Source organism: Plecotus auritus, assembly GCF_963455305.1.
Source record: "Plecotus auritus genome assembly, chromosome: 3".
In the NCBI taxonomy this organism is placed as follows: Eukaryota; Metazoa; Chordata; class Mammalia; order Chiroptera; family Vespertilionidae; genus Plecotus; species Plecotus auritus.
Genome location: NC_137772.1, coordinates 4,165,809 through 4,237,897, shown reverse-complemented (window position 1 = coordinate 4,237,897; position 72,089 = coordinate 4,165,809). Strand labels below are relative to the sequence as shown.

The window sequence follows — 72,089 nt, the reverse complement described above, 5'->3', positions numbered from 1 at the left end:
TTAAGTTAATATATAGATGTTTTATGTTAATATATAGATATATGGTAAGTATTAGTAGAGTTAACACACAGCAACGTGTGGTTCTCAGTAACTGGTAATTTATAAGAGTGTACAGGGGTCCTGAGACCAAAACATGTGAGACCTGCTCCCTTAACCCAGAGGCTCTAGCGAAACGCGGGCACATGCATGACCTGTGGGGGCTGCACTGAAACGTGACACCAATGTCGAGGGGAAGCCTGGAAAGTTCTGAGGGGCAGTGTGACCTGGTCCAGGAGAACGGACAGGCCGGAGAGATGGCTCCACGAGGAGACAATGACTGTGGTCCAGGCGTGAGAGGACGGAGCCCCGGCCCGGGGATGCGGCCCTGCCCGGTGGGAAGAAGGATGCAATGTCCAGACAGCTCGGGAGGAAGTGATTCTGATTGTCAGGGCAGGAAGTCAGCACTGGCCCTCCCGTGCTGCCTCTGGGGGGCTGTGAGAGCATGTGCCCCAGGGGGTTGAGAGGAGGCGGGCTTCAAGGAGGGCTGTTCGAAGTGAAGTGACAGCAGACGATGTGCCTTGGGGTGGGGAACACACGATGTCATCCACAGTGTAGAGCTGTATACGGGAAACCTACGTACTTTTATTAACCGCGGTCACCCGATTCATTTACATAAAAAACAAAAAGAAACGAAACCCTGCTTGGCTCTGATCAGGTCAATGCTTGCCCCCATTCTTTGTGATGACGTGGCTTCCGGTCCTCGTTCCCGTATCATCCCGGCTGCATGAGGGCCTCTGTGCCACACCACGTGCATCTGGTGCATCTGCAGGTTGCCGGAAACCAATCATTCTCCCACTAATAGAAAGATGTGGCCAGGAAACTGGGAAGGCTGGTCAACAACCTTCAATGTTTTATTTTATTTATTTATTTTTTAATATATTTTATTGATTTTTTACAGAGAGGAAGAGAGAGGGATAGAGAGTTAGAAACATCTATGAGAGAGAGACATCGATCAGCTGCCTCCTGCACGCCCCCTACTGGGGATGTGCCCGCAACCCAGGTACATGCCCTTGACCGGAATCGAACCCGGGACCCTTCAGTCCGCAGGCCGACGCTCTATCCACTGAGCCAAACCGGTCAGGGCAACCTTCAATGTTTTAATCACTCACTGTTTAGTTGAAACATTGTTAGCTGAAGCAGCCTCCACCTCTGTTTGTTTCATGTGAATTTCTGTTATTGGAATTTCCTGCCTAAAGGTTATGGGCGTATCCCATAGTCTCAATAAAAGGGATTGCAAGGCCAGAGCAAGGGGTAGTCCTCCCACTAGAGTTGGGCTCCCGCCTGGCCCCCCATATTCCCAAATTAATACTTTTCCAAGTCTCTTCATTTGTGTGCGGCCTTCTCCAGAACCCGAACCCTGAACCGGAACCCTGAACCACGCGGGACGTGAAAGGGGTTCCCACAGCAGGTGTCCCATCCGGAGGAGGGCAGAGCAGCCTGCGCGAACGTCTCATGGCCCGAGGGGAAGCCCCCTCTCCCGGGCGGGGGCCGAGCACCTTAGACCGGCTCAGAGAGGGGCCAGGACGGAGGTGAGAGCCACGGGTGGCAGAGGTCCGGGCCGTTCCGATTGTCGGGGAGCGAACTGTTTTCCTGAAAGTTGAGGCTGTTCCCTGACGCTGCGATGCTCCGGAGGCTGATGGAGGACATCCACGGAGCAGACGGCACCTGCTCCCCTCATCCACGCCGCCTAGGAAGAGCCACTTGACCATCCAATCGCCAGGTTGCATTTGTGGCTCAGGCGACGCCCGGAGCGTCGTCCTTTGAAACAGGCTGGTCAGGGCGTGCCATTCACGGCAGAGCCATCGGGGCCAGCTGGAGGCTGCCACGGAGTTTCTGGTCTCGGAGAGAAGGCCGGAGTACATGATCCGGGCTGTCCTCGAAAAGGAAACAGCCTGCTCAGACCGGGCAGAGCGTGAGAAACACACACAGCACCCCCAGAACACCACCCCCCGCTCCTCGACGGCACGTGGCTCCCTTCAGCCGCGGTGTCTGCGTTCCCCAGGTCCCCGGTCTCAGAACCACGGCCCACGGCCCTGACCCCTCGTTTAAACGTCGGCTGGAGCCTTTGTGACCACGGTCTCCACGCGCGGGAGCCACGTGCAGTCATGCGCCGTCGCCTGGTACAGGCCTCAGGTCGTCGCCACCAGGAAATGGATCGTGTTCCACTTTGTGTGTGTGTGGGGGGGGGGGGGGCGCATAGAAAAAGTCCGTTTTCAAGAAGTTGACTACATGGCATGGCTTTCTTAATAGCGGGTTCACTCTGATTCCACATGGGGAAAACTCACTTCCGATGGCTGCAGCCAGAGATCATGTTGGAATATATCAGGGCCAATGGGGTCAATCCTGGCCATTAAACACTTTACAGAGAAAGGCATTTGTAGCTGTTTTTCCCTTTTAAGTCAAATTCTTTGGGTTATGAGTCAAGATGCAGGGGTCCTCCAACTTTTTAAACAGGGGGCCAGTTCACTGTCCCTCAGCCCGTTGGAGGGCCGGACTATAGTTTAAAAAAAAACCTATGAACAAATTCCTATGCGCACTGCGGGCCCGGGACGCGTCGGCTGCTAAGCAGGACAGGCAGCGGCACCCGGCGGGCCGGATCAATGTCCTTGGCGGGCCGCATGTGGCCCGCGGGCCATAGTTTGAGGACGCCTGGAGAGACTACATTTCCTGCAGGTCAGGGACGTATGAGAAAGTGAAAATGTGTTTGTACACATTTAACGTTATAAACCAGCATCTCTCCATTGTATATATATTTTTTAATTTATTTTGTATTGATTTGGGAGAGAGAAAGAGAGAGAGAGAGGGAGAGAGAAACATCGATTGGGTGCCTCCCACATGCGTCTCAATCAAGAATCAAACGTGCAACCAGGTATGTGCCTGACCGGGAGTCCAACCGCCACCTGGTGGTGGACCAGACGGTACCCCATCCAATAAGCGACACCTGCCGAGGCTCTTCTGGGGAGCAAGCCAAGGTAGGACTGGAGACAGGCAGGGGTGAGTGGCCTGCACAGATGGAAGGGGTGCCAGGAATGCTGCAAAACGAGGACTAACGTGACAGCATGCTAGGGATAGAAGAGAATCTCAGTCACTGGTATTTACCCTGAGATCCTCCGTACCCTACTGAACCTTCTGGAAATAAAAACTTTTAGAGAATGCCTCGCTAGACTATCATCTCTCTGGAGGCGCCATAAGGAAGTCTCTGATAGTTGGTAAGAGAAATCTTTCTGCGGTTCCTCCAGAGAAGATTCTGGAAAGTCAAACGCGCTGATAATCACACCCTCTGCCCCCTGAGAGGTGACCTCCGGAGAGAACAGCGGTGTGAGTCCGGGCCTCACCCTGGAGGGCTGCCCCATGGCCAGGAGGGCCGGAGGAGGGGTTCCTAGAACTACCCCCTGACCCCGCATCCCCTCGGAAACAGCGCGGCCGAATGCAAGGGGCTGGGCGTAAACAGAACTGTCCCACGCTGTCAGTAATGGTTGTCACCAACGTCTTAACAAACTACGGTTCTGACGGCTCGGCTCGTCCTTAGATCCAGGCCCCGACGCAGCATTCACGGGAATCTCTCACTCTTTGCGATCCATAATCCCAGTTATTAACTACCTGCAAAGGGGTGAAGGGAAGGCAAACCCTACAGGCATGCCCGGCAAAGCCTGGGTGACGTAGGGACGACACTGTCCTGTCAGTCACACCTGGGAACAGGTCACTGGCCGGAGTAGGCGCGGCCACCGCAAGCAGGGCCAGATCTGAGACACTGCATCTCCTCCCTCTCTTGGTTCACAGGGACTCTGGTTGCAGGGGTACACTCTCTTAGCTCCTCTGCATTCTCTCATGCTCACATGGCCCACAGACACATGGGCCCCCCACGATGGACGAGTGGACCGCACTAGCCTAATGCTGACCCGGACTCAGCCTCGTCATGGAACGGAAGCTCTGGCTCCTGGATCTGCTTCTAGCTCTGCTCAGTCCCCGGCTGCACCTCTTCCAGGGCTGGACTAAGGGAAATGGGGCTTTGCAAACCCAGAGATGTCATTCCACGCCAGTGAAAATCCCTCACCCTCCCATGTGAGTCTCAGACAACTCTTCTCGAGATACCGTAAGGACCCCCCTAGCAACGGAGAAAGGCACTCCATGCATTTCTCAGAGGACATCTGTAAGGAGTTGTGCGTAAGTCTCCGCCGCCTCCGCTCTGCCACAAGGGAACAGTCCGTAGGGAGGAGAAGAAAGACGAGGATGGTTTGTCGCCTCTACAGTCTCGGCCCTATCCCCAGGCTGGGTTAGCGGTGGCCAGAGCAGGAGCGTCACCCCTGGATTCCGAGGTAAAGTCGCCCTGCAAGAATGAAGTCAGGGAGATTCAAGACGGAAAGGATGAGATCGGTTATCTGTAGAAATGACATACCCTAAGGGACAGCCGAAAAGCTTATGGGGAGAAATTTAGAAACACCCCGAGGAACTTGACAATAGCGGAAGCTTGATTGTACCCATGTATTTCCAGCAACAATCTAATCAAGGTAAATGGATGGAGCTGTAACACAATCAAGCCGTACCGTAATCAGTTATAGCGGATGGATTAAGTGCTCTAATCACAATCAATTGTATTGTAACCCACCCGAAGAAAGACTGTACTCAAGGTGGGGGGGCGGTCTGCAGATGGGGAATCATGAGACCAGAATTCATCTGAGACTCCAGCACCCCCAGTGTGAGAAGTGGGGCCCCAGAGCAGCGCTGAGCAGATAGGTGGACCCGGGGCTGTTTCCATGGCAATGAAGACCAGGGCTTGTGCACAGGTAGATTCTCGCAGGAGAGAGCGCGCCTATCAGCAAAGCAGCAGCCCTGGTCCGATCTGAGGCCAAAGGATGGCATTTTTAGAATTATAATAACAGCCCAAGCGCAGTCATGGAAATAGAGTAATTGGACAATATTAACTCAACAACCATTTATGGCAAGCATGTCAAACTCGCGGCCCGCGGCCCGCATGCGGCCCGCAGCGAATATTTTTGTGGCCCAGCCAATATAACGGTATGTAAGAAACGTTTTAATAAAAATTTCATAACTTAATTTTTACAATAGCCTGTTATATATAATTATTAATAACGAACTACAACGTTCGCTAATGACTGATGACTATAATCACATTGCATTCATTTCCCTTACACGCCTTACACGCAGGCGCACCGTTTCTCCCCACTAATATTAGCAGCGAATATTTTAGCAGCCGATGGCCACGTTGTTAGTCTTGGACTGACTTGTTTGGTGTGCGCAACGGGAAATATTTCGCTTTCGGAGAACAAGAAAAACAGGTTTATTTGCATTACGCTTATTAATTTGTGCAGTTATTCCGTGTCTGGTAAGTTAATGTTCAAGAAAAAAATATTAATTTTTATTAAAATATTCTATTTTTTATGTTAACGATTAGTCATTGATTTCAGCTTTTTATTCAGCATGTCTCTATCGAAATAACCTATGTTTCTATGAAAATTGAAGCTTTTTTTTTTTTTGCAGCCCACATGAACTTAAACCTTGTTTATTTGGCCCCTGTCAGCCTTTGAGTTTGACATGCTTGATTTACGGAATTCCTGCTATATTTCCAGCCACTGGCCTAGGAGCTCAGGGGTCAGTGTTGAGTGAAAGGACATCCATGTCCACATGGAGCATTCATTTAAAATTGGAAGACGGCCATGTATTAAACAAAAAATTATACAGTAAATCATTTCGTTACGATTTTGATTATTTCTAGTGTTTATCAGAGAAATGTGTGAATGGCCTTCCTCCATCCAGCAGTGGGACTGAGGCTCTTGGGGTACCGCTGGGACATATTTCTGGAGGCCCTGATGGGAGGGTGAGCTTTCGCTTTGCGGCATTACACCCCGGGGTTTGCGAAGCCCCGTTCCCCTTAGTGCAGTCCTGGAAGAGGGGCCGCTGGGGATGCAGCAGAGCCGGCCGCAGAGCCGGGGCCAGAGCTCCGATGCACGCAGGAGCCGGGTCTGGCTCAGCACTAGGCTGGTCGCAGCCCGTCAGTCCCCTGTGTGAGGCCCACCTGGCTGTGGGCTCTGTGAGAGAATGCAGGGCGGCCAGGGGCACCCCCCCCCCGCAACAGGAGTCCACAAGCCCCCAAAACACTAGAGCAGCCAGCAGCATGTGAGGGCAAGAACGCCGAGCACAAGAGCAAACAGAGAGGATAACTCGAGAGAAACCAGTACGGAAGACACGTAATAAAGGTCACTCTCTGTGAGTGAAAGTCACCGTTCTTAATTATCTATCATCCTCCCATCCATCGTACCATCTCCCTCTCTCTCCATTTCACCTTGGCAGGCCTATAAATAAAATGAAAACTAACTTTTATATAAAAAAAAACAAACCCACAAAGAACAAGTGCTCCATGTAATTTCCCACGAAACAGAAGCGTCACAGAAGTATCCAGAAAGTAGCACCCCAGCTTTCAGCGTCATCTGCGACGATGCATTTCTTTCCTGCCGAACCGTCTGCTTCGGAGGGTTAGTTCCTAGCCCAGGGGTGGGCAAACTTTTTGACTCGAGGGCCACAATGGGTTCTTAAACTGGACCGGAGGGCCGGAACAAAAGCATGGATGGAGTGTTTGTGTGAACTAATATAAATTCAAAGTAAAGGAGCGGAGGGGAGAGCAAGAGAACCGGATAGAACAGCCGGATCCGGCCCGCGGGCCGTAGTTGGCCCACGGCTGTCCTAGAATTTCATGGGGGCCCTTTGCTCGAACCTGAGGTCCCTTCTAACCGTATCCACACGTGGAGGAGGTTGTTGGCTGAATGGATCTGAGCACAGCCCCGGCAGGACGTAAGCATCTCACAGCGGACCGGTTTCAGTTTTAAGAGCTCCAAGTTTAAAATTTTGGGTTTTTTAAATTAAACCTATGTCTCTGATTAAGAATTACTGTTTCCCTGGACCTGTATGAAATTAATACAATTCTTTCGTTTTCCTATCAGGGGCTCAGATTTCTCCGGCTGCTCATCTGTCCAGCATGCTTTCTTTACCAAAAAAGGAGTCTGCATTTTTTAATTTAAGAAAGAAATACTTAAGTACCTTTGTCAATTCAAGTGCAACCATACACTTACCGTGCCTTTCATCATTCAGATATGCGTCTGCATACAGTCTCATTCAGAGGGGCGATGAGGGATATGTGCAACTCAAATCTGATCTAAAATACAAATAAATATGGATGATGCAAACTCATTAAAGGAATTTATTAACCGATTCCTGGATGATCCTATTTCGTTCCATTTCCAAATTTACAAGAGATTTTTTGTTCACTGGTAATATCTTTGGCTTTCCTAATGTTCACCTGTAGGTCTACCTGTATGTGACCCTCAGGAGTATTACCGGGAGAAAGTGGAAAATGGCAGGATGCTGTCACATGCTGGACTCTGTCCCTGCTGTGTTCCATGGTGACACTCCCCCCCAGTTCAGGACAGAGCTGATAAACCGCCCTTCCACCTCCCAGTCTCCACGCCTGATAAAAAATGGAAAGCTTGAGTTTATGCAGCTGTTCCGGAGCTAATTATCTGCACTAATTTCTGATTACTTAATAGGCCATGGTCGGATGTGTGTTTGCTGCTATGTTGAGTTTACACATTAGCCTTTAATGCGCTGATACAGTTAATTGTTGTCTCGCTGCTGCCTGCTAATAGGCCATTCCTGAAAATGAGACCATAGCTCAACAGAATTTGCTTGTTTATTTTAAATAAGTAATAACTACCAACGCAGAGACTAGATCCAGCGCTCACCATTTTAAGAATGCACTTTTTAATGCCATATCATTTCTAATGCATTTAAATTATTCAAGTTGGGAGAAAGCGAGTTATTAGACTAATGAGTCAATAACCAACGCAAACACTTAGATTTAACATTTCTCCTGCTCTGTACAGTTTTCTAAGTTGTTTTCCGCCACTGAGAGCAAAATAAATTCTTTTTAATGCTGCATATAACAACATAATCATGACAAAAATAGATGCATATTAAAAAGCAGACAAGTATTTATTAATAGGTAAGCCGAGATGCCAAAGCCGGTGGCTGGGAGAGACGCGATGTTCATCTGGAAGGTGGATATGGAATCGCTGTAATGAGACTGCTAATTTGCTCTGCAGTTTTGGGTTTTATGACAGCATTCGGTCCCCAGAGTGAGGGCGTCGTTTTAAAAATTTAGAGGCAGCGTTTTGGTTGACTGCCCATCTATTTGTGTTTCTGACGGCAGGAGCGGATGGAAGGGCTCCTGTAGATGCTTTGAGGGCTCCCTTCTCTTTCCCCTTGACAAAGTCCGTTTTCCCTATCATCACTTTTTCATTTCCTCATCTCTTTAAACCTTTTTCCTCCCTTCCTACTCTTCTATGAGAGAAGCCGAGAGGATTCAAATAATAAAGTATTTAGACCTCCCCCCCCCAAACCCTTGGCTCTCATTCTTCAACTTCCAAGAAGCAAGAGGGTTCTCCCATTCTCTGTGGGCCCCAGGCCTGGACTTGTCTTGGACGGAAGATGGTTTGACTCTGGGTGGTGGGCACACAACATAATATTCAGATCGTGTATCATAGAAATGTACATTTAAAACCTATGTATGTTCATTAACCAATGTCACCCCAATACATGTAATAAAAACATAAAAACACATTGGAAATCATGTAGATTTCAATGACTGGGACCCTGTAGACTGGCTGGCCCCATCCCTCTGGGTGGAACTGTGTGATCCTAAGACCTGTATCTCCAGAAACACTGTATACGCAGTCTTTCTAATCACGTAAGGCCCTACTCTCTTCTGCCCCCCAATAGGGAGAGAATGGGATTAGGGGAACTGTAATTCATCATGATTTACAGTCCAGGTGTCCTCAAACTATAGCCCGCGGGCCACATGCGGCCCGCCGAAGACATTCATCCGGCCCGCTGGGTGCTGCTGCCTGTCCTGCTTAGCAGCCGACTCGTCCCGGGCACACAGTGCGCATAGGAATTTGTTCATAGTTTGTTTTTTAAACTATAGTCCGGCCCTCCAATGGTCTGAGGGACAGTGAACTGGCCCCCTGTTTAAAAAGTTTGAGGACCCCTGATACACGCACTGTTGGGAGACGTGATCCCTCTCCAGAACGTGGGGCCCCCTGGGTCACTCTAACTCTTTGGATCCCTCGATTCTTCATGAATTAAGGCTTTTAGTCATCCTTTCATGGTTCCTACTTCCAATTTTTCGATGTGTCACTGGAAACATAGAACCCACCTCAGCATCTTCTTTCTAACACCTACTTTCTAAACGTTCGGGCCTCTCTGTTCCCCAAACACAACATGTACTTCCTCATGCCCACGCTTTCTTCCTGCTGTTCCCTCTGCCCTTCGTGCCCTCTGTCTATGGTGAAATGCAAGTCCTTCTTTAAATCGACTGCCATTGCTCTCTCCTTTCTGAAACTTCCCACGCTAATAGCTGCGATGGTAGTAGAGGAGGAGAACTGTGAATAATAAAGATAATAAAATAAAATCAAGTGCTTTAACAGACAGGGCCTGTGCTAAGTCCTTTAAATGAATACACTTTACCCTCAATAAGGCGCTGTGAGATGGTGCCACTGTGATCACCATCAGACCGATGAAGTAATGAAGACCTAGCACACAGTGGCTAAAGCTCCCTCAAATATCTTGGCCAAGGTCACATGGTCAAGGTCAAGGTAAGGGATGGGGCAGGTCCTTGAACTCGCCCTCTGACCCCAGAACTCAATCTTATTCTGGAATCTGAGTGATTAAACCCTATACAGACCGTCTCCCACAACACTGGCAGGCTAGACTTCATTCCCCCTTTGCTCCAAGGCCCTCTGCTTGCATCATTAAACAAAATTGTAACAAAGAACTAGGTGTTAATGCTGAGACTGATAAATACCATCACTGAAATAAAATAAATTTGCAGGGGGGTCCCATAGTAGAGTGAAGATGACCAAGAATAGACAGTGAAATTAAAGGCAGATCAATAAAATTTACTCTTACTCAACTTGAAGGAGAAAGAGAGAAAAAGAGAGAGAGAGAAGAGAGAGAGAGAGAGAGAGAGAGAGAGAGAGAGAGAGAGAGAGAGAGAGAATAGAGCCCAGGATCTGTGGGACAGTAACTGCTGCTGATCTAATCTTGCATCACTGAAATCTCAGCAGAGGAGGAAGAGGGTGGGACTGAGAAAGTGATTGAAGAAATGATGGTTGAAAAGTCCTCAAATCTGGCAAAAGTTATTACACTGACACACCTACCTTCTTACAGTTAGCGTTATGATGGTCCCACTTCCCATAAGATGTAGAAACGTGCAATCATACAGGTCCTTCGACCTCTGTCCTTATACCATGGTGGTCATATGCATTCTATCTACATACATCATACAAGAAATGTTACAACTGTTTTATTTTAAACAGTCCTGTGTATTTTAAAGAAACAGAGGCCACAACAACATTTTCTATTTATTTAGATTTCCATTTTAGATTTTCTGATTGCTTCTTGAAGATTTGAACTTTCATCGAGAATCACTTTCCGTTAGCATTTACTTCAATGATAACAGCTGCTCTGAAATCCTTACTTGCTAATTCCAACATCTCGGTCATCTTGGGTCAGGTTGGTTGGTTGTCTTTTCTCTGAAACTGGGTCACATTATTTGGTTCTTATTTTGCATAATTTGGAGTGATTCCTGAACATTGTGAACCTCACGTGGTGGAGACTGGATTTGGTCTATTCCTCCAGAGACTGGATGTTTTTGTCTCAGCAGGCAATTAATTGGGTTGGATTCAAACCCGGATTTTTCTTGGGTGCCAGATGGAATCAGGGTTCAGTTCTTTTACCTTTAGCTGCTCTGTGTTCAGTCTGCCCCACCCATGTGTGTGTGACTCAGGGGTCAGTCAAGGACACAGAACTTGGGGCTCCCCTTCTCAGAATGTCTCCTGAGATTTCCCTCTTTCCAGTGGCCCCGTTGCCCCAGATGCCTGCGAGCTCTGCAGACCTGAGGGAATACGGGTTGTCTGCCGGAGCTTTGGCCAGCCTGCCTGATCCTGACCTTCTCCTAGGGATAAAACTATAAAAAACCCGGAAAATCACCTCCAGCTGCTCCCTTTTTCCACGCCTCACACCACTCCAGAATCTGCCTGCTTTTCTCCACATTCCAGCATTGTTTTTTATTTTGTCCAGAACCTGGACTTGGGTTCAGCTAGAGCTTACTACACAACGGAAGCAGAAACCCCCTTGAGATTTTCACATGAAATTTTGTTAAAACTCAAAATTAAGTTGGGAAGAATGCCATTTCTGAACAGCTATCCTTGCCCTGGCCGGGTAGCTCAGTGGGTTAGAGCATCATTCTGATACACCAAGGTTGCAGGTTTGACCTCCGGTCAGGGCACATACAAGAAGCAACCAATGAATGCATCAATAAGTGGAACAACAAATTGATGTCTCTCTCTCTCTCAAAATAAAAAAAAAACAAAGAAATCCCTTCTAAACAAGGTCCTATTTTTTCTATCCATCTGACTCTTCGAAGTTCCTCAGTAAAGTTTTCTTCATATAAATCCTGCACATTTCTTACTAGAAAAGCACCTAGGCTTATCCTAGTGAAATTGATTGTGTCCTTTGTCTATATTTCCTTGTTAAGTACTTGGCTAATTATGGAGATGGGACTTTATGGCAGCCAGACTTGCAGCAGACCTTTCTGCTCCTTGCCACGATCAATGGGCAGTTTCCTCCTGAAACACATGCTGAATGTCACATGGCTTCACTAAGACCGTCAACGGTCCAATCTCGTTCCTCATCTGCCCCGTAGAGTCGCTTCGCCCTTGAGATCTTTGGGTTACAATCCCTGATCTCAGGTTGGTTCTAATTGTCTCTTCAGTGCAGAGTTCAAACATATAAGATAACTAGAGGCCCGATGCACAAAAATTCATGCAAGGGGCTCGGCCCTCGCAGCCCGGCTGCCTCATGGCCTCGCGGCCCTGCCCACTGGTCTTCCAGAAGGTCGTTAGGAAGGTCATTCTGCTATCCGGTCTAATTAGCATATTAGCTCTTTATTATATAGGATGAAACAGGCTCTGTCTCGCTGGTAACCTCACGTGCTGTTACCTTCAAGACCTCTGCATGGACAATTTAGACAGAATGGGGAAGAGGTGCAAGCCATTTTCTATGCTGTTCATTTTGTTTTTTATTTTAAATAGATGGAACCACTCTGAATGGAAATTTCCCACAAATATGCAGAAATACCTTAAGATTGAGTTTTTATTTTCTTTGGGATAAATAATCATCTAGTTACCTGAACTAAATGTGAAAAACAATAAAAATAAAAAGGAGAGCTCATTTAAAACTAGAAGCAAAATATAGCTCATTATTGAGTTTTTGAAGTTGACTTATTTTTAAAAATTAATTAATAGATATTAAAATCAAGATCAGAAAAATTTAAATCAACTTGACTCCTAAAGCTATACAGACAATTTATGTTCTTCCATGGTACTTGTATATTCTGAATAACCACAGCTTTCCATGAAAATGCATTTGAAGTTAGGCAAATGTTTGGTATATCTCTAGCATCTGACAGGAACTTGTTTGTTGAATAAAATACAAAGTAAAAAAAAAAAATATTCTTTTCCATAAAGAAGATCTCATTTCTTAAATGTTATTTAGAAAAACAAAAAGTACCTTTAATCGCATGAGTAGTGGTGATACCTGAGAAAATTATTCATTTCAGACAGAAGAGCTTAATATTTTATTGTGCTGCCTAATCCTCTCGTAAAAGAAATCATTTCTTCCCCAAAGAAGTTACAAGGGACCAAGAGCATGCTAAAAATACTTTATTGTCATTAATAAACACATTAAATATAGACATAGTAAGTGTAATACACTGTACATTTGATGAAACACAAATAGCATTCATCAAGGTTAAAAAAAATGCAGCCATAGAATGGAAAGATGAAACACACACAAAAAATGAACAGTTTTCAAATGTTGCATGACTTTACCATGCGCTATAGACAGTCTACGGACTTTCTATAAACTCCAGGGGACTGAACACGTGTGGTTTGGAGATGAGCTGCCAGGTATTTTGCAGAAGGAGAAACGTAGCTCCTGGAGTAGTGCTCACTCCCGGGCCGGTGCCGCCCACTGGAAGAAATGGCACTGTGTTTCTTTACCAAGAGGACACACAAAACACTTCTTCCCGTTGTTAGGGCCCATCTTCAACACTGTCCTCAGGATGGAGCGTTTGCCGTGGTTGCAGAACGGGAAGGACAGGTCTGCCCACTACCGGGACAAACAGAGAGATGGGAGAGCGTGGAGGGAAGCGAGAAGCACCCGGGGGCTCGGCCTCGGCACCTCTGGTTAGTGCCATGTTGCCTTCATTGCTGTGACTATCATTTTGACCTCGTAAAACTGACAGAAGTTATTCATTGTTACCATTAAAAAAGCCTACCCTATCTAATAAAAGAGTAATATGCAAATTGACCGTACCTCCGCTATACCCACAAGCCACGCCCACTGGCCAATCAGGAGCGAGTATGCAAATAAACCCAACCAAGATGGCTGCGGCCATGGAGCTGCAGCAAGCAGGAGGCTTGGGTTTCCCCGGCAATGGAGGAAGCCAAGCTTTCCGCCTGCCCTGGCCGGCCCAGGCCTACACTCAAGGCTACAAAGTTTCAATTATAGAAGATAAATAAATCCCAACAAAAATGGCAGCAGCCACGGAGATGGAGAGAGCAGGAGGCTTGAGTTTCCCCTGGCGATGGAGGAAGCCAAGCTCCCGCAGCCCTGGCCTGCCTTGGCCTCTGCTACAAAGTTTCAATTGTAGAAGATAAATAAACCCCAGATATCAGGGCCTCTGCTTGGGTCGCCGGGGGGCATGGCCGGCCTGCAAACCACCACAGGCCCCTCGCCCAGGCCGCCCCACGCCCCAAGGGAACCCCCACCCTGATCCAGGACACCCTTCAGGGCAAATCAGCTGGCCCCCACCCATGCACCAGGCCTCTATCCTATCTAATAAAAGAGTAATATGCAAATTGACCATTACTCTAACACACAAGATGGCTGCCCCTATGTGGTCAAAGATCCTGCCCCCATGTGGACACAAGATGGCCGCCACAAGATGGCCAGCAAGGGAGGGCAGTTGGGACGGACCAGGCCTGCAAGGGGGGCGATCAAGCCTGCAGTTAGGGGTGACCAGGCCGGCAGAGGAGGGAAGTTGGGGGGGACCCAGACCTGCAGGGGAGGGCAGTTTGCAGCAATCAGGCTGGCAGGGGAGCGTTTAGGCATCAATCAGGCTGTCAGGGGAGTGGTTAGGGGGTGATCAGGCTGGCAGGCAGAAGCGGTTAGGGGCAATCAGGAAGGCAGGCAGGTGAGCAGTTGGGAGCCAGCAGTCCTGGATTGTGAGAGAAATGTCCGACTGCCCATTTAGGCCCGATCCAGGTAGGACCTTGTAAAATCAACAGAAGTCATTCATTACGGGCAGTCATTCATTCATAAACGGGCAGTCAGACATCCCTTGAGGGGTCCCAGATTGGAAAGGGTGCAGGCTGGGCTGAGGGACACACACCCCCATGCACAAATTTTGTGCACCGGGCCTCTAGTATATATATAAAAGCCTAATATGCAAAGTGTCCCCTCGGGAGTTCCACCGACCAGGGAGTTAGATTGCTCACTATGATGTGTGCTGACCACCAGGGAGTGGCAAGGAATGAAGGGAGGCCCCAGCTGGCAGCTGGCAGCTGCTAGGGACCCTACCCATGCACGAATTTCATGCACTGGGCCTCTAGTATCCTATAAGAAGCACCTCTTACAATTTTGCTTGGATCACACAGAAAATTGCCATAATTCAGAGCTTTCCTTTGTCTTGCTGTGAAGCAAACACCATGTTCCTGCAGATCTGTTTTAGCTACTAGTAAAACTATTAAGATCATCCAGTCAGTGTGGGTCAGTGGTTGAGCATTTACTTATGAACCAGGAGGTCATGGTTTGATTCTGTCAGGGCATCTGTGTGAGTTTTGGACTTGATCCCCAGTAAGGGGCATGCAGGAGGCAGCCAATTGATGTTTCTCATCATTGATGTTTCTATCTCTCTCTCCTTCTCCCTTCCTCTCTGATATCAATAAAAATGTATTTTTTTAAAAAACACTATTAAGATCAAAGAATGTCCATGATTCTAATACTAGACTTCCTTCGTCTCCTAAGCAAAGAACGAATCCAATACAGAATTACTCGAACTAATTTAGGCAGTTCCACTGTGCTACGCTTGTTCTTATTAAGTTTGGTCTCAAGATGGGAATCAAGAAGGCTGTGATATGATTAACGTTGCTGTTATTTCTCTATTACGTCTATAAAAGCTTCCTGAGGAGCCAATCTGAGTGGTAGGAGGGAGTCAATCTTGTGCTGGGGTTAAGATCTGAAATCATGATCAGATTTTCCCCGGGAACTTCCTGAGGAAGATCCTGCACTGAAGACAGATATTTCCCCTCTCAATAAAGCCAACCTGAATCTTGTGCTCCAGCTCAGGAACAGATCTGTTTTTCTCTGCTCTGTTACACACCAGATGAAGGAGTTGAAAAGCATGTATCTTGAAACACTCAGCACAGTGGATGCTCACACTCTAAGGAATTCAGAGTGAGAATGACCAGAAGGACCCGAATCTTTGTTATTGTTGTTGTTAATCCTCACCTGAGGATATTTTTTCCATTGATTTTTAGAGAGAGTGAAAGGGGGTAGAGAGAGAGAGAAAGAAAGAGAGAGAGAGAGAGAGAGAGAGAAATGTGGGAGAGACACATTGACTGGTTACCTCCTGCAAGTGCCCCAGTGGGGACCAGGGATCGACCTGCAACCCTTGATCAGGAATTATACCCGACACTCTTCAGTGGTGCATGGGCTGACACTCTAACCACTGAACAACACTGGCCAGGCCCAGAAGGACCCAATTCTTGTCTCCCATCTCCCATTCATTTTCAGGGGCACATGCACAGATCAACGAGATGTGAGGAATCGCCTACGTCTGCACTGTTACTGTGCCATCGCTACTGTTGGATCAAGCTCGAGCAGTAGGAGTCGCTAAGTATATGGTAAACCCAAGGCATGGTAATGATTTTTCCTATGTACCTCTGTGCAGGACACCCAAAGGTTTTGATAACAGCACCGAAATGAAGAAGAGCAAGTCTGCACCTTGAATTATTTAGCCCCCTGGGAGAATTACTCAAGGCCTCTCTATTTTTATAAACCAAGGGCAACACTTCTACACTGCGGCTGCAAGCAGGAGACACTACTAATACAAGAGCTATCATTTGATTAAGTTTTTTGATGAACCTCCTTGAATTTTAACTCAGGCTTTAGATTGAATGTCAACATGGCTATTTAAAATTGAAAGGTGAGACCGGAAAAGGATGGCTATGTGCCACATTTCCATGGCCGCAGTATTCAACTCCACCATAGCAAGGCTGACAAATCTCACACTTACTTCGAAAAACCCGCACTGCGCCTCCCTGGGTAGAGGACACGTGTAGAAGGGCCTGCCCTTGTTCTCGCCGTCCTTGCTCACGACCCGGAGGACACAGAGGCGGCGGTGCTGACTGCAGCGAGGGGCGGGAGCCATGGGCGCACAAGCTCCATCCGTCGTGTCCATCTGAGGTTCCCTGTAACGACAGGTGACAAAACAACTACAGCACATGTTGCGAAGGGGATCGCTCACAGCTCCTCACCCCGTAGAATCCGCCTGTACAAAGTAATCGTATCAAAAAGTGGACCCTGGTCAACTCGAGGTAACCACACAACTGCTAAGGCTAATTCTTGGTTTTCCCAGGTAAGTCTAACTTACTTCCTAAGCCACCTGTGTACCCAAAACATATCATTTAAATCTTACCTAATAATAGCCCTAACTGGTTTGGCTCAGTAGATAGAGCGTCGGCCTGTGGACTAAAGGGTCCCAGGTTCGATTCCGGTCAAGGGCATGTACCTGGGTTGCGGGCACATCCCCAGTAGGGGGCGTGCAGGAGGCAGCTGATCGATGTCTCTCATCGATGTTTCTAACTTTCTATCCCTCTCTCTTCCTTTCTGTAAAAAATCAATAAAATATATTTAAAAATAAAAATAAATCTTACCTAATAATAGACAAACATGTACATTGACCGTACCTCCGCTATGCCCACCAGCCAATCAGGAGTGAGTATGCAAATTAACCTAACAAAGATGGAAGTTGATTTGCATACGCAGTCATGGAGCGGAGACTGAAGACAGTGTAGAAGAAAGCCAAGCACTGCAGAAGGGAGTGAAGCGGTGGAGAAGGGAGTGGGGCAGCGGAGACGGGAGGGGGCAAGGCAGCGGAGAAGGGAGCCCTATTCTTACAGGAATCTTCCCGCATCGGGCCTCTAGTATGTAAATAACAGTACAGCTGAACGGTGATGCAATGCAGCCAGCTTCATTAGCTTGCATCTGTGATGGTCGGTTCTTCTCATACCCCACATTAGTGCGGCCACTTTTATTTCCTCTAAAATATTCTCAGGCCCAGCTGCCCTCCCACCTGGCAAAGTGACTAGACGTAGTCTTCTCTTTGTTTTCTCACCACAGGCAAACTCTCAGCAATGGCCCTGCCTCGTCAAGGGAGTCGCTCCTTCCACTGTGCACTTACCAACGGTTTCGTACGCTTCCCTGGGTCAAGGCTGCTGTAGTAGCCGCAGCTGCGGTTCAGGGAGGAGCAGGCAGCTGGCAGAGCGGAAATGTGCCCAATGTGAAACAGGTCAGGATCCTGGTGCTTACCATGAGACTTACATAAAGTCTATTAAAGGACAGCACTTTATTTTAGACCAGCCGTGGGCAAACTACGGCCCGCGGGCCGGATCCGGCCCGTTCGGCTGTTCTATCAAGCCCGCGGAGCCGAAAGAGCGGAGGGTTCTCTTGCTCTCCCCTCCGCTCCTTTACTTTCAATTTATATTAGTTCACACAAACACTCCATCCATGCTTTTGTTCCAGCCCTCCGGTCCAGTTTAAGAACCCATTGTGGCCCTCGAGTCAAAAAGTTTGCCCACCCCTGTTTTAGACTGATAGAACATGCCAGGCCAGTGTGGCTCAGTGGTTGAGCATCGACCTATGAACCAGGGTGTCATGGTTTGAATCCTGGTCAGGGCACATGCCCGGGTTTTGGAGCTAGATAAAATTCAAGTGTATCTAAGGACCGGTCTGAAAACAGGCCTCATCCACGTGTTGATGAGATCAGTAATTAAGAGATCAAAAGGCAAATTAATTATCATACAATTACTAAAGAAAAGCGGAGCTGCCTGCAAGGTCTCTGAGGGGACCACCTGCTCTAAAGGCACCACGTGGAGAGCTCCTGCTTGGCGTCCTGTCCGCAGACGAACACTGCAGCTGCCAGACAAGCGGGAAAATGAACTAAGTGGCAGTAATTTGCGATTTATTCCTGGGGAAGTGGCTGGGTGCAGGAGGGCTGCTGGGTAAATGCATCCCATCACTCGGCACTTATTTGGCTGGTGGATCTTGATTGGTTTAGAGGCTCAGGCCTGGGGTTCTTTATTCCACAGGTGCCCAGCCGCAGCGTCTCCAAGCGAGGCCGAGAGCTGTGATTAATCACACTACCCTCCTGCTAATGGCTGAGGAAGAAATCACTGAAATTTAAGGTTCCATTAATGTTTTTTTAAGTCCCTAATTCATTAGTGGAATTGTCTGAGATTTTCTACAAAGCACCAAGGAAATAAAAATATGCCGGGATATTTCATCTGGGTCCAGCAAATGCCACGGTATTTTAAAATGATCACATCTGCTGCTTTTATGCTCAAAAAGGCTCCTTGAAAAGGATTTTCCTACAGGACTGCTCCCAGCTCAAGACCCCGTCACCGGCTCCTTTGTGAACCTTCACCACGAGCCATGAACTAGGGTTAGGAAGAAAAGGTGGGGTGCTGATTGAGTTAAAGCCTGGCCCCCACACTTTAGTTCAAGCGTCTATCATTTGAGAGTATGATGGACCAAATGTGAGGCAGTCATTATATATGACTAGAGGCCCAGTGCACGAAATTTGTGCATGGGGGCGGTGCCCCTCAGCCCACCCTGTACCTTCTCAAAATCTGGGACCACTGGCTCCTAACTGCTCACCTGCCTGCCTGTCTGATTGCCCCCAACCGCCCCTCCCGCCGGCCTGGTCTCCCCACACAGCCTGTTCGGTCGTCCGTTCGGTTGCAATGGTCCTTAGGCTTTTATATATGTAGATTATACACAAAACATTTTTAAAAGTCAGCCAGGGATAAACCATCGGGATTCACTGCTGGTAAATTTAGAGTTGGGAGGGAAACTTGAGATAGAAGCATCTACTGACCAAAACTGACTCAGAAATCTGTTAGGGTTTAAGGATTCCCAGAGGTTGGTCTAGGAGTGTACGCCACGTGGTCCCTCATCTCGCTGCCCAGAGGAAGAATCTGTGCATCAGCCCAGACAGAGCTCACCAGAGACCTAGCAGCCAGACCCCTCTGAGATCCCACCCACCTGAGATCCCACCCACCCCACGCTAACTTTCTCTGCTCCACCCCCATTGGCGAGATGGGACTTGTGGGAAGACGACTCTTGGCCTTCACTTCATTTGGAATCTAATGAACAAAATAAACTGACACACAAATAGGACCAGAGGCACGGACGCAGGGAACAGACTGACCGATCATCTCAGAGGGGATGGGTGGAGAGGACTGGGAGATTAACCAAAGAACACACATGCATATTTGCATAGCCCATGGACACAGACAATAGCGGGGTGAAGGCCTGGGGTGGGGCGAGAGCTAGGTGGAGGGAGGTAAAATGGGGAAGGCGGGGGAGAGAATGTCATACTGTCAACAATTTTTAAAATGCTGACTATAGAGCATTTCCTTTCTAAAGGGAAACCTCCCCAACAAACAGCTTGGGGAAGAAAATTGTGGAGATGTCCCTCTGATGGATCAGGTTGGGCCAGCTGGGCAGCCCGGATATAAAGGACTAAACCAGGAGGGAAAGAGTGTGGACAGACAGCGCCAGCCGCTGCCAATAATCGCTAAAGCACAAGAGGTGACAGTGTCATTTGTTATGCCCAGATTTCATGATCCCTAAAGACCATCAGGGAGCCGAGTCCGATGCCAAAGCAAAGAGCCTTTATCGAGCTAGCTCGAGCTCAGTCCCACACACACACCGGCGCAGCGGCGAGGTGGAGAGAGAGAGAGAGCTTCAACAGGACAAAGGTTTTATAGGGGTCTGGGGCAGGGGGAGGGGCCCCCGAGTTGGCTGACCCCGATTGGTCAGTTCCAGGTCCCCTGAAGGGACTAGCAAGGCTGTCCCCTACCCACACAGTTTTCCCAGGCTTGTCTGGATGGCGGTTATCAGTAGAATGAGAGCAACCTTTCATAGCCTACCAAGAAGTCTGTAACTATTTACTGAGATTTGCTGTACTGAGGATCTGTCCTTCTGCTCTGTCTCTCCCTTAGAGATTAAGAGGAACAAAGAATACATTCCTCTTGACAGACCTCCTATTCAGTGTTCTGTGCACAAAAGGCATTACGCAGTTAATAAACTTGCTGCAGTCTCTCGATGATCTGTAGTCCTCCCGATCCCGCTCTCCTGTCTTTCTTTCTTTTCTCAATTCCCACCTCCCTACCTCAGCCCGGTTCAACCTGCCAGGCTGGCCCTGGCACCTGATGGTGAAGGAGCATGCTACGGCATAGCCCAATTTGGGCCTAGCTGCTTTCTTGTAGTTTTTCTCAGAAGGGAGGTTATTCTGGGGACAGGAGGAAGGGCCTAGCACAAAAATGGAGTCTCTGCCCTTTCATCATTAACTTTCTGTATCTCAGCGACATCGATGGGGCCTTCCCCGAGGCCCTGGCAGTCGCGTGAAGCATGCCTGGCGGGGCAGTATTTCCCGGCTGGAGGTGCAACTCTCTCATTGCAGACACACGTCCTCTTCGGGCCTTTGTGGTGGAAACAAAAACCACCCGTCCCACTGGGCTGTCCGACATACAGCCACGGTCTCCGGCAGCAATGCCACCGGAAACATCTCAGCTCTCTCTCTTTAGAACAGAAGACACTTACTAACCTGCTGCAAACGGTAGCCTCCCTTCTGGAAAAGCAATCTTTCATTGGAAGGAAGTAAAATGAAAATGCTAACAGGGGTGACATAACCGGTAAGATCACGGGTGTCTTAAATATTTTTCTTTATAGACTTTCCACATGTGCTGTACTGAGCACATACATGGTTACAGGCAGAAAAGAGTAACGTATTACGGAGGTGGGGGATTCTGTTTCTCATCCCCTTCCCCTCTCACACTGTAAACTGGAGAAGGAAGAAGCACCTCACGGCCCCCGGCTCTCAGGGTGTGACTTACAGGACGGCAGCCCTCCCGCTTCCTTCGTGTAGATGACTGTGACCACACTGATATAAAAATGAGAGGCAGAAAGTTGTGATTATGTAGAAAGAAAGGAAGAAAGAAAGGAATAAACAGGTATTTCCAAGAGAAACCTGACAAAACTGCTGTATACAGTGGCCAATTAGAAACTGGATTTTTAAAATGTGAAAATTTTATGTATAAAATGCAATTCAAGTGACTTTATCTACATCTATAGCAATGGCAAATTTAGCCCTAAGTCAAAACCCACCCCAGGGCCCTGACTGGTTTGGCTCAGTGGATAGAGCGTCGGCCTGAGGACTGAAGGGTCCCAGGTTCGATTCCGGTCAAGGGCATGTACCTTGGTTGCGGGCACATCCCCAGTGGGAGGTGTGCAGAAGGCAGCTGATCGATGTTTCTCTCCCATCGATGTTTCTAACTCTATACCTCTCTCTTCCTCTCTGTAAATATATTAAAAAAAAAAAAAAAAAAACCCACCCCAGGGACTCCGTTTGGAAAATTGCTATTAAACCAGTGCTTGTGATCACTTAAAAAAATAAATAAATTAAATAAAATAAAAAAAAACCTTAACGCCAATGCCTTCCAGACCAAGGTGGAAGCACCCTACCTGTCAGCAAGTCCATGGTTGCGGCTTCCGGAGCCTGGCCAGGAGCCGGGGGCCGTTCTCAGTCTTTTGCAGGCGGGACGGCCTGACGTGGACACGGCGGGGGGGACCAGCGGGCCCGCTGTGCTGGGGGGTCCAGCTGCTCCGTGGGCTCTCCCCTCAGAGGGGCGAGGCAAGTCACGGAGACGAACGTCAGTGGGAAGAGGGCTGTGGACCTCCCCACCGAGGGCCCCGTCCGGGCTTCTCTTTCTTCCCGACGGCCTGGGTTCATTGCTGAACTCGGTCAAGACCAGGGTTGTGGTGCCAAAGGCCGTTCTCCTGTGGATCTTCACTTGTGCGCTTGGCTGTCCAAAGCCGTGGCAGGGGTACTTCACCACGTCGCTCAGGGCAGCGGGGCATTCCTCACCCCCGATTCTGGAGTCTGGAGGGAGAGAAGAAATCCTGCAGCGGCCTGGAGGTGGAATACTGAGGATGGGAAACGTGGTTTCACCGGGTGAAAACTTTTAGCTCCCGTGTTATGGTGAACGAATATGTAGAACTAATAACACAAAGTGAGCTTGGGCAACTCATCACTCATCTCCTGTCAGGAAAGGAAGCATACACGCAACGAAGTTGTTGTTTTTTTTTTGTTTTTTTTTTTAATATATTTTATTGATATTTTACAGAGAGGAAGGGAGAGGGATAGAGAGTTAGAAACATCGATGAGAGAGAAACATCGATCAGCTGCCTCCTGCACACCCCCTACTAGGGATGTGCCCGCAACCAAGGTACATGCTCTTGACCGGAATCAAACCCGGGACCCTTCAGTCCGCAGGCCGACGCTCTATCCACTGAGCCAAACCGGTTTCGGCCACGCAACGAAGTTTTGACAACTCCAGGGGCCCTGAGCTGGGTTTCACAGACTTTCACTTGCTTCCTATTGCCTTGCGGCAGCTACATCAGGGGTGGGGAACCTTTTGTTCTGCCGAGGGCCATTTGGATATTTACATCATTGTCGGGCCACAAAAAATGATCCACTTAAAAAACCAGCCTGTTCTCTTTGGCCAAACGTTGAATTAACTCACCCCCAATACCGGGGCAGGGCCAGACCAAGTGATTTCGCGGGCCTAATGCAGCCCGAGGGCCAGACGTTCCCCACCCCTGCTCTAAAGGTTCTTCAGCTCTCGCTTTGGTTGCCATCAGGCAGGGGTACAGCAGTGGTGACTAAGAGGTGATGTGTCTAAAAGCTTCAGAGCCGTCGAAACCGGTTTGGCTCAGTGGATAGAGCGTCGGCCTGCGGACTGAAAGGTCCCGGGTTCGATTCCGGTCAAGGGCATGTACCTTGGTTGCGGGCACATGCCCAGTGGGGGGTGTGCAGGAGGCAGCTGATCGATGTTTCTCTCTCATCGATGTTTCTAGCTCTCTGTCCCTCTCCCTTCCTCTCTGTAAAATATCAATAAAATATATTTTTAAAAAAATAATAAAATAAATAAATAAATAAATAAATAAAAATAAATAAAAGCTTCAGACCCAGCAGCTAGAGCAGGGGTGGGCAAACTTTTTGACTCGAGGGCCACCATGGGTTCTTAAACTGGACCGGAGGGCCGGAACAAAAGCATGGATGGAGTGTTTGTGTGAACTAATATAAATTCAAAGTAAAGGAGCGGAGGGGAGAGCAAGAGAACCGGATAGAACAGCCGGATCCGGCCCACGGGCCGTAGTTTGCCCACGGCTGGTAGAGGCTGCGTCCAGAGGGGGGTGGGGGGGTGGGGTGGGGGGTGGTGGTGGTGGTGGTGGTGGTGGTGAGGAATGTTTCGGGGAATGACAAGACACAAAGCAGAAGGCTCATTAAAAATAAGACGGATTACAGAGATGGAACACTTATTCTGGACTGTAGCTAAGGGAGATGGCTATCAGACCCAGAAAACAAACCAACAGGAAAACAGCAAGACCAGTCAAGGCGCTCGGGATTGCTGCAGAGAAGGTGGAACCTGAGGCCGGCCGAGGGACAGGGGAGGGAGAGGCAGACACGGGAGAGATGCAGTCCCTCTGTCCCTTCTGCTCCGTGCCAGGGGCGGCGTGGCCCTTCCTTCCGGCCCCGAGAACAAAGCGAACAAAGCGCCCGCCGACAGCTCACACCGTGCGGGGTCTCTAAGTCAAGCGTGAACGTTCCTCATCTCTAATTGAAGAAAGAAAGGATACAACGGAGGCCAGAGGCCGCATCGATGCGAAGGTTCTTAATCACAGGTTTCCCCGAGGTTTCGCATCCTCCGCATTGTGAGCCACAAAGAGTTATTCTGTGGGATTTCAATGGAATCAGCACAATTGTCCCGGGAAAGACTTGAATGACAAGGGGTGGGCAGCCTACAGAAGAGAGGGAAAATGCAGCGCTGTTCTGTCCCACCTGCACAGATATTCTTACAGAGACCCTCCCTCCCCATTGACGAAACCTTGGGACTGAGTGACAGACTGCTGCGGAGTTGCTGAAATCTGCATAAAACAGAGCTTTCCTGAATAATTCATCAGGACCCCAGAGCGCAGATGCGATCCTGTCAGTTCTCTGAGACACAAAGGCGCACACTTTTCTAGCACAAGAGAGTTTTGTTTTCCCTCCCGCCCCCCCCCAGAACGTCAGCGTGGGGTACATGCAGCGGAAGTGTCGCCCCGGTGAAGAGACATCGAACAAGGTACGCCCCCGACCTGGTGCGATTAAAGGTCTGTGAGAAGGAACGCATTCCAAGTCCACGTTCATGCTTACCAGCGGGCCTGGGCGCCAGGCAAGCGTCGCAGGCCTGGGCAGAAGGCAGGTTTATCAGGGTGCAGACCCCACACGCCCAGGCCTCTTCCCACTTCCTGGCCACATGGTCCCCAAGATGGTCCCGATGGCGCGTCGGGCCGATGGCAGTGTTTCTCGTTGGCGGCTTGCTGCGGAGAAGTTTTACAGTGGACCATCAACACTGTCATTACTGCCTTGTTCTAATACACCCTGGGTGTTTGGGGAACTATTACAGAACCGTTAATACACCCAAATGCCACAGGTTTGCTATTGCAAACTATCTCAATAAAATGTCTTCACTTGGAATGTATGACTGCTGTTCAAGACAGAAATACCAAATAAAAGATTTAATTCAGGATCAAGGAGCTGTGGTTTTGTTACTGTTCTTTCATACCAACTAAAAATATCTGACATACCCCCCAGGCAGCATTTCTCAAACAATGTTTTAACTAAGAGATTCTCTTCCCAAAGCAAAATTAAAATAGCTTTCTTCAGACAAATCAGGGGAGAGGAAGAGTCACGTGGACATTAGGACATTGAAAGTGAAATAAAGTTTGCCTTAGCCGGTTTGGCTCAGTGGATAGAGCGTCGGCCTGTGAATTGAAGGGTCTCGGGTTCGATTCCAGTTAAGAGCACATGCCTGGGTGGTGGGCTCGATCCCCAGTGTGGGGCATGTAGGATGCAGCCTACCAGTGATTCTCTCTCATCATTGATGTTTCTGTCTTTCTCCCTCTCCCTTCCTTTCTGAAATCAATAAAAAAATATATTTTAAAAAAGAAATAAAAGTGAAATCAAGTTTTACATTTTCTTCAGGTGCCTCTGGAATTCTCTACGGAAGCTACTAAGCCCTGTGCCAGTGGGCTGGTCTATAATAATGATAAGAATCTCCATCCTCCTGTTATCTCACTGAGGAGGGGCTATGGAGGTCAGATGACGGATGGCATTTTAGTTCAAGGTCATCCCGCAGTGGGCCCAGTGTGTCCCTGGGCCCCACCTGTGGTTATTTCCCCGTTCTCGAAAGCATCATTGCAACAGACAGACTCAGCTACCGGCAGAATCACCAGTCAGCTGTTTCACCAATAAGACACACATTTTGTAAAGAGATCTGGTTCTTGTTTTATGTTATCCTATATAATAAGTGGTAATATGCAAATGGCCGTTACGCTGTGACACGTAACGACCGATCACCAGGAGGGCGGGGCAACGAGCTACAAGCAGGGGAGAGCTACAGGAGGGCGGGGCAGTGAGCTATGAGCGGTGGGGAGCTTCAGCGGCGGTGGGCAGGGCGGCCAGCTGAGGCAAGCGACAGCGAGCTACTCGCACACGGATTCGTGCGCAGGGCCACTAGTTTATAAATAAAGCGAGACGTTTGAAGATCGTCTTTCCAGTTATAGCTACACCTCCTCGTAATGACGTTGCAAACAAGATTGCAGCCGAAGGCTGCAGAGTAACATCTGAGCTGGGGACTCGCCAGAATCAGAAGTGGTCCGAAAGTCACCTGTGGCTCCTCCTGGTTCTTGATGATGTTATTTACTATTTATTTTTTTTAATTTTTCAATATATTTTTATTGATTTCAGAGAGGAAGGGAGAGGGAGAGAGAGATAGAAACATCAATGATGAGAGAGAATCATTGATCAGCTGCCTCCTGCAACACCCCCACGGGAGATCGAGCCCACAACCTGGGCATGTGCCCTGACCAGGAATTAAACCATGACCTCTTGGTTCATAGGTTGGCGCTCAACCACTGAGCCACGCCGGCCGGGCACTATTTCCTTCCAAGGTTCAAACACTTCCGAGTCAGGTCTTCTTATTAACAGCCTGATGGCTATTCCGTTGTGGTTCCCTTACGAACGGCCTTTTATGGAAGCAGGGCCACTGCTACGCCGACTAGACATCTCACCCTCTGTCGGCGCAGTGAGCATCTTCCCTCTGGCAGTGCGGACAGAAGTATGTCATTCTGCTGTTCTCTCCCAGGCGACACACGGTTATTCTGCTGCGGCAGCGACCACAGTGAGGACGCCCGTAAACCCTATAGTGTTTGGAGACGGCCAGCCCTGCTTTACGGCACTAAAACCAAACAAGGGAACAGCATTATAACGTCACCCACAGAACTGTTGCTAAGGAGCCAAAGACAAGTTCTTGAAAGCCATTTCTGAAAATAATTTTTTTAAAAAAATGTACGTTTGTATGTACTAGTATGTCTGGATAATCTTTTCTTTCATCTGAGAAAAAGATACTGACAAGATTCAGCAATATTTGTTAAATAAGATTTCCTGTGACATAATTAAGTAATTACTTTATTACTTATTAGTATTCAAAACTGTTCTTTGAATAGCTTTACCCTCTTATCTAAATGGGATATAAGAGTTCCATAATTCAAAATGTCTTTCATGCTGTTAAGGTTTTAAAAAATTAAACGTAATTATGTAGTTAAAAGAAAAAGAGTAGATTAGCGTTAAATCCGATTATTTTGGGAACTCGGAAGCTGTCCACTTTGTTTCAACAGCCAACCGAGAATTTAATAAGACCATCTTCTTTGTTGATCTGACAAAGGAGAGTTTTCAGCTTTTAATCCTCGATTCACTAAAAGGGAAAATAAAAATTCAAATGCCATCCTAGCAGAAAACAGGTTCCGTTTTGGTATAAGTTCTATTTCAAAAGACATTTGAGATTCTCCATCACAGTTTTATTCTGCTCACGTACATGTAAGGCTCCCACAGAAAGAATATTTTGGGTTTACATCAGCAGTGTGAAATTTCAAAAGCCCAGAAATATGGCTCACCATATATAAGCTGAAAATTACACACACATCACATCAATTTAAGCAAAGTATTGAAATACCCGACTTAATATGGGTAGGAAATGGGTAGCTGTCTATAATTATACCAGAGGCCTGGTGCACGAATTCGTGCATGGGCAGGGTCCCTCGGGGTGTCTTACAGAGACTGGACCCCAGCTTGTGCCCCCAGCCTCGCAGCCCCAGCTCCAGCCCCCAGCCTCTCAGGCCCACAGCCCCTCCTGGCACCCTGCCTTGGCCTGGCACCGCCCCCTCACCTGCTCCACCATCCCGCCATGGTCCCGCTGTTGTCGGGGCCCATTGGGGCCGGCAGCACCTCCACTGCCACCCAATGCCAGCACTGCGTCGCCAACGCCCACCAAGTTCCGTGCTGCCCCCTGGTGGTCAGCGTATGTCATAGTGAGCAGTCGAACTCCCGGTCTCCTGGTTGAACTCCCGGTCGAACGACCGCCCGAGGGGACAATTTGCATATTAGGTTTCTATTATATAGGCTTCCCTTGGAAAAATAAGTGAGAATATATAATACTAGAGGCCCAGTGCACGAAACCCGTGCACGGGTAGGGTCCCTAGGCCTGGCTGGCGATCAGGACTCATTGGGGCCGTCTGGCCCAGTCCCTATCAGGGCTGGGCTGGCCAGGGCCTGCTGGCTGCTGGACAGAGCCGGAGGGACAGGGGGAGGGACCGCGGGAGGTTGGCTGGCAGGGGGAGGTTGGCTGTGGGGCGTACTGACCCCCAGGGGGCAGCTCCTGCATTGAGCATCTGCCCCCTGGTGGTCAGTGCACATCATAGCGACTGGTCATTCCAGCTGTTCAGTCGTAACTGTCACTGAGGCTTTCATATATAGAGATTAAAACAACCATAGCTACTCAAGGCAGATATGTAAAGCAAGAGGCTCATTAATATGTTAGGCCAGTGGTTGGCAAACCGCGGCTCGCGAGCCACATGCGGCTCTTTGGCCCCTTGAGGGTGGCTCTTCACAAAATACCACGGCCTGGGCGAGTCTATTTTGAAGAAGTGGCGTTAGAAGAAGTTTAAGTTTAAAAAATTTGGCTCTCCAAAGAAATTTCAATCGTTGTACTGTTGATATTTGGCTCTGTTGACTAATGAGTTTGCCGACCACTGTGGTAGGCAATTAATGAAGAATTCCATAACACCAGCCTTTCTGAACATAGTAAAAGTAGAAATTTGGAATACAGAAATGGACTGTGGAGAAAAAATATTTGTGATGCTTTATTTAAAAGATAAAATGTGTTTAGTGAACTCTATATATGTATGTATATATGTATATATATGCATAACTATAACTCACAAAATTTATAGTTTAGCAGGTATTTATTTCATTCTCAAAACAGTCTTTGTGGTAGATTCTGATGGTCCCATTTTACAAACAGAAAGCTAAACTTTTAGTTATCTAAATAATCTCAACCACACAGACAGTAGTGGCAAAACCTGACTGAAATGAGGGCTATTTGAAGAAATTAATTCTCTCCAGGCTTCCTGTATTTTACTTTTTTTGCCCAAAATAGAACAAGAGTTCAAGTCGAATGCTAACATAGTTGTTCCCCAACGTAGTATAAAGATACTTTAACATAATTATAGTTGGATAAGTTCGGACTGACCTGTGACCTAAAATTTTAAGATGTTAATTAGGCCCCTAACAGGACACTCTCCGTTACTGTACTTCCACACTCTGACCACTAGGTGGCTATATACTGCCTTACCATTCCTGGTAGAACGGAAAGGGAAATGGTAGACATTTTCCATAACTGAAAAACACTTGTTTGGTCTTACCCTGTAGAAAAGAAGGCTGAAGTCACGTGTCATCTTCACTAGGTGTCGGGTCTGGTCTTCTGTTAACTGACAAACCTGGAATAGAAAAATGCCTGAGCACAGTTTCATAATTTGCTCATGATAAAAAAATGATATGACTCACCAGCTCTAGAGAACTGTAGATTTAAAATACATCCCCATCTTCTAGAACTCTGTCTCATATATCTACTATTTATTGTCATTAACAGTGGTTTTAGTTTTAATTTTTTTTGTAATATTTTTATTGATTTGAGAGAGAAAGGGAGAGGGAGAGATAGAAGCAACAATGATGAGAGAGAACCACTGATTGGCTGCCTCCTGCACAACCCCAGCACTGGGGATCGAGCCCTCAACCTGGGCATGTGCCCTTACCAGGAACAGAACTGTGACCTCCTGGTTCATAGGTTGATGCTCAACCACTGAGCCACGCCAGCCGGCTAATAGTGGTTTTATTTTTAATGCTAGTACTACAAATTTTAAAAATTCCTATTTATAAACTTGAGTTCTAATTCAAGTGTTTATTGAATACATCTTCTGTATAAGATGTCGTCAAAGTCCCAGCACGGACTGTCAGCCACCTTAAAATTCTTGCTGGGTTTGCAAAAAGAAAAGAAGGAAAAAAAAAAAAAAGGCACAGAAGTAGTTGACCATCAAGGTCACCACCAAGCTTTAGGAAGGTCTGAATTTATATACGTGCATTAATATCAAAGGCCTTGTTAGCACACGGAAGAACTCGGGCAGTCCTCCCTGCAGACTTCCTCTGTGACACGGCCTGGCGTACACCCGTGTCACCCTCGCAGATTGACCGTCACGTGGCACGTGAGCTTCCCAAGGCAATTCCAGAAGAGAAGCTGCCTGCTGCCTTACCCGGTGGCACGTGTGTGGATGTTTCTCTGTCTATCCACAGCAGAAACTAATTTCTCAATGACTGTAAAATCTAAAGCCCTCTAGTCAGCAAGATCATTCCAAAAGCATCACATCCTTTTCCAATTTTCTACTTAAAGTTTAAAACGTAGGCACTCCCAAAGCTCATCTTTTTCTGACCATATCATATATACCGTATCCGGCTACACCTTGAAATGTTAAACTGCTTTTTCAATAATTATGCATGTGCTTTTAGAAGGCTAATAGCTAAGCTTCAGAAACGGTCATTAATTTTTAAGCCCTCAGACATTATGGGCAAATGACCTTTTTTTTTTTTTTTTAAATATATTTTATTGATTTTTTACAGAGAGGAAGGGAGAGGGATAGAGAGTTAGAAACATCGATGAGAGAGAAACATCGATCAGCTGCCTCCTACACACCTCCTATTGGGGATGTGCCCACAACCAAGATACATGCCCTTGACCGGAATCGAACCCGGGACCCTTCAGTCCGCAGGCCAACGCTCTATCCACTGAGCCAAACCGGTTTCGGCTGGGCAAATGACCTTTTGCTAGATGAATGTCTGGCTTGGATGTACAGATAAAGAAGTAAATAACCAATTTATCATCGAGAATTAGGATAGTCAGGGGTGGGCAAACTTTTTGACTCGAGGGCCACAATGGGTTCTTAAACTGGACCGGAGGGCCGGAACAAAAGCATGGATGGAGTGTTTGTGTGAACTAATATAAATTCAAAGTAAAGGAGTGGAGGGGAGAGCAAGAGAACCGGATAGAACAGCCGGATCCGGCCCGCGGGCCGTAGTTTGCCCAAGGCTGGTCTAGGTCGCGATCCTCTGGGTTTGGTTTGGTTTTTCAGACACATTTTCCAGAGGCCTAGGTGACTGTGAAAAGCTGCTGTCAGATTGTTTCATTATTCCCACATTGCAGACATAAGGCAGTTTGTCTCCGGTGTCAAAAAGCAAAACCCCCTGGCTGGTGTGGCTCCGCTGGTTGGAGCACCATCCCATACTCTGAAAGGCCGAGGGTTTGATCCCTGGTCGGGGCACAAGCCTAGGTTTTGGTTTGATTCCCTGTCCTGGTCCGCACCTGGGTGCGAGGCAACTGATGGATGTTCCTCTCTTTCTCTCTCTCTCTCTTCCCCTCTAAAAACCAATGAAAATGTCCTCGTGTGAGGATCTAAAAAAAATAAGAATAAAGGCTGAATCTAACCTAGCACTATTATTAACTGGTTTCTTTTAAAAATTTTTTCCTACTGATTTGGATTTCATGAAGGCTGTCCAGGAAATAATTACACAAAATAAAACAGTATTTTTGTATTTATGTAAAAAAAGACTTAGTAATGGGGACCATTTGGGCCTGGCTAAAAGTCCTACTGGAGATTTCTTCCTTGGAAACTAAAATAGATGTATCCCTCCACCCGGCTTAAGTTCTAACCCAGGGGTGGGCAAACTTTTTGACTCGAGGGCCACAATGGGTTCTTAAACTGGACCAGAGGGCCGGAACAAAAGCATGGATGGAGTGTTTGTGTGAACTAATATATATTCAAAGTAAAGGAGCGGAAGGGAGAGCAAGAGAACCGGATAGAACAGCCGGATCCGGCCCGCGGGCCATAGTTTGCCCACGGCTGTCTAACCTCTCCGACCTTCTCACAACTTTGTCCTGCTACACACCCTCTCTTTTCTACACTTCAACCTCTCCCATTCGACCAGTATTTTTCTCTCAACATGAGAATGAGTTCACATCTCTCCAGCTGAAGAACAAGAAAGCGACAATAAAACCAGTCCCTGTCCTGACATCTTCCTCAAGAAGTCTGGCATGGCCAAAACCGGTTTGGCTCAGTGGATAGAGCGTCGGCCTGCGGACTGAAAGGTCCCAGGTTCGATTCCGGTCAAGGGCACGTAACTTGGTTGCGGGCACATCCCTGGTAGGAGGTGTGCAAGAGGCAGCTGATCGATGTTTCTCTCTCATCGATGTTTCTAACTCTCTATCCCTCTTCCTTCCTCTCTGTAAAAAATCAATAAAATATATTAAAAAAAAAAAAAAGAAGTCTAGCACGTTCCCTTTATTCCAGCTATTTTAACAAGTACGGCCACATTGTGGGCCAGTTTCCACCAGTCACTCACTCTTTAGTCCCTGCTACTTGACTTCCATTCTTACCATTCCATTAAACTGCCTTTTCTAATAAGGAGGAAACACGAGCCTGGCTGGTGTGGTTCAGTGGTTGAGTGTCACCTATGAACCAGGAGGTCATGGTTTGATTCACCATCAGGGCACATGCCTGGGTTGCGGGCTCGATCTCCAGTAGGGGGCGTGCAGGAGGCAGCCGATCCATGATTCTCATCACTGATGTTTCTCTCTCTCTCCCTCCCTCTTCCTGAGATCAATAAAAATATTGTTTTTTAAAAAAAGGAAACATGGGTATGTTTTGAGTGTGAATTTAATTTTCCAGATACAAAAAGAAAGTTGTGCGCTGAGTTCACTCATACAGTCAACAAATCTTTCTTTACTGCCAACCGTGTGCCAGACGGTGTATCCTACATGCTTGGGTACACCGTGAACAGAGACACACCTTCCACCGAAGAGTCTGCATTCTAGCAGAGAGAGATTTCAAACAGTAAATATAACAAGCAAAGATCGGATGATGTTTGAACATGATCAAAAAGGTATGAAGAAAATAAAAAGCAAAGCAAGTTAGGGAAGGCTGGGACTAGGAATTGGGAGGAGGGGATGCAATAGCGATTGTATTTTATTGTTTTATATAATTTTTTTTTTAAATTCTCATCCGAGGATATTTTTCCATTGACTTTTTTTAGAGAGAGTGGAAGAGAGGGGGAACAACAGAGAGAAACATCGATTGGTTGCCTCCGTGGTACATGCCCTTGACCGGAATCGAACCCGGGACCCTTAGGTTCACAGGCAGGCGCTCTGTCCACTGAGCAACACCAGCTGGGCACAACAGCAATTCCAAACAGTGTGGTCAGGGTTGGCCTCATTGAGAGGTTGACGTGAGATCTGTTTGGGGAGAACGGTACCACGCTGCACGTGAAGTGTCCCCTGCTGGTCTTTGAACAGTGTCTGAAAACACGGACGGCATGGTAAAGGCCCCGCCACCTACCCTGACCGCGGGGTGGAGGCCGCTGTCGAAGAGAGCTTCGTTTCTGATGATGTTGCCGACCCCAGGCAGCACTCGCTGATCCATCACCACATCGCAGAGCATCCGTCCCCGCTGCTTTCTCACTTCCCTTTCGGCTCGTGAGAAATTAAACTTAGGTGAACACACATCCAATTCTTCCATCGTCCTTACCCTCTGTTGGCTTTCTGGGGAGTCTCTGTAGGAAGGAATGTGAGACACGTTCATCGTCAGTCTGGTTAACACTTCACAAAGTCTCACTTTAAATGAGCTTGGATAGGAGTAACACTTCATGTTAATTGGGATTTAAGAGTTATATAGCCAAGCAGTGAAGACCCTAACAAACTATATTATTTGAAGTCTCTTTTAAAATGAGGTATTGCCCAGCTGGTGTGGCTCAGTGGTTGAGTGCCAACCTATGAACCAGGAGGTCATGGTTCGATTCGCGGTCAGGGCACATGCCCAGGTTGCGGGCTCAATCCCCAGGAGGGGGGATGTAGGAGGCAGCCGATTCTCTCTCGTCATTGATGTTTCTCTCTCTCGCTCCCCCTCCATTCCTCTCTGAAATCAATAAAAAATATATTAACATAAAATAAAATAAAAATGAGGATTGATCAGTTATAAAACATTTTTGAAAAATTCATTTATTTCCACATGTGACCAACTGTAGACCCAACCTTTAGAGTTTTGTAGCTGGAGGACTTTTATTTTCTTTTTCACCTGAGTTCTACCGACGAGTCAAAGAAACAAATCAAATCCTTGCTGAGCTGGACTTCCAACACAGGAGGAACTCCATTGTTATTTTTATACTCAAGTGGGTTAATCCTGACGTAGCCTTTCATTCCAAAGTGGATCCTGAAACAAAATCAGACCCACTTCTGAGTGGCCGGAAGTATGTCGTGTGTCCAGTGCGTGTTCCTCCTCTTCACCGTCTGGATTCTAAGCAAACAAATGTTAGTCAGGACGGTGCCCTGGAAGGGCCAACAGCAGCAGCTGACATTTCCTGTTACGGCTTTGTACCCTCATAGAAACTAGAAGGGGTGACACTCCGTCTGTCAATCCACAAATAAAATACATTCTTAGAGAAAGAAGAAGGCCCCGGAAATGAGCCCAAGAAAACCTACCCGGTTCTACCTTCTTGAGAGATGAAACGTTTTTTATTCATGGAAGAGTCTACAGCCATGGGCAAACTACGGCCCGCGGGCCGGATCCGGCCCGTTCGGCTGTTCTATCCGGCCCGCGGAGCCGAAAGAGCGGAGGGTTCTCTTGCTCTCCCCTCCGCTCCTTTACTTTGAATTTATATTAGTTCACACAAACACTCCATCCATGCTTTTGTTCCGGCCCTCCGGTCCAGTTGAAGAACCCATTGTGGTCCTCGAGTCAAAAAGTTTGCCCACCCCTGCTAGCATCTCTCAGCTTTTGCTCAGATTCAAAGGCTGTGGATGAGGTGAGGCTACATTTACATTGCCTACAGTTTGTGTTTTTATAAATTCTACAAAACCACTAACATTCAAAGTCCTTATTTCTAGGCACCGTGCTTGGAAATGTTTACCCACTCCAAAAAGATTTCTACAGTTTGAGACACATTGTTGTTTTTTTTTGTCCCCCCTGCTAGTTTGGGATACACAATGAAACGATGCTCTGCAAAATCGTAAGCATTAAAAAAAAAGACAGGTCAAAATGATACTGTCTTCAATTCTCCTACCTTCACATGTCCTGGGAAGAGGGGATATATAAATATTTACGGTTAACTTGAAAGCCACAATGTGGTGATAAAAAATTCATAACCTTTCAGTTTTTATAGGATTGATTAGCATGTCCCGTAAAAAAAAAAAAAAAAAAAAAAAAAAGGCAAGTGGCTTTGTGAGACCTCTGATGATGAAGATCAAAAACCATTCTCGAGATGAAATACGGTGTTCTGCCTCTCACATCCTTCTCCGCAGAGCGCTGCCGAGTGAATAAATACAGCTCTTCTGGCAGCAAACGTTACCGCTCTGTGCTGCTGACACCACAGCGCCAGGCTGCAGGCTGGTCCAAGGTTAACCAGTCTAACTTCGAGAACACGGGTTTTAAACTCCGCGTGCCCTGCGATCCATCATGAGTGCGTTTTACATGCCCATCGCTCCTGGCAGGACAAATGGGCGGCTGTAAGTACTCCGTGATTTAGTTTATGGAGGCTCGACCCGGCGAAAGGTGAGCACTGTCGTGCCCAAGAGCCGTCGCGCCTCAAATCTTCTCCGCGGCGTGGCTCGTAAAGTGGATTCTAAATCACTTTCTGTAATGAAGCTGCATCCACATAAAAAAATTGCAAAGGTTGAGATGCCATTCAAATGCTGGAGTAGCCCCAAGAAGGACCCTGAGTCCAATGAGTGTGCCTTTTTTTGGTCTTCCAAAGAAATCTATTCAGTGTAGGGGGAACGATGCATAGAATAGCTATTTTATCTTCTTTTTATTAAATAGCTAAATGTGGTGATAACTGAGTCCCGATAAACCAACGGGTTTTGTGTTTGTTGTTCAGTACGTTTTAACGTGAACTGAGAAAAATCTGCACCATGAAAACGTTCCAGGCGCAATAAGCACCTAAACTGTTGTAACAATGGCCACACTTACCGTTCTTTCAAGGACCAAGACACAGGCTCATGTTACATTTATATTCAAGAGTTAGATTTGCTTTCCAGGATTCCTCATTGTGCCCTAGCTGGTGTGGCTCAGTGGACAGAGCGTCAAACTGCAGACTGAAGGGTCCCGGGGTTCGATTCCGGCCAAGGGCACATGTCTGGGTTGCGGGCTCGATCCCCAGTGTGGGGTGTGCAGGAGGCAGCCGATCAATGATTCTCTCTCATCATTGATGTTTCTATCTCTCTCTCCCTCACCCTTCCTCTCTGAAATCAATAAAAAATATATTTAAATATATATACACATGTATATGTAAATAAAAGATTTCTCATTGTAATATCCTAGTTTAGGGAAACTGTATTGGAACCTTATTCCTTCCTGTTGATGCTCTCAAGCGCCCTCCACCCCAGCCCAGCTGGCTACCTGAGATCACTCACTGTGCACGTGACTGTCTGGCAACAGGGGCCCTGGGCCTGGCCTGGAGTGGTCTCCGTCCCCTCTGCAACCACAGCTGGCCCAGGAGGGGATAGCTGTGTCCCTGGTCCCACCGGTACCCGAGCCAGGTCCATCAGGAGTCCTCCCGATGAACTGATGGATTTGGGACACAGAGATCCGCGTCTTTTTAGTTTTGAGAGATGTGTGCTGTCGATGGAAATGTTTCCCGTCGTGGGCAGACAGAGGCCACGGGAGGCTGGCCGCAGAGAGGAACCCGGGGCAGGTGCCGGGGAGGACCGGCCACGAGCTGCGGAGTCTTCTCGGCATTTAGTCTCTGCTCCCAGTTCTCCCCGAAGCCTGGCTCATCACCTTCAGGGGTCACACGACACCCCAGACTCTTACAACACGTAACTACTGCACTTGGTCCGAGTTGGGCATCCGTCACTTGCAACCAAGGTTCTGATATAAAAATTATGTCCAAGTCACGGTCCCTCTAGTTAGAAACAACTTCCTAAAACAAACCAATAGGCAAGACCCGGGCCTATTTGAAATGTGAGCCGCGTTCTTCCCGGGACCACGCTCTGCAGACCCCGGAGCGGCGGAGGGGACGGGCACAGAGACACTGCCACTGGCTCATGCGAATGACGACTGCGCACGGCTCCTAAGGCAACCGCTTACGAAAACCACCAAGTGGTCCAACGCGGTCTGCGTAGAATGAAGAGTATAAAGGAGTTGAACACACTGGTTGTAGTTTATGCTGGCGATGAAAAAAAAGAGGTTAGGAAGAGATGGTCTTGCCCAGCCGGTGTGGCTCAGCTGGCTGGTGCTTCATTCTGTGCAGGGAACGGCTGGGGGATTTGATCCCTAGTCGGGCCACATACCCAGGTTGTGGGTTGGATCCCTGGTTGGGGTGCGTGTGGAGGCAACCGGTCAATGTTTCACTCTCACATTGATGTTTTTTCTCTCTCTCTCCCTCTCCCTTCTCCTTTCTCCAAAATCAATAAAAAAAATTAAAAAGGATAAAAAGATATGGTATTAACCATGTTAAAAAGGAAAAAGACAGCCCTAACCGGTTTGGCTCAGTGGCTAGAGCGTCGGCCTGTGGACTCAAGGGTCCCAGGTTCGATTCCGGTCAAGGGCATGTACCTTGGTTGCAGGCACATACCCAGTAGGGAGTGTGCAGGAGGCAGCTGATCGATGTTTCTCTCTCATCGATGTTTCTAACTTTCTGTCCCTCTCCCTTCCTCCCTGTAAAAAATCAATAAAATATATTAAAAAAAAAAAAAGGAAAAAGACAGGTCTGCTTCCACTTAGGATATAGATGCTAAAAAGGAGGAAAAAATCACATTTATTTGAAATTGAGGTGTGATTGACATATAACATCCTATTGGTCTCAGTTGTATGGCATAATGATTCGATATGTGCATACATAGCAAAATAGTCACCACAGTAAGTCTAGTTAACATCCCTTACCTTACCCAGTTACCCCCCAATTTTTTTTTTTCTTGCGATGAAAGCTTTTACGATCCACTCACTTAGCAACTTCCAAAAACGTCACGTGGCGTTACTAACTGCCGTCGCCACCACGCTGTGCACTACACCCCCGGGGCTTTCTTAGTTTATAACTGGAGTCTGTGCCTTTGGATAATGGTCGGCTTCCTTAACTGCAAGTGACCAGGACCCAACTCAACGCAACTTAGGCATCAGGGACTCACAGGACCTCAGGAAGGGCTGAAGTCGCCCCTGCAGGGAGGCAGGGGTGTAGCCGGGCCTCAGGCACAGGTGGGGTGAGGGGACACAGGACCTCGGGAAGGGCTGAAGTCGCCCCTGCAGGGAGGCAGGGGTGTAGCCGGGCCTCAGGCACAGGTGGGGTGAGGGGACACAGGACCTCGGGAAGGGCTGAAGTCGCCCCTGCAGGGAGGCAGGGGTGTAGCCGGGCCTCAGGCACAGGTGGGGTGAGGGGACTCCCTCTGCTTCTCGTGGGCTGGTTTTCTTCCCCAGCACCGTGCGCTGTTTCTCCTGACAAGCCCAGTGCCATGGCCACCTCCCTGTTCATGTCACATCCCCAGCTTCCTGCCTCTCAGAGAGCCAGACCCGGCTCAGCCCTGATCAGAACGTCTTGGGAAAAACTTAAGACGGGCCCAGCAGATGGTGTATGAGAGAAAAGGTTAGTGAGGTGACGTTCAACTTGAACGCTGGTTACTCTAGCCAGACGACCAGTGTCCATGAGGAATAATGTCCCCAAGGGACAAGTGGGCATGCCGGGCAGACGATAGTGGGTGTTTACGAATGTAAAGTACAGGATTCAGTTAGCACCTTTATCAGATTCTTTTCTGCCTAACCTGTTACACATTACAAAGACAGATTACAAAGACTATGTCTAAACGGTCACTTTTGTAAGCAGCATCTGAGGGGTTCCATAAAAACCTGTTAGCACGCTGAAGAGAACTGCCACATGAGCTCCTGCCTATCTGTCTAGAGGCCCGTTATCCCTGAAAGGGCAATAAATTACAGAATCGATAATGCAGAAAGCTTCTCCATGGTGGCAGGGCCTCTCCAATATTCAGATACAGTTTCTGCGTGGCTGTGATAATTGCAAACCATCAGTCACATCCATCACAACCTGGAAATAGCACAGTGTTCTGGAAAGAGAGAGTCATTAAAAAAATATATCCTTTAAATGTTGGTGCAAGATGTAACAGCTGTGTTCATGCTGATTGCCAGTGGCAGCTGGTCGGGTGGGCGTGTCTGGGGGGGGCAGACTGACAGCTGTATGCACACCCCGTACTGGCAGTAGATGCACGCACCACTCACAGAGATTACACCTGGCGGGGGTACAGTGAACGCGTCCATGTGTTGGTTCTTTCGTCTGCTCTCATGAGTATCTGTGACACATATAAGAACACATGAAAAACGATTGTGTGTTATAGGTGAGCAGTGCCTGGAAGTGTCCAGAGGTGTAGGTATTAGCCACACATACCACAACGGCACAGCTAAAGCAAGTGTGTATGGAATAATCCAGAGCCTGTATTCTACGGTGCTGCTGCGAGCACTTGAGCGCTACGGTACATGTCTCAGTAAGAGAAACAGCCCTCTCTGATTTGTATCTTTCTGAAGCGTGTGCATTACACTGCACTGTCCCTTACAGCGGGCTATGCCTCTAACCCAGATTCACAGCAAACGAACCCCAGGAAGATGCAGGGCCTGCCCTGTCCGAGGCCCTCAAATCCACAGGCAATTTTAATTGTGTAAAGCTGCGCCGCCCTCAGGGGACACTATAAACAGGCATTAAGCACGCTTCTGGCCATGAGCTCTCGGAACTGCAGGCCAGCCCCGGTGGGTGGAAGACAGAAGTCAAAAAGGAAGCCTGCCTGTCTGTCTCCGGCTCCCAGCCTGCAGCCTCATGCAACTAGCACGTTTCTACGACAGAGTCATCTGTTCTCCCAAGAAGCGTGGGCTGGGCGTGCATTTCTTTAACTTCAACTGTGAACGGGGCTACCGTTGATTTTAGGAGGCTCAGTTATATTCCAGCACCTGATCTGCCGTTGACCTTGAATTGTTGGATCAAACAGTCGTCAAGGCTGCAGGGAATGAAAGGCAGCCGCCACCATACTCCTCCCCACGTATCCCGAGACTCGCCCTCTCCAGGGATGGCGCCCTTGGGCTTAGTGTGAAGAGGCGATTGCCCTTGTCCGCTTGCTGATGGCCCTGCACTAGAAATGACTCCCCCTTATCAGCCCAGCGGGGAACCCTTGATAAGACCTGCCTCTCACCCTCCGGAAATAAACCTGCACCTTCCACCAGAGGATCAATAACATGTCAATGCTCTCAGTCGATCTTACAGGGACTCCATTGTGTCCTGCTCGGCTCACAGCCGTGAGCGTTCAATCACCCAGCCTGGGACAATGAGGCAGCCCACAGCAGAGAGCTCTGCAGAACCCGGGGGCACGCGCTGATGCTATCAACTCCAGGTGGGAAGTGACAATGTTGTCCAGGGACAGCAGCTGCTGACAGTGGCGAACACCTCCAAGGACGAGCAGTGACATCAACTCGCAAGTCCTCCAAGCATGAGGGAGACGAGAGGCAGTGACTATCAATCCTATCGTCTCTGATTATCTATATATATAAAAAGCCAGTGTCCGTGACGACCGTGACGACCAAACGACCAGTCACCATGAGGGCGGGGGGGGCGGGGCAGCGAACGGGACGAGCAGCGGCGGGCTACCGCACATGATCTCGCGTGCTGGGCCTCTAGTCTCGTAACAGTCATGCATCACCACTTCGCGCCCATTATGGACCTGCAGTGGGAAGCCTGGGGTACGGTCAGAGGACTTTTAAGATAAAAACTGCTCAGTGTCTTAAAGAGACGGAAAAACACTCAGGGAAGCAGTACCCATCGTTACGGTCTGCAGTGGATCAGGCTGTATTTGATAGACCTGGACCAAGAGGCATATTCACCCAGGGGCCTTTTTTCTTTTTCTGCAAAAGTTACGAGGCAATGACATGCATTTCAACCTTTTTATTATCAGGGCAACCGAGGCAGCAGACCGCGTGGCCTCTGCCAGCAGAACAGCAGGGGATTTCCACGGGCCTCTGTGGAACAGCGGGGAGCCTGAGACTTCCGGGGACAGTTTCTGAATTCTACAAATACGTTTCCAGCTCTGTCCGAGGCTTCCGAGAAAGGAAGCAGGCAGGAAAATACAAAAATCTAGAGAACCATTTGAACCAAGCGAGGAGCTGTCATAAACCTCAAGAGGCTGATGTCGCTAATGCAATAAACACTCGGTGAACAGCGTAGGGAGTTCGGATAAGAACCACGCCGGGCTGTGTTGCGCTAGTATCTCTTGGGGAGTCCTCCGAGCCCATCGGTTTTTTAAGAAAAGAAATAACTAGCCCAGCCCTCCTAGTAACCGTGACATCACACTTCCTTCTGCTGCTGCTTACCGCTTTCCGTGATGGACTCCCAGCCCCTTCTATCGGAGCCCTCTTAAAAGTGGAGCACTTCCTACATGACTCAGTGTGACACCCGGCACCCTGCACAGAAAAAGCCTTCTCCCCAGCTTGGAACATGGCGGTTACGATGGACGGCACGGGTTTATCTTACCGTAAAGCTTTCGGCCCGAAGTACAGAAAGAGCTCCTTCCCCAACGTTTCCACGCCGCTGTACGCGTGTCCATTCAGCAGCCTCAGGGGAAGCCCGCCGGAGTTGCTATCATTGTTCTGTGTGGCAGCCTAGCAGAAAATACACACACACACACACACACACACACACACACACGTGTAAACAAAATCATAATGTAATTCTTAAATGTGTTTCTGGTGCTTCCTGCCCAGGTGTATTCCAATGAGAATTATCTCCAACGAGTCCCATGTAATCAACTGTTTACATACATTTTGTCAAATTACTAGGCAGTCCTTTAAAAAAAAAAAGAGAGAGGCCAAAAGACTGAGGTGGAAAAAACAAAAAAGGAACTGGCGCACATCACAGTGAGTTTGTTCCAGGACCACACAGCTCTGCATGTGGGAAGGAAACAGAAAGATGATGGGAATGTCTTGACACCAACGAGGACACGGCCCTCCATCGCCAGAAGTACAGCCAACGTTCCCCAAAGAGCCTTCAGATCAAAACAGCCGAAAATGGTGGGTAAAATATGAGAAAGATACTCTGAGCAGCAATGATGAGCGAGGAAGCAGCAAGTAAGAGGACCAGGAGCTCCCTGACCCAGTGAGAGGAGGAGGGGGTGCCAAGGGTGAGCAGCACCCCGAAGCCGCCCTATCAGAGGCATTTACGGGGCCTGTGGCACGGAGCTCCCGTTTTCACGTCTGGTGGGTGTGGGGAACCAGAGAGCAAAGCTGGGCCCCCAGAGGAGAGGACTCTAACCTGAGGCCTGCTCCTCCCTCCTCCTCAACAATCCTATCTAATAAAGAGGGAATATGCTAATTGACCATCACTCCGTCACAAAGATGGCTGCACCCACAGCTGAGGCCAAGTTCCCATAAGGACCCTTTATGAGCAATCAGCAGGGACCTGAGGCTACGCCCTCCCCCACCCCTGTGGGGCTTGACAGGGGACCTCAGGCTGCATTCCCCACCCAGCAGGGCTTTACAGGAGACCTCAGGCCGCACCCCCCACCCCAGTGCCAGGCCAGGGGACCTGAGGCCATGACCCCACCCGGCAGGGCTTGACGGGGGGACCTCAAGGTGTGCTTCCTGTCCTGGTGCTGGGCTAGGGGACCTCAGGCTGCTCCCCCCCCCCAACACCAGGCCTGGGGACCTCAGGCCGTGCCCCCCACCAGGTGGGGCTTGACAGGGGACTTCAGGCTGCGGCCCCCACCCCGGCACCAGGCCGGGGGACCTGAGGCGGCGCCCCCCTGCCTGGCTGGGCTTGACAGGGGACCTCAGGCCGTGCCCCCCACCCAGCGGGGCTTGATGGGGGACCTCAGGCTATGACCCCACTCAGCAGGGCTTGACAGGGGACCTCAAGGCACACTTCCCGCCCCAGTCTGGGCTGGGGGACCTCAGGCCATGCCCCCTGTCCTGGCACCGGGCTAGGGGACCTGAGGCTACGCCCCCTGCCTGGCAGGGCTTGACAAGGGTGGGACTGGCCAGGTCTGGATCTTCTAGCCCAATGGGGTGGGGGAGGGCGGCCGGGTCTGGGTCTCACACGATTTTGAGGTGCATGTGGGTGGGCGGGGACTTGACTCTGGGTCCCATGGTGTGCCCCAGACTCTGACAGGAGGAAGGTTTTCATATACATTTTACTAATTTTCTTTCATCTCTGACACTTCTATTATAGAGAAAGGGCAAATAGCAATATTAAATTATTTCCTTTAATTAATCCCCTTTTAATGTGCATGAATTTTGTGCACCGGGTCACTAGTGTCAACAATAAAGGAAAACGATACCCACCACCCTTCCCCCATCGCCATGCAAAACAAATTTCACAAGGGATGAAGGGATAATAGGTATTAAAAAAAAAAAAAAAGATTGAGAAATGCCAGGAATTGAATTTTGTCCCTTCAAATCTTGAAACCCCCTTGAGCCTGGGTTTGAAACAGGGCCTTACAGATGCAATTAAGGTTTGATGAGGCCACAGGGTGGGGCCCTGATCCAACGGGGTTAGTGTCCTTCTAAGAAGAGACACCAGAGTGCTGGCCCTCCTCCTGTGAGCCCAGAGGAAAGGCTGTGTGAGAAGAGAGCGGGTTTCTGCCCGCCAGGAGGCGAGCTCTCACCAGGAACTAAACAGGCCGAACCTGGATCTTGGACTTCTAGCTTCCAGAACTGGGAGAAGGTAAACTGGTGTTTAGGTCTCCCAGTCTACGGCACTTTGTTAGGGGTGCCCGCACGGACAAGAACAGACACGACTGTTGCACTAATCCAGGGGTGGGCAAACTTTTTGACTCGAGGGTCACAATGGGTTCTTAAACTGGACCGGAGGGCTGGAACAAAAGCATGGATGGAGTGTTTGTGTGAACTAATATAAATTCAAAGTAAAGGAGCGGAGGGGAGAGCAAGAGAACCGGATAGAACAGCCGGATCCGGCCCGCGGGCCGTAGTTTGCCCAAGGCTGCACTAATCCATTCACAGTTGCAAGGGCTACGTCAATGCCAGAACTCCCCGACTGCCCAAAGTTCAGAAGGTCAGGTCAGCGCGGTTAGTCCCCTCCTTCCCATAAGAACTGGGGGGTCCACCACAGGTGCATGGTGACCCATGCACAGCGCCCAGGGGTGCTTAAAGGGGGCAGCCTTCCCGTTCTGCACAAACCACTAACCGGACCGGTGGGAGATTCTAGCACCAGGACTGTAGACACAAAGGTCACCCCGCCCTCGGAAGACCTGCCTCTGGTTTCTCTGTCTCCCTTGGAGGAACCGGGGGCCTGTCAACGATGACCGAGCACTGGCCAGGCACGATGGAGGCCCCAGTGAGCAAATGCACTTGCCTTGTGTTTATAAAGGAACCTGTGAGCCCTGAACTGAGAAGCATGGAGCGTCCCCAGAGGTTTCTTCCTAACAAAAGCCTTCCCCCTGCCACTTACACACACCTCAAGCCAAGTGCGGATGAAGACCGTGGGTGCTGATGTAGGTTTCCATGACAACCCACCGGCAGGCAGAAAGTTCTTATCAGCTAGCCAGGACACTTTAAGCGGATGATATAGAGAGCAGATGAAGATCTGTTATGAGTAAACTTTGCCTCCACGTCAGCTAGGTCTTATTTTTTTAGGATCTCGAATGCGTAAGATGTTTTAGCATTTTAAACCTTCACTTCTGAGTTAATGGCTCGCAGTCTTGCTTCCCACTGCTCCATCCACAGCCTCTTCTCCGCTCCCAGCATTCTTTACCAGCTCTGGCTCCTGCTAGGTTCCCAGTGGAGGTGGGTGGACATCCGATCCCGTCTCATCCATGCACCCTGAGAGCCCGCAGTCGCTGTCCCTCCTTCTTGGTAGGGAGCATGTTTGCTGCTACGGTCATTCCAGTGCTTGAATCGCCCCTAAATCTTTAAGTTTCCCAAATTAAATCAAAAACGCCAACACCCAGCCAAGCTGTTGGAAAAGGCCATTCTGTGCAGTCTGTCACGCCCTCCACCTTCCTTGAACCTGGGCTTCCCTTCTGGGAGGCAAAGAGCCCGCCCAGCCGGGGCTGGGTCTACAGTCTGTGAGGGGTCATCTCTCCCTGGTCCGGGCTTGATTTCTACTCCCAAGTCCTGTTTAAGCAGCTTCATGTCAATGGCCCCCAGAAATGTGCCCCCCCATTTCTGTATTTCAGACCCCAGGGGAGGGTCCTTCCACTGCGGACAAAGTGGGGTACGTGCAGTGGCGGTGCGTGTCCACCGTGGATCAGAGCCACCGGGGGCCGGTGGGTAGTGGGGGCTGCATCTTGTGCCCTCTCTTGTTGGAAGCCGCCCATTGTCCTCACTAGCAGAGAGGTGTGGACAGGGAACCCGGAAGGCTGGTCAACCTTGAAGCTCTGAAAGGTCAGAGCCAACCACCCACTGTCTAGTTGAGACAATGGTAGCTGAAGCAGCCTCCACCTGTCAGTCTTATGTAAATCCTTGCTGATTGGCTATTACTGGAATTGCCTGCCTAAAGGCTATGGGTGTATCCCAGTCTTAATAAAAGGGATAGCAAGGCCAGAGTGTGGTGGAGTCCCTCCCCTTGAGTTGGGCTCCCGCCTGGCCCCCAATATTCCCAAATTTATACTTTTCTAGTCTCTTTCATTTGTGTGCGGCCTCCTCCAGAGCCCGAACTCTGAACCCGAACCCTGAACCACGCGGGACGTGGCGGGGGGGACACTCGCAACTGGAGCCCAACCTGGGGTACTCACACCCTCTCTCCTTCTGCTGTAAACAGGAGAACCTGCTGTCTCTGCTCAGCGACTTGGAATCGGGCCCTGTATTTTTCCAGGACACTTAACCTGCCTCTAACCTTGTGATATGATATATGACATGATATGATATGATATGATATATGATATGATATATGATATATGATTACATAACATGCTGTATTCTATTTTCTTTGGCACAGCCTGAGCCCCTGGTGAACACTGACACACAGGATCTGATTGGCCAAGGGAACACTTCTCTGCCAGTGGCCAGGGGCCGTTTCTCACTGCCCTGCTCGAAACCCAACCGCCCGCTCCACGACGTTCCAACGTGGGAACCACAGGACTGAGTTGCTCTCACTTCGCTACTGCCGTTCCCTGCCCAGACCACTCTCCCTCTGCCGCATCCTGACCTTACTGTGTTATTACGGCACCTGGCAAAGCGGCCGACCAGGTCACCTGGCGACAGAAGGCGCTGCCACCACACCTAGCAAAGGAGTGGAGGAGTCCCCGTTGTCTCCTGGGACGTCGGCTCCCGTTGCTACGTGAACGGTTTGACAAGAACTTACCCACTGAGTGTAAACCTCTCACCATCTACCGCCGTCACTGCTCGTGTCATTCACTGGGCGGTGTCTGCCACGGTGCACTCTGACAACAATGGTGCCGGTGCCCTCTGGAGAGACACCCCTGATCATTAAAGATGGACCCGCCACGGCTGCCTAACTGCACGCACGCATGCACTGTAGAGAAGTTAGTCTCCATCCACTGTGTCTGAGGCCTTGTTCTTGATGTTGGGGGTGTATCGATGAAAACACACACACACACACACACACATACACACACACACACATACACAGACACACACACACACACACACACAATGAAAAGCCTCCTGCCTTCAGAACGTTTGCATTCTACTGGGGGAGAGATCTTACCTAATAATAGAGAAACATGTAAATTGACCGTACTTCCGCTATGCTCACAGCCAATCAGTGACTATGCAAATTAACCCAACAAAGATGGCGGTTAATTTGCATACATATCTGGGTTCTGGGAACCTCCTTGGCACCCAGGTCACTCCCAGCTGATGACTGGAGGGGCAGGGCGGGGGTCCCCCTTCCCAAGCCTAAAGCCTGGGGCGGAGGGGGGGAGGCTTTAGGTTTGGGAAGGGGCTGAGCCTGCGATTGGAGGTGTCGGGGGGGAGGGGGACCTTTTCCCTAGCCTAAAGCCTGGGGCGGAGGCTTTAGGCTTGGGCAGGGGCCGAGTCTGGGATCAGAGGGAGGGGAAAAAAATCAATGGAAACATATCCTCAGGTGAGGATAAAAAGAAAAATAAAGAAATGTCATATCCTATGAAAGACACATCTTGAAAATGCTTTAAAGAAAGTTGTCATTTTTTCATGGTGAAGGGACTGGAGTCCATGTTGATAAAAATACCTTGGCGGCTGCGGTGACTGGCAGTGGCTGCAGCAGCGGGGTGATGGGGCTGGTGCCTTCTCCTGATCAGCCCGGTCGCCTGCCGCAAAGGGAGGCCAGACTGCGGCTTAGGTCCACTCCCAACGGAGAGGGGGCCTAAGCCATCAGTAGGACATCCCCTGAGGGCTCCCAGTATGTGAGAGAGGGCAGGCTGGGCTGAGGGCCCCCCCTCCCCAGTGCACGGATTTCGTGCACTGGGCCCCTAGTTTAACAATAAACAGGATAACAATATATTATAACATTCTGAAAAGAAACTGAGATGAGAAAGAGATCAAGATTAGGGGAGAGCGTAGCAGGCTGCAATTTCAGTTGGGCTGTCCTCGCTGGGAAAACGATATTCGAGCACATCTTAAAGGAGTCGTGAGTCAGCCACACCTAGGCAAGAGGAATGGCAATCAATACACATGCCCTGTGGGGGGCAGAGAGTTTCCTGTGTCCCGAGGAAGCAGACACAGAGCAGAGGGAAGATGGGACCCTGAGGAAGTCTGACATGGTAAGAATCAGATCATGTGCCCACGCTAAAGGCCTGGCTGTTCCTCGGATAGAAATGAGGTGGAGAACAGAGAGGATCTCCATCCCTCTTTTAAATGCTCTTCTCACTGCTGGGCAGAATTCCCGCCGAAGGCTCCAGGGTAGAAGCAGGAAAGAACCATCCACACAAGAGCTGGAGGAGATCCGGATCATTTAAAGTCACCCCGTTATCAAAACACCCCAATCTAACTCCGCAGTCATACATCGCTGGGTGTTGTTGGAACTGGCTAAACAAAATATTCAAGAGTACAATTCATTTCGGATTTTTTGTGTGCCACGCCTTCTTAAATCGATATATGACCTACATTTCAGAAGAGAACAATGAAGAGAAATAGGGAAAACCTGGTGGAAAAAAAGGTAGGTTCTTCATGAATACCTCTACCCTTTTTTTTTTTTTTTTTTGTCCAAATAGTTAAATGCTCTGGGTTCCTCACAATGTTTATTAGGAAGAAATTCAAACCCAGCTTATGCCGACTTCTGTCCTGGACCTTCCCAGGGGGGTTTCTAGGTGCTAACTGCGTCTCTAGCAGGGGTCCTCAAACTTTTTAAACAGGGGCCCAGTTCCCTGTCCCTCAGCCCGTTGGAGGGCCGGACTATAGTTTAAAAAAAAAACTATGAACAAATTCCTATGCGCACTGCGGGCCCGGGACGCGTCGGCTGCTAAGCAGGACAGGCAGCGGCACCCGGCGGGCCGGATACATGTCCTCGGCGGGCCGCATGTGGCCCGCGGGCCGTAGTTTGAGGACTCTTGCAAGCCTTGCCTCCGGATTGCACAGGACCCACAGCGAGCACTTTGGTCCCATGTTTGATCAGCACAGCCGAAACATCCTCTCTAACTGATGCTGAGGGGTGGGTTAAAAAAAAAAAAAAAATCCAGGATTTCCCCCCAGGCCCTAGCCTAGGGCCATGGTCGGCAAACTGCAGCTCGCGAGCCACATGCGGCTCTTTGGCCCCTTGAGTGTGGCTCTTCCACAAAATACCACGGCCTGGGCGAGTCTATTTTGAAGAAGTGGCGTTAGAAGAAGTTTAAGTTTAAAAAATGTGGCTCTCCAAAGAAATTTCAATCGTTGTGCTGTTGATATTTGGCTCTGTTGACTAATGAGTTTGCCGACCACTGGCAGGGGTCCTCAAACTACGGCCCACGGGCCACATGCGGCCCGCCGAGGACATGTATCCGGCCCCCCGGGTGCCGCTGCCTGTCCTGCTTAGCAGCCGACGCGTCCCGGGCCCGCAGTGCACATAGGAATTTGTTCATAGTTTTTTTTTTAAACTATAGTCCGGCCCTCCAATGGTCTGAGGGACAGTGAACTGGCCCCTGTTTAAAAAGTTTGAGGACCCCTGGTAGGGCATCAAAGCCGTCCTGCAGCAAACATCTCTACACTCTCCAAATGACAGCCACCTGTCGGCAATCTTAGCCTGTCGAGTGGATCTACCCACGGGAAGGGAAACTTGGCTCCTCACAAAGAGGAAGTCTCAGGGGCCAGCCCTGCGAAACGGGACGGCCCCCGGGCTGCGTGTGAACAGGAGAGAGCGCGGGTCGTGCCCCTGTAAACGCACCTGTGCTGCGTGGCGGGAGGAATCCGAAAGCACAGAGGCCCTGGACTTAACATGCATGAGACCACTGACCCTGCGCACACGGCCGTCAGGGAGAAACGGAACGTGTTGTCCTGGCTGACAGAGCCTCAAAGGCAAGCGCACACCAAACCCTTCAAGGCATAGTGTCTGTCTCACTTCTTTTGCTGCTGTTTCATCCTGTTCTCCATAATGAAAAAGAACCCGCCATGCGCCATCCAAGCAAGAAATGCTGAGCCAGCCATGACAGGAAAGGCTCCGCAGACATGGAAAAGAGATGATGAAGGTGACTGTGACCTTCAGCACAGAGGTGGGCCGGAGGGTAAGTGGAGGAACCGTCCCAGGGAGAGAAATCGTCTGGAAACCTACAGACCCGACATGATCAGTGCCCAGGGCGGCAGCAATGGCTCCAGCTGCAGGTGCCGTGTGACCTTGGCTGGGACGAGTTTTAATACTCGATGAGAAATTAAAATGCAATGTTAGCATAGCCCCTTCCTTGCTCACCCGCAGAGCCTGTAATTCTCCTGCTACTAGAATGCGCCCCCCCCCCCCCCAACCCCGCACCGCCCGGGAAGCAGAGTGATTGTGAGGCTTTCTACCTGGCACAGGGTCGGCCACAAGCACAGAGCTCACCACCCTGAGGGATGCTGTGACGTGGTTCTCTCGTTTGCCTATAAGCTCCTTGGGGACGGTAGGGATGCTGTTGAAAATCCCTGAGGGCCCCACTCAATGCCTGGAGGCCAGTGAACGTTTTGGGGGTTAGTCTGCTCCCTCCTCCTCTTCCTCCTGAATCTGAGTGTGGCTTTAAAACCCAGGCCTGCTGTCTCCCCACCCACCACCCCCATCTTGCTTTACCAGCCCAAGATTTCTTGGCAAAAACTTCCACTCTGCCATCTGTTTAATCTACTTTGAAAATTATTAACACCGCGGACTCCTATGTTCTAATTATCTGCAATGGAGTGCGGTTTAAGTATAAGAGGACCAAATTCTCATGACTATCAAAAGCTGGATAAAAATGACATATTATATTTACCAGAATCTCCCACAAAGGAAAAAGAGCTTTATGGGAAGGTTTCGGGAGGGATTTAGGAAGGGACTGATGTATTTTCAGCAACCAGTCCTAGCGTGCCCTGGTTTTAATGAGATGTTTCTTAGCATTTAAAGGATTGCTCTAAAAACATTGATTCCAACACTTCTCTTTGGTTTTGAGGAAAATGATACATAAAAATCCTTTGATTCAGCTGTCTATCACGCTGACACCTGGCCCAAGTCATACGATTCCCAGTATACCAGCGTCTCTAAAAACACCAGCTTGGGACAAAAAAATAATTTTCAGTTGATGATTGGCTATGTCAAGCACCTGCATATACACTGAGTGGCCAGATGATTATGATCTCTGAGCGCATAATAATCTGGCCACTCAGTGTATATCCTATATAATACAAGGCTAATATGCAAATTGTCCCCTCGACCAGGAGTTCGACCAGCAGGCAGGCCGCCAACCACCCATGTCCCCTCCCCCTGGCCAGGCTGGCCGGACCCCACCCATCCCACCCATGCACGAATTCATGTACCGGGCCTCTAATACACACACACACACACACACACACACACACACACACACACTGAGTGGCCCGATTATTATGCGTTCAGAGATCATCATAATCGGGCCACTCAGTGTCTATTTTAACTGCTTTTTTAAGCTCCATCTTAAGGGGGGAATTCTGGTGTACAGTGACAGTTTGCCCACTGATGCTGAGAGCTATGGCGTGGGAACCAGGCAGAGCTTTTGCATTAACCCTGAGATTTACAAGCTATTTACGGGTCCTACGGTAGAACCCCCTTTGTATGCGTTCCAGCTGCCCAGGCCCCAAAATGCCTTGTCACAAGCCCACTGTCTTTGCTGCAGTGGTACACAACAGCCCGATACATACTTGACTTTCTCACGTTGACCCTTATAATCCGGTCCCTATATTATTTGAACATTTCATCCTCCCCTTCTTCCCCCCTGAAATAGAGCCGGAAATCTCCTTTGTCAGGACTTTAAGTATGATTGAGAAGGATTCACCTTCCCATTGTCAAGTGGCTTCATAATAGGAAATCGTCAAAACCACATGGATCTTGGGAGACAGCACACGCCATACTGGGCTGATAACCTCGCAGTCTACCTTTTAAAAAATTTCCTAATACCACACTTTTCTTATTCTGAGGTCACTTATATGGCAACGTAAACCATCAAAGAGCCCAAGCAAGCCCCAAAACAGAGGTCTTTTCGGTCCATTCATCAAAACACAGCCTGCCATTTTGTAAGCACGGAACCTCCAAGCACTTAACCGGGAGGCGAAATGCTTTGCACATAATGTGAGGGCACAAACGATTACAAAATAGACAAAGGGGTCTGGTGAGCAAGCCCCGATCTGGGAGAAAAAGTAACGATTACCAGGATTTGTCCTTTCCTGGGCACTAGACTACGAATTTTAGACGCTCTCTCATCTAATCCTGAGCAAATAAGCACCTTCGGGTAAGGAAGGAAGGAAGGAAGGGGTTATTCACATAACCAAGAGAATCAGATGTTCTTTTCTGGACACCCCCGAGAAGGTGATGATTAAGGCTACAATGGCCATGGGAAATCACCTCCCTCCTTCCCTCCGCTGCCTCTGCTGCTGGCCACCTCTTGTTCTGGGATTCCACATAATGCCAGTAACAGTGACCCCGAGGCATTAAGGGAAAACCATTATCAGTAACCATTTACGAAGGTGAGGAAGTATATAGTACATGTCCCACAAGGGGAAGAGCTGGTTTTGTCCCCCTGGTTCCTTCAATATTCAACATTTTGTTGAATGGGTAAATTTTTATAAGAATACTTTAACATTGTAAGAGACCACCCGAGATCCATCTATGGGACACCCTGATGGGGTTTTAAGAAGCATTGTAATAAGAGATGAGATGCAGGCTACTTATTGACGTATACAGTCAAAATAAATAAAATACCAAGGCAATTGGAAGGAGGAGGGAAACGTTATCTTTCCCAGTTTGAAAACTGTATTTTCTCGGCCTTAGAACCTCATTTGTTTCAAGTTGAAAGCCTATGCTAATTTCATAGCAGGCAACTTGTGGCGGGACCAAAGGCTACCAGGAAGCTTTGCTGGAGACTGAAAGCCAGCACCATACGCGGGCCTCCATGAAACACCACGGCCTGCACATCCAGGGGGCTTTTCAAGCGGGATAGCTTCATCAGAACTTTCCAGGACAAGGCAGCCGTGGGCAAACTACGGCCCGCGGGCCGAATCCGGCCCGTTCCGCTGTTCTATCCGGCCCGCGGAGCCGAAAGAAAGGGCGGAGGGTTCTCTTGCTCTCCCCTCTGCTCCTTTACTTTGAATTTATATTAGTTCACACAAACACTCCATCCATGCTTTTGTTCCGGCCCTCCGGTCCAGTGTAAGAACCCATTGTGGCCCTCGAGTCAAAAAGTTTGCCCATCTCTAAACTCACCCAATGAACACATCTCACCAACAGCAGTCAAGGCCCGAGTGGCAAGAAGCTGTGCTGCCCATCGCTTTAAAAAGAAAGACATCCCCTTAAGGGAGCCACAACTGGGTTTCCCTGCCCCTTCATCAGAGGACAATACTGAGTGGGAAGCTTAGTGCTAAATGTTGCGTGTGCTGTTTTAGAATTATAAGTTAGTTGTGATACTCTGGACAACTGCCGCATGTTAGGACAGCCAGGAGCTGGAATTGCATGCTGAAAGCTTGCCTTAAAATTCAGTCATGGGGGGAAAAAGTCACAGGCTGCAGAGACCTGACAGTGTTAAGGGCGGAAAACGCAGCTGTAGCTTTAAGGAAGCCTTCCCGGCTGGGCTGCGGAGAGGTTAATCGAGGGCACAGGGAGTACCTCCTGCAGGGCACCCCAGGCTGCCTGGGCCCTCAGGAGCTCGCCACTGCGCAGGCGCGCCAGCGCGGGCTCCTCCCGCCCCGGAAGTCAAGACAAACTTTGGGCAACTGGGGGTCCAGGGAGCCAGGACCAGAGCGGAGAGAGGGAACTTTGGACACTGCGAACCGTACGGGGTCTTTATCCCATGTTCCCCTGCGCCCCCGGAGCAAGTTCCAGGAGCGGCTCACCTGGGACGGCACCGCAGCCTCCGAGGCAGCGTGGGGCGAGCCGGGGCCCCTCAGGCTCTGCAGAGCGCTCCCCCGCACGGCCGTCACCGCCTGGCCCGGGGGCACCCGCGAGCGAATTTTCTCTCCGTTCAGAGTACAACCCGGTCCTTCCACCATCTCCGGAGCCGGCGCTGCGGCCCTAGTGTCAGGGCTCGGAGAGAGCAACGGCCGCGCAATGGAAGCTGTGCGCCAACTCTGCCGAGATGTTCAAAGTTCCCGCGCTCACGCCCCGCCTCGCCGCGCCCCGTCGCAGGCCCCGCCCCGCCGCAGGCCCCGCCCCAGAACCGCCCAGCTGCGCCCAGGCCCCGCCCCGCCGTTCCAAGGCCCCGCCCCAGAACCGCCCAGCTGCGCCCAGGCCCCGCCCCGCCGTTCCAAGGCCCCGCCCCGGAACCGCTCACCTGGCCAAGTTCCTGGCCAGACCCCGCCCATCCCTTCCCAGGCCCCGCCCAGCCGCGCCCTGCAGCGCACGCGCAGTGAGTCACCCCTCAGGCTCTGGCTGTGGGATTATAATAGAAGAAATGGTGAGTGCAGCCGACCACTAAACTGTTAGGAGTAGGGACAATTAGGACCTCAGAAGCGTGGACTTCATTTTCTTTGCGCTGAGGTTCTGCCCTTGTCGTGGAGCTGCTCAGTACCTGCACGTTTGGTGACCGCGACCTCTCATTCTGTCCTGAAATCCAAGGGTGTGTGGTCCGGCAGGCCCCTGGGTGTTGTATGTCCTTTAAGGAGTGGGAGGGAGGAGGGGGGCTCCGAGGAGGTTATGAGGCCAGACAGCGTTTATTTTTTCTCTCACACGTGTATCACATCTTAGAAAATGGGGCTTTATCTACCAAATATATTTTAGTGTCCATACTCAATATCCCTTCATTTTTACAGGTGACTGAGTGTCCCATTCGTCTTCACACTTCCCACAGCAGCCAGGGGGTTGCACTTGATAGACAGTCAACAAATATTTGTCGAATTAGGACTACTAACTTAAGATGGAAGAAAAAATTGGACCTTTCTGTCTCCAAATACTTTTTCTCATGTCGTTCATGTCATTCTTATGAATGGAGATGCTCAGAGAAGAGGTGGAATCTGAGTGGATCATTTAAGAAGTGGGGGCGGTAGGCAAGTAGGAAGGTCAATTAAGGAAATTCTAAGCAAGAAGAACAGGAGAAGATGGGATGCACTTGAGCCATGGTGATTCCAGCAGCGGTGTGGGCAGAGGAGTAGCGCTGGATAACATTGGGAAGATTCCTAGGGACCACGTTATGGAGAACACAGGATAGGCAAGAGTATATTTCATTTCCCTGGGGTCACAGGCAGTCAGTGAAACTTTTGAGCAGATATAGGGACCCCCCCCCCCCAAGCCCCTAAATTCATGATACCTATTTACTGAAATGGAAATTCAGAACGTCAATCAAACTAGGAACCCGCTCTGCAGTTGGGATCTATTATTGCTCGTTCTTCATTAGGCTATAGATGGGCCACAGTTGCTGATGGTAAGTGGGTACTGTTTCTTACACAACGCTGAGTTCAGAATTCTTTGCAGTGCGTAGTTCGAAGGGTCTCTGTTTTCACGAATAATAATCCTCGGTGCTTGATTAGTGCTTCCACGTGCCAGGCCGTGTTCAAAGTGCTTTGAAATACAAACTCTCTTAATCCTCAGAGCAGCCCTCTGAGGTTAGTACTATTTTTATCTTCATTTTACAGATGAAGGAACTGGGGCACAGAGAAGGTAGGTAACTTGCTCAAGGTCACGGACTTGCGATCCAGTCAGGCACGCTATGGCCTTAGCCAAATATTTTCAGCAACATCAAGTATGTTACCCTGGCCCTCCGCCAAGTGTTTTTAGCAACAACTTAAGAAATGGTGGTTAAGAGGAAAAGCAACCTTCCACTCGGCCTTCTAAGGGCATGAAAGACCATCTGAAAACTTCCCTTTAGCGGCTAAAGTTTAGCCTATTACGTTTTGACATGTTTTGGATAATGAAACTTTGTTTTTACCCTTCTCCTTACAAGGTCTGTAGACAGATTTTTAACTGGAATGATAAACATGTAGCATGGGGGACATTCTTTAATTTCTGTGTTTTGCATCAATTACCGGATATATTTAACAAGTAGAGAGTTAACACACATCATCTGTCAAAGTCCTCTTCATTTGAGCTGTGAGCAGAGGAAACAGCCATTAGTGAACGTTACACGCAGGTGTTTTCGGTGGTATTTGCTAAAGAGTCTCCGGCTTCTACCCATCAAGAGAAACTTTTAACGTGAGACTACCCGGCGAATAATAAAAGGTACAGCAACAGAACCCGTATTGACACTTTTATGGTTTGAAGCATATGCCAAGTGTTGAAACTTTGCAAAGCAGTGACATGCATTCCAGAGTGAAGGCTGGGAGAGCCAGGTGACAGGTACCTGTCTGCAAAGTCAAACAATCTAAATGGCAGCAGCCACCCGGGCCTCGGTGACACGCGACTGCTCTGACTTTCCCAGCCTTTTCAGAGGCGGCGACCTAGGAGGGCGAGGCTCTCCCTGCAGTGTGACTTGCCAAATTCTTCCTGGGAGGAAGCTTGCTAACTCCTTTTTAAACTTAAGCACATTAAGTAAGGGAAGGTAGTATCTGAGCATGAACTTAATTTGGGGGAAAATAACTAAATAGTTATTAGACACTCACAAAAGATCCAAAATACTCATTTTGTGAGGGGTTCTCTCCATGAGAGAGGATGGAAGAATGCATTTATTTTCTATTTTGAAACAGAAAAGCAAGTTATTTGGGGATAATATCTTGGAGCAACATTTTTCAGCAGTCTCATCCAAGTCAAGGCATGAAACCCGCCATTGGGCATTCATTCGGAAAACAAGGTGATGTGTTGTAGGAGAGTGCTAGATCCGTGGCTAAAAGAGATGAAATAACTCTCAGAAAAGAGGAAACACCAGCACAGACAGAGGTAACTTCGAGTGCTGGGAGCAAACCCCGGAGGTCACCTGGGTCCCAGACATCTTGGCTAAGTTTTGAGGAGAAAGAGTGAAAGCTCATCACATGAGGAATAGAAGAGGATCTTCAGGCAGCGAGGGGAGAAAATACTACAAAGCAAGGAGGTGTGAGAGAACTACATATTCTGGGGCAGTGGTCGGCAAACCGCGGCTCACGAGCCACATGCGGCTCTTTGGCCCCTTGAGTGTGGCTCTTCCACAAAATACCACGGCCTGGGCGAGTCTATTTTGAGGAAGTGGCGTTAGAAGTTTAAATTTAAAAAATTTGGCTCTCAAAAGAAATTTCAATCGTTGTACTGTTGATATTTGGTTCTGTTGACTAAGGAGTTTGCCGACCCCTGGGGAACTGCAAGAATATCTGGAGGCTAAGAGGCTGGGAAGTGAGGGCAGAGGGGCCAAGGGCCGGTCAGGGCAAGTCTAAGATGATACCCTAAGGATGAATGTCATGTTGAAAGTAATGGGGGGAAACAGGAGAGTGACGTAATTGGCTTTACTAAGTGATCACCAGAAGGTGGGAAGCAGTGGTTCTCAACCTTCTGGTGACATTTGGTCACAAGGAGGGGAAAACGGGTGTGACTGGCATCTAATGGGCAGAGGGCAACCTGGCTACTAAGTGTGTTACCATGCACAGAACAGGCCACCACAACTAAGAATTGCCCAGATGAAAGTGTCAGTGGTGCCGAGGCTGAGAGGCCCTGTCCTACTGTGTGGGAGAGGGCCTTCAGTATTATCCTATCTAATGAAAGAGTAATATGCAAATTAACCATCACTCTGCTACACCAAAAGCCATGCCTGCCAGCCAATCAGGAGCGAGTATGCAAATTAACCCCAACTAAGATGACTGCAGCCACGGAGAAAGCAGGATGGAGGCTTGGGTTTCCCCGGCGATGGAGGAAGCCAAGCTTTCCACACACCCTGGCAGGCCGAGGCCTCCACTCAAGGCTACAAAGTTTCAGTTATAGAAGATAAAATAAATCCCAACAAAAATGGCAGCAGCCACGGAGCTGGAGAGAGCAGGAGGCTTGAGTTGCCCCCGGCGATGGAGGAAGCCAAGTTTCCGCAGCCCTGGCCTGCCTTGGCCTCCACCTAAGGCTACAAAGTTTCAATTATAGAAGATAAATAAATCCCAGATAGTAGGGCCTCTGCTTGGGTCTCCAGGGGGCGTGGCAAGCCTGCAAACCACCACAGGCCCCTCACCCAGGCCGCCCCATGCCCCAAGGGAACCTCCACCCTGATCCGGGACACCCTTCAGGGCAAACCAGCTGGCCCCCACCCATGCACCAGGCCTCTATCCTATCTAATAAAAGAGTAATATGCAGATTGACCATCACTCCAACACACAAGATGGCTACCCCATGTGGTCAAAGATCCTGCCCCCATATGGACACAAGATGGCCACCACAAGATGGCCAGCAGGGGAGGGCAGTTGGGGGCGATCAAGCCTGCAGGGGAGGGCAGTTAGGGGTGACCAGACCGGCAGAGGAGGGAAGTTGGGCGTGACCAGGCCTGCAGGGAAAGGCAGTTGGGAGGGACCCAGGCCTGCAGGGGAGAGCAGTTGGGGGACACCAGGCCTGCAGGGGAGGACAGTTAAGGGCAAAAAGGTTGTCAGGGGAGCAGTTAGGCATCAATCAGGCTGGCAGGGGAGTGGTTAGGGGGTGATCAGGGTGGCAGGCAGAAGCGGTTAGGGGCAATCAGGAAGGCAGGCAGGCAAGCAGTTGGGAGCCAGCTGTCCTGGATTGTGAGATCAGGCCTAAACGGGCAGTCGGACATCCCTCGAGGGGTCCCAGATTGGAGAAGGTGCAGGCTGGGCTGAGGGACACCCCCCCATGCACGAATTTCGTGCACCGAGCTTCTAGTCCTATATAATAAAAGGCTAATATGCAAATTGACTGGTGGAACGACTGGTTGCTATCACACGCACTGACCACCGGGGGCAGATGCTCAACACAGGAGCTGCTCCCTGGTAGTCAGTGCGCTCCCACAGGGGAGTACTGCTTAGCCAGAAGCCGGGCTCACGGCTGGCGAGCACAGCGGAGGTGGCAGGAGCCTTTCCTGCCTCTGAAGCAGCACTAAGGACCCCTCGGTGCACGAATGTCGTGCTCCGGTCCTCTGGTGATCAATAGTGGTGTGATGCAAGATACCCGTGCCTTGTGGGGTCCAATGTTTCTTCAATAAGCACTATCTAGCTGAGCCTTTAAAGTAAATGCTTTCTTATCCCCTTAAAGACACCATATTTGCTCCCTCTTTTCTTAGCGTTTCTTTTGTTTCTTTTAATGATAAATAAGTGTAACATTTATTAAATGCATTTTCTCCGTGTACTAAGATAATAATTTAAAATGTTTTTGCATTGATGGGGCTTTGATCAGGAAACCATTACAGCATTCCTGCGATATCCCCTCCTAATTCAATATTAATCTTAATAGATTTTGAATTTATTTGGTTAAAATTTTATTTCATATTTTCTCACCTTAGTTCAAGATGTGGACTAAGACTATTTATATGCCTTTTTTCATATTCTTATCCAATTTTAATGTCCAGATATTAAGCTCGTAAAATGACTTGCACATTGTGTTTTTTTCTGGAAAAGTTTTTATAAGATAAAGTTCTCTGCCTTTTAAAGTTTGACTTACCAACCTCTAACACACCCTATTTTGACTAACTGAGGTATTTTGTTAGCAAGTAAGAAAAGGAGGGATCCCAGAGCTATGTGATGGCATTTTCTAGAAGAAGCTGTTGAATCCGTTAAATATTTTCTGCAATTCATCATAAGTGAGCTCTGAAGATTCACAGCAGACTTGAGCAATTCACATTACTTGGCCATTTTGGAAAGGATTTTTGAATGTGTGGCATTGTCATTTTGGTTGCCAACCATTTCGAAGACCGTTTCCCTCACAATTCCTGCCAGATTGTTAATGGAAAGAATCAAAATATGTCAACGTAAACTACGTTTTCATGGGCAAAGGGAAAGACAAACAGGAATCCGGGCTCAGAGGTAACTACCAGAAGCATTGGCTTGCTGGCGGGGACCGCCTTCGTTACAGTGGGAAGATGCAGCACGGTAACCATTCTTCAAAAATGCAGAATTGAGGCACAGGGGCAGCTATGGTGTGCCTTGAGTGGGTCAGAATGGGGGGTGCAGTTTAGTGAGGAGCTCCCCCCTGAGAAATTTAAGCCGAGAACAGAGATCTTAATAGCTTTCAGCTGGCGTCTCAGGCCGGGACATAGTCACTCTAGACCAGGGGTGGGCAAACTTTTTGACTCGAGGGCCACAATGGGTTCTTAAACTGGACCAGAGGGCCGGGACAAAAGCATGGATGGAGTGTTTGTGTGAACTAATATAAATTCAAAGTAAAGGAGCGGAGGGGAGACCAAGAGAACCCTCCGCTCTTTCGGCTCCGCAGGCCGGATAGAACAGCCAAACGGGCCGGATCCGGCCCGCGGGCCATAGTTTGCCCACGGCTGCTCTAGACCCAGGACCAAGACTGTAAAACGTTTGAAATCTTTTTACTCACAGACTCATTGTTGTTATTTACTTTTTCATTGTTGACCCTATTAGAGATGTTCTCATTTTCTCCCCTTTGCCTCCCTCCCCCTTGCCCCCAACCCTCCTGATTGCCAGTTTCACATAATTAGTCACTGGAAAACTCTTTTTTGTTGTTGTGAATCCTAATCGGTGGATATTTTTTCCATTGACTTTTTTTTTTTAGAGAGAATGAAAGGGAGGGAGGGAGAAAGAGAGATGCAGAGAAACATTGATATGAGACACATCAGTTGGTGCCTCCCACATGGCCCGGGCCTGGAATGAACCCAGGTACGTGCCCTTGACCGGAAATCCATCCTATGACTCCTCAGTGCACAGTCCGGTGCTCTAACCACTTAGCGCACCAGCCAGGGTTGTACCTAGAAACCTCTTAAGGCATCAACAGCCTGTGTGCTTGTCTTTAGGGACAGCAGGGCATGTGGGGAAGTGGAAGTGAGAGACAGAGTGGGAGGTGGCAGCTGACAGGAAGAGCAGAGACTAAGCCCATTCCTTCTGGCTCACAGGACAGGTCTTCAGCCTGAGAATGGGCCTGGCGTTTAAAAGAGTGGATGAATTATGTCATGATGCCATGTTATCTTCTCGGTGGACACCCGAGCTCAGCGTGGCCGCGTCCAGGCATGATTGGAAGTGAGGCGACAGTGAAACGGATAGCTGTGAAGTGACAGCGACAGATGGATCTCACTAGCATGAGGCAGCCAGAGGTGTGCAAAGTTTAAACAAAAATCCTCCCTCCTGAGCATGACAGACCATAGGGAACAGGTGACATCATTAGCGAAAGGCCAGGTATAAATATAGCGAGCTTGTTTAAGGCAGCTGGCATGGTCTGGCCTTAGCAATCATGTTCCCGTACCTGGGAGATAACTCGCAGCTCTGTGTGTATCCATCTCTGTGGAATTGAGTCCAATCTATTGTGGTTGATGTCTTAATGAGAACACAATGGTTGTAATTTATTAAAACTAGAGGCCCGATGCATGAAATTCGTGCACTTGGGGAGGGGGGTCCCCTCAGCCCGATTGCAAGAGGGCGCAGGCCAGGCTGAGGGACCCCACTGGTGCAGGATCGGGGCTGGGGAGGGGTGCGGGAGGTTGGCCAGCTGGGGAGGGACTGCAGGAGGGCTCCAGGGCGTGTCAGGCCCATCTTGCTCAGTCCTGATTGGCCGGATCCCAGCAGCAAGCTAACCTAACAGTTGGAGCATCTGCCCCCTGGTGGTCAGTGTATGTCATAGCGAGTGGTTGAGCGGCCTTAGCATATCATTAGCATATTACACTTTGATTGGTTGAATGGCCGACAGGACGACGGGACACTTAGCATATTAGGCTTTTATTATATAAGATTAAAATGGATTTACCAACAGAGCAGAAGGGTCTGTTTCAGGAGCCAAATGTAAGCTCGCTTCCTGCCCAAACTTTTGGCACATAATTTTAATCAGCTGCGGAAGTCAACAGAAAATCTCAGTCATATGTAATTTGTAGATGTCTTAAAACTCATGAATAAAATCAAGGGCAATGTTTTCATAGTGTTCATTTTATGCAGACAAGGTTCAGAGTTCATCTGTTAAGCCTCAAGAAGGATTCTTTAGCATTTCTGATCTGGTTATTACTGGATTGGACCCACTTTAGACTAGTGATTAAGCCATAATAAGCTTTAGTTTCTATTATTAATCTCTTCGACTGGAAAGGCTTATCAGACCCAAAGCTATTAAACATTTAAAATTCTGGAGTTTTTCCTTACTTGCTAAGTACTGAAACCCGGAGGCTTTCGGTTCTGCTGCTTTCATTTATGAAGCAATTGGAAAATGCTAATGTGTATGTGTGTTCGCTTCCATGTGCTCACACACTCATGTGCATTCACATGTACGTGTCCTATAGTCTTTAGGGATGAGCACTCACCGTTACAAAATACTGTCACTTAGATGAGCAAAGCTGAGAAACACTGCAGTCTGTTCATGCATAAACTGGACTCGGGCACCCAGGGCCGCATCCCGGGGGCCCACATCCCAGGGACCCACATCCCGGGGCCACATCCCGGGACCCACATCCCGGGGGCCGCATCCTGGGGACCCACATCCCGGGGACCGCATCCCGGGACCCACATCCCGGGGGCCGCATCCCGGGGACCCACATCCCGGGGACCCGCATCCCGGGGGCCCACATCCCGGGACCCGCATCCCGGGGACCCACATCCCGGGGGCCGCATCCCGGGGACCCGCATCCCGGGGACCCACATCCCGGGGGCCGCATCCCGGGGACCCACATCCCGGGGACCGCATCCCGGGACCCACATCCCGGGGGCCGCATCCCGGGGACCCACATCCCGGGGACCCGCATCCCGGGGGCCCACATCCCGGGACCCGCATCCCGGGGACCCACATCCCGGGGGCCGCATCCCGGGGACCCGCATCCCGGGGACCCACATCCCGGGGGCCGCATCCCGGGGACCCACATCCCGGGGACCCACATCCCGGGGACCCACATCCCAGGGACCCACATCCCGGGGGCCGCATCCCGGGGACCCACATCCCGCGGACCGCATCCCGGGGACCCACATCCCGGGGACCCACATCCCGGGGGCCGCCTGGAATGAGTCCATCTCCGATGTGGAAGTGAGCTTCAGCGGGCATTGCTGTGCCCACCGCCTTCTGAGCGGCCTCACTCTTCAGCACATGCACGTGGGGACTTGCCTCTGAGTTGGATGCTAATGCGAAAGGGATCAGCACTGCCTTTGGGACTAAGACTCCCCCAAAGAAAAGGGGTGGGCATGAGTTCAACTCGGAAAAGGCCACGGCAGTTGCAGAAGCACGTGGCAGAGATGCCCGCTATGACAGTCGTTTCACCGCGTATGGTCTTTCCAGCCGTGTGGGGAGTTGAATTGTTTCTCAGAAGTCCGCCATCTTCCTGGGCCCCCTGTTTCCTCTTACCGAAAGCGCTGGTATTTCAAAGAGAGGAAAGTCCTACCGGAGGACTTCAGATGACCAGCATGGGGCGTAACGGGGAAATCGCCCAGAGTTCTGTGTGCGGTGCAGGGGTCCTCACACTTTTTAAACAGGGGGCCAGCTCACTGTCCCTCAGACCGTTGGAGGGCCGCACTATAATTTAAAAAAAAAACTATGAACAAATTCCTATGCGCGCTGCGGGCCCGGGACACGTCGGCTGCTAAGCAGGACAGGCAGCGGCACCCGGCGGGCCAGATCAATGTCCTCGGCGGGCCGCATGTGGCCCACGGGCCATAGTTTGAGGACCCCTGGTAGAGAGTGTGAAAGTGTGTTCTTGTGGAAGCTGTTCTAGAGGAATAGAAAGTGTGGATGTGTAACCCTCAGGCAGAGGCTGGGGTTTACCTTTGGATACGGCCGCTCTTTCTTAAGGAGTTTCTCTTTTGTCTTAGTCAGGGGTTCATCCAGCTGCGTGGCCCAGAAACAATTACGGTGGCTTCACCGACTAGGGGTTTCTTTTTCTCATATCGTAAGTCCAGACAGAGACGGGCCAAGGTGGCTGCATGATGTCGTCGGCATCCTGGACTTACTGTGTCTTTTTTTTTAAAATAAATCTTTATTGTTCAGATCATTACAATTGTTCCTCTTTTTTCCCCCATAGCTCCCCTCCACCTGGTTCCCACCCCACCCTCTGCCCTTACCCCCCCCCCCACTGTCCTCATCCATAGGTGTACGATTTTTGTCCAGTCTCTTCCCGCACCCCCACACCCCTTTCCCCCCGAGAATTGTCAGTCCGCTCCCTGATTCTATTATATTCACCAGTTTATTCTGTTCATCAGATTTTTTATTTGCTTGAATTTTAGATTCACTTGTTGATAGACGTGTATTTGTGGTTCATCATTTTTATCTTTACCTTTTTCTTCTTCTTCCTCTTCTTAAAGAAGACCTCTCAGCATTTCCTATAATCCTGGTTTGGCGGTGATGAACTCCTTTAGCTTTTTCTTGTCTGGGAAGCTCTTCATCTGCCCTTCCGTTCTGAACGGTAGCTTTGCTAACTGTGTCTTGTGGCTCCTTCCTCCTCATGGTTACTTCGTGGTCACAGGAGCGTGTTCTCAACCTCTATTCCCGCTTCTGTATCCGGCCAGGAAGAGCAGGAGAGCTCCCAGGAGGAAGGGCAGGGGCCTGTCTGCTACTGACATCAGCAGCTGCTGTGCCGGAGGTGGAAGCTGTGTCTCACCGGACGTGAAGCACTTCAAACCCTGCCCGGCTTCAGGAGTAAGGTCTGTTGTTTTCTTCAAACTATCTCACGTACCATGTTCTTCCAATGCAGTGCAACTGAAGACCCTATTCTTGTTTCACGTCGCTTCCTTCCCCGTCCACATTTGAGTCTTTATTCCGCTGACTTATTTTACGAGCGAGTCCTCCATCAAAACGATAGTTTTCCAAATGTCATCGTGGCTCCGAACTCCCCTCTCCTTTAGCAGCGATTTCCAGTGAGAGGCTGTCGCTGACACGTGCGCTCTCACCGTTGTTCACGGGCTTTGGGAATGTCCGTGCCCCTCCCATCAGCCTCGCCCTCCTCCCGCGTTATTCCTGAGGACACCCGCTGCACCTTCACTTCCTGGGGAAGCTTCAGAGCCCTCCATCTCCCCTCTGTGTTTGACGATTGCAGATGGCTTCTCTGTCGTGTGTTTATATTCTCACGGTCCGTGCTGCTAAAGCTGATGTCCCCTCTCCCTTCAGTGACCGTTCAGTAAGAACGGGACGTTGGTGGAATGTGTCTGCGGGTGACCCCAGCTGCGCCTTCTGTTGCACAGTGCCACCGTTTTCCCTCTTTCCGTTCGTTCCACCTGTAGTGACTTTAGACTTTATTATAACTTGGGGAGTCTTGAAGATCATCTTTGCGTGCTCCCTTCTTTATGGGATAAAGGGTAAAGGGGCTGATCCTTCCATGAACTATTAACGGCAAGTGTTTCTATGAGAGACTGAAACCCAAAGAAGTAGCCTGCATCGCTCCTGTTTCTTACCCCACACTCTCTGCCTTTAATCCGCTTTTCCCACCTGGTCCCATGAGATACACCACATGTTCGCAGCCTTTTCAAAGCGTTCTTTTCATTGAGCCTCCTGCTGTCTCAATCGTCAGGCATTGACTTTGACCAGGGCTGGACTATTACTTAATAATAATGTAATATTTAGGCACGTGAGCTCCCCTACAGCTATATGGTTAGTGGGAAAAATGACCAGCTATGTAATATCATCTGATGGAGACGAAAATGAAATGTAGAAGCTGATATAAATATACTTTTGAAATAAATGGACCGAGGGAAGGAAAGCAGGCTTGTGTCTTTAAAAAAAACAAACAAAAAACCCACCATAAAATTAAATATAAAGGAATCGTACAAAGCAGCAGCTGTCTGCAAAGTAGATGGACATGAAACATCGGTTTGTTGGATATTTTTATCACAGGATCATGACATAATTCTTACACAGTTGAAGGAACATAGGCAAGCATCAGAATTATCTGTAGTAAAGGACTGAGTAGAGATTGAACAAGGTACCCAAGTGGTTTAACCTGCCCACATCCAAATGGGGGTAAGACAGGCCCAGGTGTGCAGGGCTGGCGGACAAGGATGAAGGCAGCACGGTGCCCAGTTGAATGACAGAGGGCACAAGAGAGAAAGGGTTGGGGGTTGGGCATAAATCTGTAAATCTGACGCTGGGTGCATAAGATACTCGGGGGTAAAGCAGACCTGTTCCATGGAGTCTGACCACGGGTATGTAATTGATAAGCTACATTATATCACATGCTCTTATCCATCACCATGGACATAGTTTACACGCTAATGGAGGGTTGCGGAGAAGATAAGTTTATGAATCAAAACGGGTGAGTAAAGATGATCCATCGACATCACTTTGCAATTTTGGAAATCCTTGCCCTGACATTAGGAAGGTTTATTTTTCCATCTTATGTCAGTTCTGTGATTGAAGCTCATTTATTTTTGTACTGTTTCTTCATTACTATGAACATCTAATCACTTCTCCTCTACATTTAAACACTTAATGACAACTAAATTTCCCACGCCTTTCACATTTGTGTTCTTCAAGCCCCTTTTAGTATCTCCCTAGAAAACACCACCGAGTCCCCCCGCAGACAAGGATCTGACGTGTCAAGTCGTGGGAGTGGCGAAGGGCTACACTCTGAGCAGGAATAGATGCCTCACCGAGGCTCCCAGTTAGACACCCACTCGGCCATAAATATTTCCCTTTTAAAAAGAACATAACTCTCCTGGCCTCAGTGGTTGAGCATCGACCCATGAACCAAGAGTACACGGTTTGATTCCAGGTCAGGGCACATGCCCGGGTTGCAGGCTCCATGCCGGAGGCAGCCGATCGATGATGCTCTCTCATCATTGATGTTTCTCTCTCTCGCTTCCTCTCCCTTCCTCTCTGAAATCAATAAAAATATATATATTTTTAAAAAGAAAATAACTTGAGAAAGGTTATTTTTGCTCTTAGCATCAGTCCTTTCAATCAGAACATCCCTGGCCTGCCCCTCTCCCCCAGTTTTCTTCCTGTGTTCTCCCATCATGAGACCAGGTGAGCAAAGGAGAATTCGCCTCAGCGTTCTCCACCGCCCCATCCAAGCTCCCTCCTCACACCTGGGCAGTCAGTTGTCGCCTGCTCCCTCGCTCATAAACAGTTACGTCTTCAGTTTGGAAGAATATATGCTAGCTGCAGTATCCATGGATTCACTCACGCAGCCTGAAAACTTCCTTTAGAGACGAGAACAGTTCGGGGAGCCAAGACCGTGCTCCCCGGAGATCCGGCAGCTCTTGCCTGCACCAAATGGCATAGACTGGAGGACCACTGAGCCCTCGAAAACAGCCCTGTGACCGTCAGGAAAAGAGAAGGGACAAGGGGGAGTCCACAGAAAGGTTTGGTGGGAGGAGGACAGTGGAAACATTGGGAATCTGGGGCGGGGGGGGGGCGTCTGGGGCAGGGGATGGGAGGACCTATGTCAGCCACAGGTGAAAGGGTTTTCGAAAGAGACAGAAAGTTCATCCGAACAGATTTGTTACACCTAAAGCTTTTGGAGAAAGCTGAAGTGGGACACAGGGATCGCTGTCAGAGTACCGCTATACAGCAGACAACTTTGGAGGAGAAATGATATGAAAGGAAGGTTGGTTAGAATTTGAATAGTGACCAGCAACCCCTTTCTACACAGGGTCTCCTAGTAACTACTTCAGGCTTTGCCGGCTCTGAGGCAAAATTGAGGACGTGATGGAGGCATTTATGGAACAAGAGAGAGAAAGTTCCACAAATTTTTGTTGTTGATGAAATTCAAAATATAATGATGGTAATTAAATTCATTTTTTAAAATGCAGGTGTAATAGATGTAAGAAATTCTCTTCGGGGGGGAGGATTACATTTTATTTAACTGAGGTTCAAACTTAGTTTTCACTATCATTAAAATCAATTGCAGATTCATCGGTCCATGTTGATCCAAGGTGAGATTTTAAGAATTTCTTCTTGGAAAGTGTCTTTTCACACAGATCGCTGTTGGGAATCACTGGAGTCAATATAGCAGCACATGGTTTTAATGGAGCATGTTCATCAATGGGAAGGCATAGATAACTCCGTTATATTTTTCTCCTGGTTCTTGACTTTAGCACATCATTATATTTCACATTGGTAGCTTCCAAAGGGAGATTAGGTGGGAGCTCAGTTAATTGGATTTTGAAATATGGAGGTTCCCCCCTATGTCCCAGCACTTTGATGAAGGTCTAAAAAATGCTGCTGGGAATACATAGTTTGAACTTGGAAAACATATCTCCTATAAATATATTTGTGGGAATGGAGATCTTGTTTTTTGTGGTTTTTTTTTCTAAATAGATTTGTATTGATTTTAGAGAAGAAGAGAGAGGGAGAGAGAGATACATTGATTATGTATACATTGATTGGCTGCCTCTCGCATGCCCGCCACTGGAGAATGAGCCTGGAACCCTGGCATGTGCCCTGACCTGGAATTGAACCATGACCTCCTGGTTCCTAGGTGGGTGCTCGTCACTGAGCCACACCGGCCAGGCAAGACCAGGGTCTTCATGTGCCTTTCCACTGATGTAGTTAGTAACCCACAATGAAGAGGACCAGTCAGCCTGGCAGGAGGAACCCAGTTCATTTCTCTATCACCTCCGAGAAATTTGCCTTATTCGAGTGGCTTCATATAATAAAGAAAAACTCTCATTGGGTGTGTATATGCATTTTTCTTTTCATCATCTCACTGTTGAGTAACGATTTTTGCTATTTATAACCAGAAGGGGGATTGGTTATCGCTCTATGTCTCCACCACCTCGCATCTTTCTTCTTGTGATAGTAACCAGAAGGTGTCGATTGTGTCCCGGGTCCCCAAACACGCCAGCCTGCATGAGGCAGGCCCACGGCTGTGCCCCTGGTTCTGTGTAGCCGGCCCCGAGCTGAGTCTGTCGCTAATCCGTGGCTCACACAGGTCCGCGGAGTGAGAGAATGAATGAAGCATTATCACGTTTGATGCCCGTGACATTATCCCCATTAGACAGATGAGGGAAGGGAGGTCAGATAGGCTAATGAAGGAATGTTCTACAAGGTCACGGAGATGATAAGCGCTAGCGTGCAGACTGAAACCGGCCTGCAGCCTCGAGAGCCATTATCTTTTCAATTACCCCGGGCTGCTGCTCCCCGCAGATCATTAAAGCCGTACAAGTCTTGGGGGCTGACCCAAGGAGCCACGTTCCTTTCAGAAGATGGTATTATGAATGCTTCATGCTTGGTCCCCAGCACTTTGGTGACGCTCGGAATCCTGAAACAGGCTTAACCTGCCTGGGTACAGAAGCAGCAGGGAGGCCCAGGGAACAGCGTGGCACCAACTCTTAATGTGCGTCTGGAGAGGACTGGGGTGCCCTCACCGTGTCAGGGTGCGCCTTCCCAAAGCTGTTGAGAGGTTTGGGGAGGCCAGGGTCCACTTTCGTGCTGCCGAGGCAGGTATGGAGCTGCAGGCTCTGGTTTGTAAGTCCCAGGGAAGGAATGGCTTTGACCTTGCTCTGGGGAATTCATCCGGAGAAAGGCTCACCGACCACAGGCAGGCCGATTCCGGGAAGCAGCAATGTCATTGCCTCCGCGTAAAGGCAGAGCCGCAGTCCCCAAAGGCAGTCTCAGTTCTCCAGAGGACAGTTCCTTCTCTCAGAAATGCCTGCGATGGTTTTCTGTTACTTCGTGTGGCTTAGGCAGCCGTGGGCAAACTACGGCCCGCGGGCCGGATCCGGCTGTTCTATCCGGTTCTCTTGCTCTCCCCTCCGCTCCTTTACTTTGAATTTATATCAGTTCACACAAACACTCCATCCATGCTTTTGTTCCGGCCCTCCGGTCCAGTTTAAGAACCCATGGTGGCCCTCGAGTCAAAAAGTTTGCCCACTCCTGGTAGGATGACTTAGGGGCCTTTTAGTCAACAGGAGAAAGAAAGAAAAGAACAAGGAGCCCAATGATTCTCTGATGGCCTCAAGGCAGTGGACTGAGTGAGGTGTCTCTCAAACACAACCCGGTCCTCTAGGTCAGTGTCGGCAAACTGCGGCTCGCAAGCCACACGAGGTTTGCGAGCCGCAGTTTGCCGCTCTGTTGACGAATGAGTTTGCCGACCACTGGGATAGGGGCTTAATCACAAGGAACAAAACAGCCTGTAATTACTGGAATCGAGAGTCTAGGTCAGTGGTCGGCAAAGTCATTAGTCAACAGAGCGGCAAACTGCTCTAGGTGATTCTGGGAAAGATGTTTAAAATAAGGATGAAGCACTCTTCCAACACTGGCGCGGTGAGATTGATTTGTACGAAATGTGTTCTTTTGTTCCGAGAGAACGTCTGTTTTCCATAGTGTTTTTAAGAAATCCCTTTAAAAATACTGAGATCTCCGCAATCAGATGTTAATCTCTAACATTAAGAATTGGATTAAATTTACTTACATCAGCCAGTCTTGGCTCCTGTTACATTCAGCATATGAATTATTTTCTTTTGACAATTACTGTTAGTAACTCCATGCTTTCTAAACTTGCGCTATTAGGCCTTAGTGTATATTTGTATATAACGTGTGTGTGTGTATGTATGTATGTATGTATGTATGTATTTTTAATCCTCACCCAAGGATATGTTTTTATTTATTTTTAGAGAGAGAGGATGGGAGAGAAAGAAACATCAATGTGTGAGAGAAGCATCAATCAGTTGCCTCCTGTACACTCCCTGACCAGGAATTGAACTTGTCGCCCAGGTGTGTGCTCTGACCGGGAATTGAACCTGTAACCTTTTTGGTGTAAGACATTCCAACCACCTGAGCCACCGGCTAGGGCAGTATTTATTTATTTATTTATTTATTTATTTATTTATTTATTTATTTATTTTAGAGGGGAAGTGAATAGGGATTTAAAACTAGTACCAGCAATTACATCAATATTTTGGGACATCTGTATACTGTTTTGGCCATGTAGGGGAGGAAAAATAATTTTCCCTCTACCCCTCTGAGTTCTTAGCGGAGACCTCTGTAATAAAAGACAGATTAGCAAGAGTAAAAAAAAAAACCCCATACAAAACATATTTGATGAACATGTATACCTCACGTATACCTGGGAGATACCAGAGGAAAGTGACCAACTCAAAGAGGTGGCTTAGGATTCAGGCTTAAATACCACCTTAATAGGGAAAGGGGCAGGCGATAGGAAATTGTTAGGCGAGGGGAAATTGTTTTCAGGCATAAAGAATGGGACTTAGAAGAACATGCTGATGGAAGGTAAGATTGTGACCAAGTGTGTCTGGCTGTGATACCAGCTTCTGGTCTCTCCTGTGATAAGCGTCAGTCCTCGCTGGTTGATGAAACCCTGGGAGGAGATTTATGACCATGGGTCTCTTTTGGAGGATCTGTCTGGAGGCCGATAAGGGAATTCTGAGACAGCCTCTCCCTGCACTTGCTGGTTTTCGAGTGCCCGGAGCTCAAAAAAGTCCATATGCCGAAGCAGCACGTTTTAGGAGCGTGTGTTCCGCTGTTCTTCCCCTGCTCTGCGCCTTCCATGTGTATTCCTCGTAGGTAGGACATAAATGCCCCAACTCTGTGTACTTCCTTAGAAACTGTGATTCTCCATGTTAAATTAATACGTTTATAAGTAACTGTGCCTACTTCAATCTGTAAAATTTATATTCGAGGTTGCAAAAAATATTTTCAGGACATTCACTTTGGGAAAATGAAAGGTGGGCTTAAGTTTGGGGTTCATCTTTAGCATCTTACTAGAGTTGGAGCTTTTCTAGGTGATATACTATATATCATCCATGGCTGTTTTCTCAACACTACATCAGATGACTGACCCTATTCAACATTCAGTGAAGTTTTTTATTCACTAACTGAATGGAAGACAACTAAACAATACCTTTCATGTGCAGGGCTTGGCACACTAGGGTCAAATCTAGCCTTTGGGATGTTTTTGTATGCCTGTGAGCTAAGAACGTTTTTTTACATTTTTAAAGGTTTGTAAACATAACAAAGAAGAATATCTGAGAGAGACTATGTGGACCACAAAGCCTAAAGAATTTATCTGGTCCTATACAGAAAAATGTTTGCAGACCCAGCTCTATTTTTAAGGGTACACTTTTTTTTTTCCTGCAGTAGTTCCCCTTATCTGTGGTTTTGCTTTCCATGGTTTCAGTTACCCACAGTCCACCACGGTCTGAAACTATTAACTGGAAAATTCCAGAACAAACCATTCATATATACTTTAGTCTGAATTCAGACCAGTTTGTGAAGTGAGGCTATCCAGGGAGGTGGACCCTCATAATTCCTTCTCTTTTATTAACAGAGCTCATATTTTGTTTGGTTTATATTGTCCCTACCTCTAGAGATGAAATGTGGCAGGTCAAAACCAGTTTTGACAATCCCACTCATCATTATTAGGGGTTCCTCTGGGGTAGGCATGTGACTCATTGCTGAAGATGACGCGGATGGGGGAACATCCAGGGCGATACCTGGGAAAGAGTTTACTCCTCTCTCAAAGACAAACATACAGGAGGGAATATACATGTTTGCTCCTATTGCATTCGTTCTTCCTGGGGTCTTGGTTATGTGCTGACACGCAGTCATCTCTGACCTTGAAGAAAGAGAAAACAGTCCACAG

At 48.9% G+C, this 72,089-nt stretch overlaps 1 protein-coding gene across 1 annotated transcript; it reads right to left on the bottom strand.

Moving 5' to 3' along the window:
- Positions 1-12,817: 12,817 nt before the first annotated feature.
- Positions 12,818-53,580, bottom strand: NEIL3 (nei like DNA glycosylase 3; the record flags this gene model as incomplete). The annotated part of the gene is made up of 10 exons (XM_080661159.1): positions 12,818-13,281; positions 16,472-16,646; positions 21,985-22,402; positions 24,719-24,885; positions 26,638-26,804; positions 29,326-29,400; positions 33,343-33,556; positions 34,078-34,212; positions 41,513-41,640; positions 53,425-53,580. 10 exons carry the CDS (start codon positions 53,578-53,580, stop codon positions 13,120-13,122), a joined length of 1,797 nt encoding a protein of 598 aa, XP_080517285.1. The 3' UTR covers positions 12,818-13,119.
- Between the last annotated feature and the right edge of the window lie 18,509 nt (positions 53,581-72,089).